A 61,989-nucleotide genomic window follows, 5' to 3' on the forward strand; every position below is an offset into this window, starting at 1 on the left:
CTATCCTCTAAAATGAATGTCACTCTCCATTTCACAAGAGACGAAGCTGAGGGCCGGGAAGCTGGCTCTGGATAAAAGTGCTTGCCATGAGAGTGTGAGGGTCTGAGTTCAGCTTCCCAGACCCTGGGTAAGGCAAAGTTGGAGCCCGAAGCTAGTGCAGGCTTCTGTAATTCCAGCCCAGTAACAAGAGGCTGCAGAGACCAGAGAAGTTCCTGGAAGCTTGCAGACCAGGCAGCCTGGTGAAAACTGAACGAGCAAGTAGAGACCCTGCCTCAAACAAGGTGGATGGTGAGGACCAATGCCTGAAAGGTGTCCTCTGACCTCTACACATGTGTGGCTGCAAGCATGCCCACACACACACGTGTATCGTACTTACACATACACACCAAGAGAAAGAAGGAAGGAGAGGGAGAACTGAGACCCTGGACGCTCATCTAACTGAACGGGCAAAATCTCAACCTTTCTTCTTGCCACCTCGGTTCCTCTCCACATCTAAGCATTTATTGCAACCTGTCAATCCCAGCTCCTCCACGTGGTTGCTCTCGACCTTGTCCCCCTCAGCCCGTCTAATTCCCTAGCCCAGCCTCGCCCTGTCTGCGTGCTCGCTATCGGATACTAGGAGCTTGCTCTGCGGTATACTGCCTGGGCTGCTTACTGCATACAGAGCTGTCCCCTGCTTTCCCCCTTCTCTTCTGGAAAGTCATCAGTGCAAGGTGAGTCCTTAGCAATCTGACACACCAGCCCTCCCATGATCCTCTCCTTCTGCTGCCCATGTTCCAGCCACGCGGACTCATCATGGACCCAGGAGTCTGCAGAGCATTTCAACCGCCCTCGCTTTTGTGCGTGCCATGTCTCTGGCCTGGCATGCCTTTCTCGCCTCTGTCCCTGGCTCACTTTTACTTCCAAGGTCACACCAAGTATCTTCTCTTTGAGTAGCCTTTCCTAATTTCCCCCGAAGCTAAATATATAGCGCTTCTTTGTTAATTTCTCCTCTATAGTATTCCATAGGTTGATACATAGGGATGGTGCCACAGCTTGTGGCAATTACATAGCTGTGATTTATTTTTAGCTGTCTTTCTCACCAGTCAGAGTTGTTTTAATCAAGAAACCAGTCTTGGGCTGGAGAGATGGCTTAGCGGTTAAGCGCTTGCCTGTGAAGCCTAAGGACCCTGGTTCAAGGCTCAGTTCCCCAGGTCCCACGTTAGCCAGATGCACAAGGGGGCGCACGCGTCTGGAGTTCGTTTGCAGAGGCTGGAAGCCCTGGCGTGCCCATTCTCTCTCTCTTCCTCTATCTGTCTTTCTCTCTGTGTCTGTTGCTCTCAAATAAATAAATTTAAAAAAAAAAAACTTTTAAAAGAAACCGGTCTTATTTTTTCTTTGAGATCTCCATGCTTAATAAACTTTGCTAAAAGGTTGTTGGAAGCCAGGCATGGTGGTGCATGCCTTTAATCCCAGCCCTCAGGAGGCAGAGGTAGGAGGATCGCCGTGAGTTCAAGGCCACCCTGAGACTCCATAGTGAATTCCAGGTCAACCTGGGCTAGAGTGAGATCCTACCTCGAGAAAACAAAAAATAAAAAAGGTTGTTGGATTACTCCATGAGGAACAAGATTATGCTCATTGATAGCAAATGTCATTACACCTGCCTCAGAAGTTAGGACTCATGTTTCTAACAGGATATCTTATTCCTCTCTACATGTCATCTTTTGTTTCATACATTTGTAAATTTCAGTTCTATACATTTTGCTTTGTAAGGACTGCAAGCTCCATTCCATTAGATAAAGAAACATAACAGATAATATTTTACAATGTATCTCTTCTATTTGTCCTGTTGTTTGCTTGTTTGTTGATGAGAGTGAGAAAGAGAAAGTGGTAGAGAGAGGGAGAATAGGCACACCCGGACCTCTAGGCAGTATAAACGAACTCCAGACACGTGTGCCACCTTGTGCATCTGGCTTTTTACGTGGGTACTGAGGAACCAAACAAAATGAAGTAGTTGAAACAGCAAGGGGCCATGTCAACATGGCACAGCCTGTGCAGTTTGAAAACCCATGCCCTGTTAGACACAAAGAGATCAGGGAATTGAAGGTTTAAGACCAAGAATGGGCAAGCTATGTCTGAAGTGAGAAAAACAATGAGTGAGGTCCTGGGAGGGGAATGAAAAGGTAGATGCAGGGAAGACCACCGCCTTGAGAGAAAAAAATTGGACACTTCAATCATGGGGTCTTGGCACTGCCCCCCCCAGGACATAAGCTTTGTCATATATGCCTCTTGCTGCCAACACCCAACACAGGAGTCAAGGTTTAGTGGAGCTTAATAAATATTTGTTGAAGAGCATTTATACTGGAGCCCAGATATTGGGAAAGGAAAGAGGTCCTTGGAAAGAACTTTACAGTTTAAGACTAGGGAACTGGAGAGTTGTCACCCATAGTGCTACATGGAGGAAAGGGATTAAAATGCTAAACTTTTTTATTTTCCCCTGAACTTTTAAAAGATGAAAAATAAGGCTGAGGATAAAAGGACTGGGCTTTTAAATAAGGAAAATGAGATTGTGATCCCCACAAAGCCTTCAGGGCTTGAAGATGTTTTGTCAAACCCTGAACAGGAAGTGTCTTGCTCAGAAATGATGTGTGTGCTAGTAAGTGGGCCCTTCTGGGACTGAGGGAAAGAACCCTTCACTGCCTGTTGGCCAGAAAAGCCCCAGAGCGTCTGTTCTGGGCCACGGTGCCCTTAGGCATGGTCTCTTGGCTCCCGTGAGACATCTCCGGGTTCTCTTCCTACAGGAAGAAACGGGCTGAAATTGACTGCTACCCCAAAAGAACTTCAGAGCCCCTGTACAGAAATTCTGTAAACAAGTATAAGGACTACTTGAGAATATTTAAAATTGTGATCATATTTCTCTAGTACCTTCTGAGGTTTGGCACATTTTATCTCATTTATTAGCCCTAAAGCCTCCCACTGCCTGAAAGACTTTATACTCTCTTCTCCTTGTGCCCACTAGCTGTAAGAAATGGGAAGCCAGCACCTCTGTCTCATCCTCCTTTTCCCCACTATTCCTGTCAAATCAGAGGCTAATTGCGGAGGCCAGCAATAAGTACGTGGTCAATTCCACCCCTATGCACGCACACTCCTGGGCAGACAGCTCAGCCCCAGCTACCTGTCTTATTGCCCACAGCAGAGGTTGTACAATACACACGCCACCTTCAGAGATTATGGTCTTCCCTAGCAGGTCAGCCAGCTGAGGGGCACCCTGTGCTTGCACAATGGGCCTGATTCATCCAGGAGGTCTTCCACTCCTACCAACCACATGGACGAAGATGGTCTCCCCTGGATTCCTCGCACTATGCGCCGCTGTACTTGGATGGCTCAGCCTCAGTGGCATGTCATGTTACCTGTGTCAGGGGACATGAACAGCAAGGAGATACACCATCCCATAGCTACATACACTGGGAAAGGTAACCATATGAGGGTTTCTCCCATGGTGCTCCACTCCCCTACAAAGCAGCTCCCTCTCCAAACTGTGTGTGACATTCAGTGACTTATATATTCTGTCTTCTCATCTGCAACTGGGAATCGGAACAATATATTTTACAGGGGCATTACAAGAAATATCCACAGAAGTGTGGAGGAGAGGGATTTTGATATGAGGGCACACAGACACTCTCCCAAGGGGAGTGCAGTTTGATAAGGAGGTGGGCGTGCTTGCTTACAGGCACATTTCTAACCAGCCGCTGAATCCCAGCCAATCACAGTAGCTGAGCTTCAGCCAATCACAAGCGGCGGACTGATCAGACCAAGGTCACGTTGAAGCAAACGGTGGGCTGTAAGCAAGCAAGCGCTCTCTGTATCTCGCTTCCTTTTTCTGCTAAGAATATTCCCCGCCCACTTTGTCGCACCTAGACCACTCACCGGTGTTTGCAGGCTGCACGGTGCGTGAGACATTCTTTGCTCGGTCAAGGGCTATGAAATTTCTCTTTTGGCATTTGCAAAGTTTGCATCTGCCTAGAGGGCGGGGGGGGCAATATGAAAAGCTGGTCCCTATTTTGTCTAACTCAGATCTCCGGCAGGAAAGCGGCCGAAGCTACAAGGAGACTAAGACCCACGGAAGCCTGGGCACGAGATCATGAATAGTGACTCACAACAGACAAGTGAAGCCCTCGGGAGAACTAAGCACAGCCTCTGCTAGATTAAGACATTCAAAATTAGCTATGCATATGGGGCATGAGAAAGTCATACACAGACCCGTAGAAGGCATACATTCAGAAAAGAGATGAGGAGAGGCTGGGGAAATGGCTTAGTGGCTAAGGCATTTGCCTGTGAAGCCTAAGGACCGGGGTTCAATTCTCCAGGACCCACGTTAGCCAGCTGCACAAGGGGGCGCATGCATCTGGAGTTCGTTTGCAGTGGCTGGAGGCCCTGAGGCACCCATTCTCTCTGCCTCTTCTCCTCCCCCCCCCCCCTCTCTCTCTCTCTCAAATAAATAAATAAATAAATAAATAAATAAATAATTTTTTTTTAAAAAAAAAAAAAAAGAGATGAGGAGAACTTGAGTTTCATAGAAGTCTGTGTATTGGTCCATTTTCTGTTGTTATAGCAAAATACATGGGTACTTGTAACAAAAGAAGTTTATTTATTTATCTTTCTGTGCTGCTATGAAACAAGGACTTACATATGCTAAGAAAGTGCTTTACCACTAAGCCACATCCCCACCCTGAAAAGAGATGCATTTGTCTCTCCCATCTGCTTAGCCTCTAGTGAAGGCATCATGGCAGATAGTATCATATGTCAGGACAGCGTGTGGAAGTAAGCACGTGGTGAACAGCAAAATGAGAGGCCTGGAGGCAAGTATTGCTTTTCTTTTATGAGAGAGAAGGAGCAAGGGGGAGGGGGAGGGAACTGGTGCTCCAGGGCCTCCAGTCACTGTAACCAAACTCCAGACATGTGCACCACCTTGTGCACATGTGTGACCTTGTGTGTGTGTCACCTTGTTCATCTGGCTTACGTGGGATCTAGGGAGTCAAACATAGGTCCTTGGGCTTTGCAGGCAAGTGCAATAACCGCTAAGCCATCTCTCCAGCCCAAGTCTTGCTTTTTATAACCATCCACTTTTGTAGGAACCAATAAAAGTTTCTATAAGAACAGCATTTATCCTTTCTGAGGGTAACACCACCAATGAGCCAATTGTTTCCTACTAGGCTTCACTTCTTAAAGACCCCACTACCTCTCCAGATCACCACTCTGGAGACCAAGTTTTCAGTACATGAACCTTAGGGGGTCACACCCAAACTAATTCCAAACTATAGCAGACTGATTCCTGGACTCCTAGAAAGACCAGTTGTGTTTGGTTAAGGACTGCCACAGTATGGAACCAATCTTCAAGGACAGAGTGGTAGATAATTTTTCAAAAATTTTATTGAAAAAAAAGTCCAATTTCCTTTTTCTCTCATTCTTCAGTTCAATTAATCTGCTTCTGATTAGCTTCCTTTTTTTCCTAGATTGAACATACAAATGAGAGCATGCTATGCTTTTCTTTCTGTCTGAGTTTTCACTTAGCTCAGTGTCCACCAGGTGACAAATGGCAAGATCACCTTATTGTTTGTTCGCTTGTTTTGAGGTAGGGTCTCACTCTAGCCCATAGGAAGCATACATTGGAACTCGTTCTGTAATCCCAGGTTGGCCTTGAACTCACAGGTCTTCCTATCTCTGCCCCCTGAATTCTGGCATTCAAGGCATGAGCCACCACGCCTAGCTAAGATCAATTTTTTTTAAGGGTGAATAACATTCTGTTGTGTGTCCTGTGTGCCACGGTTTCATTACCCATATCTGTGGATGGACACTTAGGTTCCATATCTTGGCTATTTTGAATAATGCTATTAAAAAAAAACATAGGCAAAGCCGGGTGTGGTGGCACACGCCTTTACTCCCAGCACTCGGGAGGCAGAGGTAGGAGGATCGCCGTGAGTTCGAGGCCACCCTGAGACTACATAGTGAATTCCAGGTCAGCCTGGGCCAGAGTGAGACCCTACCTCGAAAAAGAAAAAACAAAAAAAAAACTTAAAAACAGGTTGGGTGTGGTGGTTCATGCCTTTAATCCCAGCATTTGGGAGACAGAGGTAGGAGGATCGCCGTGAGTTTGAGGCCACCCTGCGACTACATAGTGAATTCCAGGTAAGCCTGGGCTATAGCAAGACCCTACCTCAAAAAGCCACTAAAAATTAAAATTATACAAGGGTTATATTGGTGTGCGATATGTGTGTATAGTGTGTGTGTGTATGTGTACAGATGTACACACCCCATTCACACACATGCAGCAAATTCCTCTATCACTCTTTCACCCTGGTTCCTTGAAATAGTTTCTCGGTGAACCTGGATCTACCATTTTTCTATCAGACTGGCTGGTCAGTAGGTCCCAGGAGCCCACCTCAGCACTAGGGTTACTGGTGTACCTGGCCACACCCAGCTTTTTACATGGGTCTGAGGATCGAACTCGGGTCTTCACGCTTACACATCAAACACTCTTACTTGCGGAGCCAACGTCCTAGCCCATACAAACAAAGAATTTGTATGATCATTGTACTAGTGACATGAAAGACCAATAACCAAAAGGATGTTGAGTGTGAGAGAAGAGATGTCATCACCACAGGAAGAGGAAGTTACAGCAAGAGACACTTTCAATTTATGACAGAATTGCAAAAAGGTGGGCTAACTCAAGGTCTTTCGCAGCGGTCTCCGCCTCTCGGAGGATGCTCTGGCTCTTCTCACTGGTCTTCTGCCTCGGCTCAGGTAAGCGTTTGTGCACTCGTGTGGGTACTCGGTGAACCCCTGCTTTGTGTGGCTTGCCCCATCTAAATTACTGAGCTAGAGCTAACTGAAGGATGGGAGGGTTCGCTATAATGTGTGGTTTCACGCTCTCCAATTTGCATCCTGTGCCACAGGCCTGAGGTGCTGCAGAGAAAACAACTGCCACAGGCCCTCTCTGTCAGGGAAGGCTTCTCTGGGACATGGGGAATGAGCTTTTCTAAGTCAAGACTGTTTGGAGTTTATGGCAAGTATATTTTCCTATAGAGAACTGAGCTTAAGGAAAATGAATGCTCTACGAATTAGCTACTGTTACTGTGTAACTTCAGGTAGATTATCATGGACTCACTCATCTAAATACTAAAAGCCAACAACCCAGTTCAGCCAAATATTCTGGGCCCAAAAAGGAAAAAAAAAAAAAAAAACCACCAGAAATTGTGCTCTTCTTACCTTTTGCTAAGCAAAAAATTGAAATGGTGTCTAACCTCCTCCCCACTTCCTTTGATACACATCAGCAGTTCATTAGCCCAGCGATGCTTTGCAGAGTAATAAAAAAGGAATTAACTGATTTAAACTGCCTCCTGTTCCCTGCTGTCTGTTACGTGGAGAACATGGGGTTCATAATATGTCTAAGAAACCACAAGTTGTCCATTGGGACTAAAGCATAGTGTTCAGAGAGAAGGGATCAAAAAGCTAGCCCAGAGCTAGCCCAGAGAGAAAGACTTTATTAAAAAAAAAAATCTAGCATTTAATGAGTGCTTAAGATACTGGGCCAGCTGGGGAGATAGCTCAGCTTTTAAAGGTTCTTGCTTGCAAAGCCTGAGGGTCAGGGAGTCAATTCCCCAACCACTCACATAAAGCAGGACAGGCATTTGTTTGCAGCAACAAGAAACCTTGGCATGTCCATACAGACACATGCAAATTAATTAATTTTTTAAAAAATGAGGCACTGGGCAAGGTGTCTTGTGACAATTTGACTCGAATCTCCATGTTACCATGAAGATCTGAGGCTAATCTAATTTAATAACTTGTCCAAATTTTATTAGCCAGTGTGTGACAAGATCTGGAATCAGTCTGAAAATAAGTTCCCTAAACCTGCCAGCAGCAGAGGGGAGAGCAAGAGATACCACAGGATAGAGTCAGCTAAGTGAATTGGCAGCGGAAGCAGAAGGAAAGGAGGGCTCGTGAAGTCATTCAGTAATGATTCCTCAAGTACCTACTGGATGCCTGGCACTGTCAGAGTCTCTGAGAACGTCTCAGGAGCAAAGTCAGCACAATTTCTGCTCTCCTGGAAACAAACCACAAATAAGTAAAGCATGCACTGACTAGAGATAGATAAGGTGGAGGAGACAAACCAAAGGGAGAAATGCAAAATACGGTGCAATGGGCTGTCACTTGTCAAACAAGACTGTCAAAGAACATGACACAGTTGGGAAGAAGGAGCAGCCACAGGAGGAAGCAAGTTCAGTTTGGGGGGCTACCACTCTTAAGACGTCAGTGTGGGGCTGGGGAGATAACTCAGCAGGTAAGGTGTTTTCCTGTAAAGCCAACAGGACCCAGGCTTGATTGCCCAGGACCTACGTAAGCCAGATGCACAGGGTGGAGCATGTGTCTGGAGTTGTTTGCAGTGGCTGAAGGCCCTGGTGCACTCATTCTCTCTCTCCCTCTCTCTCCCTCTTCCTCTCCCCCTCAAATAAAAATAAAATAAATTTTAAAATATTAGACAAAAAAGATGTTAGTGTGATATCCAAAAGGAGATTGCCTGAAAGCAGTTGAAAATTGAGGATCAGAGTTACCTGGTCCTAAGGATGGAGACTTAATAAGCGGTATGAAGGTGAAAAGAGGTATGAGGACTGAACCTTGGGAAATACATAAAAGATGCAAAATGGAACCTTTTCATCCATTCAAGAGCCTCTTCTTGACCTGAGACCAACTAGTGACTTGAGTTTTTGCCTCACTTTTACCTCTTTTCAAAACTGAACTTACCTTAAGATCATTTCTGGGTGTTCTCATGTTAAAATTCCTCTCGTCCACATTTCTATGGGTATTTCTTATAACAATAGCATGAACTATTCCATTCTACCTGCCAGGCACGGGTGGGGAAGAAGACACAGTAACAGTTATGGGGGAGGGGCGCAGAAAGAGGAATACCCCTGCATGTGCCCGCAAGAGACAGGTGCAGGTGTTCCAAAGCTCCCCAAGAGGGCAGAGCAGGGGTGGCCAGGGTGGAAACACTTCACTATGCTACTCAGCCAACACAGTTTCATATTCACAAGCATAAGTATCTAACTACACAATGTGGGTCAAGAGGCTGCGATGGTAGAGGAAGAACCAGAAAGACAAACTACCTTGACAAATAATCTTATCCCTTGACTCAAGGCTTGAAAAAACCTAGCAGAATATATTTTTTTCCAGCATAGAGGGCTGAGGCGGGAAGATCTTGAGTTCCCAGAGAGCCTAGGCTTCACAGTGAGGTTCTGTCCTAACAAACAAAAACAGAACAGAACAAAATGCCAGCTATTTGTGAAGTCAAACATCATAATGTCCTAGAGAAGATGAATCTCATCTATTTTTCAATTTTATTCTTTATAGATGGAATGTGTCAAATTTTAATGTGCATATAAATTGGGGGCTTTATCATGATAGGGGGCAATGATTTTGCATTTATAGCAAATTGCCAGGTGATGCCAGTGTTGCCTGGCCGTGGACCACACATTGAATACCGAGGTTCTAAATTCTAGTCATATTGAGGTTGGTGACCGGGAACGGTAAAAACTAATTGCTTGAGCAAGCTCATAGGAAGCACACGTGGGTGTTCTGAGTCCCAGGAGAGAACAGTGGTTAGAAATAGAGGCAAACCTAGTTCTGAAATCATTTTCTTTTCTTCCCTCTCCTTCCTTCCTGTGCCCTTCTCTTCCCCTCTTCTTGCTTCCCTTACTTGCCCTTCCTCTCTTATTTTGCAGTGCTGAGCATCCAACCTGCAGCCTTCTACATACCTGATAAGCACTCCACCACTGAGCTACATCTCCAGCCTTGACGCTAAGATTTGGAGTCTAATGGCTCCCCTCCCCCTTGAGCATCATTATCTACTTCTTAGCAACCATCTGCACATTCATATAATTGCTTTTTCTCATCCAAGATAGACATCTTGCTGTGCTCAAAGACATACGTATCTTTCTATCTCTCATAATCTGTATCCTGCCCCCATTGTGATCTCTAGCATTCCTTGCCTCTCAGTTTTTGTTCTTTACTCCAACTCTAGCTAAAGTTGTTTCTTTACTCATGCTCAAGTCTCATTGTTAAAGTGAAATTCACATATTAAAGAGCTCTGTTCAGTGGCGGTTAGCACATTCACCGTGTTCTGCAAGCACCGCCTTTATTGCTCTATAACATTTCATCACTCAGAACAGAAACTCCAGGCTGGGAATATGGCTCAGTTATAGAGTACTTGCTTAGTAAGCATAAGTCCTTGACCTTGAACCTGAGAGAGAGAGACCTACTAGGCTGTCACCTCCCATTTTCCCATTTCCCTCTTTCTCCATCATTTGTGACTTCGTTATCCTAGCTGAGAATTCATTGTCAAATCCAAAATCATGAATATGGACCCCGTGCTTGTTTTCAGTGTGGTAATCAAATCCAGGGCTTTGGGCACACTAGGAAAGCAGTCTGCCACTGAGCCATAATCCGTGCTTCTGTCCACAAGTTTTATTGTAACTCTTATATTTAGATACTTCTCAATTCAATTTCATATAGACTCTCATATATCTTATGCCATTGCTACACTGTTTTATTATGATAGTTGTACAAGCATTTTCAAACTGGGAAGTGTGAATACTCCAATGTTGTTTCTCTTTAAAATGTTGTTTTGGAAATTCAGACATTTTGCATTTCTATATAAATTTGAATATTGTCTATTTTCACTTATGAGTCTTTCAGGTTCTGATACAGATTACATTGAATCTGTATGTAGATTTGGGTGGCATTGCCATCTTAACATTGTCTTCCAACCCATGAATATAGGACATCTTCCTCTTAGCCTTTCTGGAATGATTTGTAGCTTTTGTATATAAATCTTGACCCTCCCTTGTTAATTACCCATAAATATTTATTCTTTTGAATACTATATGAATTGAATTGTTTTTATTTACCTCCTTTCTAATTGTCCATTGCCAGTTTAGAGGAAATACAAACTGGTTTTTGTGTGTTGATCCTGTGTCCTAAAACTTTGCTGAATCACTTACAAGCTCTAATTGCTTTTTATGGATCTTCAGGTATTTTTCTATCCATATCATCATATCATCTATGAGTATGAGTGGCTTTACTTTTCCAATTGAGACACTTCTTGCTCATTTTTCTTGCCTAATTGTTCAGGTTAGAACTTCTAGTGCAAACATTGAATAGAAGTGGTGAAAGTGAGTATTTTCTTTCCCTGGCCTTAGCTGGAAGGCATTCAATCTTTCCCTTGGAGTAAAATATTAGCTGTGAGTTTTCATAGCTGTGAGTTTCACCAGCTTGAAGATGTTTCCATCTATCCAGAGATTCTCAAGTGTTTGTGTGAAAGGATCTTGGGGTTTTTTTGTTTGTTTTGTTTTATTCAGATGCTTTTTCTTCATCAGTTGAGATCATGTGTCTTTTTGCCTTTATTCAGTTAATATTTATGCATTGAATTAACTGATTTTCGTATGTTGAACCACACCAGCATCTCTGAGATAAATTCTACTTGGTCAGTTTGTTAGTATTTTCCTAAAGATTTTACACAGATATTTTGCTGACTATTCACAAGGGATATTGATCTGTAGTTCTCTTTCTTTCAAGTGCAAATGAACTCCAGATGCATGCACCACTTTATGTCCAGCTAAATGGGTGCTGGGGAGTTAAACTCAGGCCAGCAGGCTTTACAAGTAAACTCCTTTAACCACTGAGAAATCTTATGACTTTTCATTCTTTTTGGAAATGACCTTAGTCCTACCTCTATCCTATCCTTCCCAAAACATTGCTTTTTTTTTTTTTAAATTATTTCCTTAATTATTTGAGAGCGACAGACAAAGAGAGAAAGACAGATAGAGGGAGAGAGAGAGAATGGGCGCGCCAGGGCTTCCAGCTTCTGCAAACGAACTCCAGACGTGTGCGCCCCCTTGTGCATCTGGCTAACGTGGGACCTGGGGAACCGAGCCTCGAACCGGGGTCCTTAGGCTTCACAGGCAAGCGCTTAACCGCTAAGCCATCTCTCCAGCCCAACATTGCTTTTTATTTAAATATTTTAAAACATTTATTTATTTGAGGGGACACATAGAGAGAGATTGATAATGGGCATGCCAGGGCCTTCAGCCACTGCAAATAAACTTCAGATGCATGCGTCACCTTGTGGCTTACATGGGCCCTAGGGACTCGAACCTGGGTCCTTTGGTGTTGCAGGTAAGTGCCTTAACCACTAAGCCATCTCTCCAGCCTGAAAACACTGTTTCAAAAAAAAAATCTGGACTGGAGAGATGGCTTTGGGCTGGAGAGATGGCTTAGTGGTTAAGCGCTTGCCTGTGAAGCCTAAGGACCCCGGTTCAAGGCTCAATTCCCCAGGACCCACGTTAGCCAGATGCACAAGGGGGCGCATGTGTCTGGAGTTCATTTGCAGTGGCTGGAGGCCCTGGTGCATCCCCATTTTCTCTCTGTCTCTGTCTCTGTCACTCTCAAATAAATAAATAAAAATAAACAAAAAAAATTAAAAATCTTTCTACTTCTCAAAATTGTTCCATGTAATACTTTCCAAAATAAATTCCCACTGTTCAAGTTAACACTCTAAAACTTTACTTTCCTTCATTTTATTCCCAATCTACATAGCTTGTTCTGAGGAAATAAAAGTCTGACCAAGACATGATTCATGTTCTCAGAAATATATCTTCCAATAGATTAAACAGAAACAAGTACATTCAAAATGTCCCCTAGTTTGACATCTTAATTAGAAGGATGGGCAGGCCCTCAATACCAACTCCATGTTCTAAGCGGTTTCCAGCGGCTTATAGAATCCTCAAAGGGATGTTTACTATGATGTGCACCTTCCCCTCCTCCCATGGCCCCAAAGTAGCTTGCCACCTACAGCCACCATGAGGAAATCTTTCTAACTCCTAAGCTTCTCTTCTTGTTCCAGTCTTCCACCTTTCTGCCACTTTAATGACCCAGAACATCAGCATCCATGCCAAGGGTGTGGCCCAGACTGAAAAAAAAAAGGAGAAAGCACAGGGTGTGGTGGCCCACGCCTTTAATCCCAGCACTCCAGAGGCAGAGGAAGGAGGATCACTATGAGTTTGAGGCTGCCCTGAGACTACCTAGAGAATTCCAGGTCCCCTTGGACTAAAGTGAGACCCTACCTTGAAAAATCAAAAATAAATAAATAAATAAGAGGTGGGCGTGGTGGCACACAACCTTAATCCCAGCTCTCAGGAGGCAGAGGTAGGATTGCCTTGAGTTCGAGGCCACCATGCCCAGCTCTAACCCTTTTTTTAAGACTTATTTTTATTTATTAGAGAGAGAGTGAGAGTGAGAATGGGTGCATCAGGACCTCTAGCCATTGCAAATGAACTCCAGATGCATGTGCCACCATGTGCATCTGTCTTACCTGGGACCTGGAAGATTGAACCTGGATCCTTAGGCTTCACAGGCAAACCCCTTAGTTGCTAAACCATCTCTCCAGACCACTCAACCCATTCCTCATCACATCTCTGGGCTTCTTTCAAATCACTTCAAGAGATTGACAGAATTTGGGGAAAGGGTTCAGGCATAGGACAGAGGATGCCAAAGACAGCCTTATAACCTCTTCCTACTGTTTACAGGAAATGCAGCCTCACAAAACAACTTAACCCCAAAGATGGTGAATGGGATCCTGGGGGAGTCGGTAACTCTCCCAGTGGAGCTTCCATCAGGAGAGGAAGACACTCTTATCGTCTGGCATTACAATGGAAGAGCTATTGTCATCATACAGCTGCATAAGTTACAAAAGCCGGAATTCATGGAGCCGGACCCAAAATGGAAAAAGCGACTGGACTTCACCCAGTCCTACTCCTTGAAACTCAACAACCTGATGATGGCAGACACAGGACATTATATGGCCCAGATAACCAACAATGGCACCGTCTTGCTCTTCAGTTACAGTCTGAGAATCTTCAGTGAGTCTAAATGTGGTGTTCATGTCTGGGTTTTAAAAAATCATATATTTCAAACCTATATGACTATAAGAGCACACTATAGCCTGATGGGAGAGTGGGTGGCATCTAGGTACACTGAGGTCCCTTGACGCCATGACATTGCACATCCAAACAGCAGCAGAGCTAAGAACAGAAACCAAGTCTTGTGTCTCTTCACCTAGAATCACCTCGCTTCCCTCGTGCAATGCAATGGCTTCATTCAACAACAAGTGAAGTGGGGTTAATAAAAGTGAAATAATTACGATACTATTAACATGTGCATTTCAGGTATCTATCATGCAATCCTTATAAAGGCTTCATGAGATAGATACAGGCCGATACCTGAGGCACAGCCTCCGTCACAGTCAAAGGGCTGATAAGTGGCAGAACTTCCCACTGACCTGCCACAATGTCTCACTTTACACAAAGACCAGCTTGACCCAAGAATGGTCTGTGCACAGAACAGTAATCTATCTCAAAAGTGTTCTTTACAGGTGAGTCAATTAAGAGAAAACTCTTCTGTTAAGGCGACTTAATTTGAAATGCTGTTTTCTCCAGGTGGTTCATGATGATAATTAGTCAAAAATCTGCTTTCTGCCAGGCATGGTGGGCACAAGCCTTTAATCCCAGTACTTGGGAGGCAGAAGTAGGAGTATTTCCATGAGTTCAAGGACACCCTCAGACTATATAGTAAATTCTAGGTCAACCTGGGCTAGAGCGAGACCCAACCTCGAAAAAACCAAAAAAAAGAAAAGAAAATCTGCTTTCCTAGCTGAGGTGGTAATGCACACCTGTTGAGGGGGCTGAGGCTGGAAGATAAGGAGTTCAAGGCCAGCTTGGGCTACCTAGCCAGAGCATGTGGAAAGCCACCAGTGTGAGAAGAGGAAAGAAAGACATGTGGACAGCATAAGGAGTGTCAGGAGTGCCAGGGAACAGGACCCCATCTGGAGTGGGGGAAGTAAAACCAAGGCCTCGTGCATGCTAAGCAAGAGTACTAACACTGAGCTGTTCAGCCCAAGGGATCAATTTTAAAGGAAGTGGTCAAAACAGGCCTCACTGAAAATATAACTGATGGGCTGCAGAGATGGCTTAGCAGGTAAGGTGCTTACCTTCAAAGTCAAAGGGCCCAGGTTCAATTCCCCAGTACTCATGTAAGCCACATGCACTAAGTGGCACATATGTCTGGAGTTCATTTGCAGTAGGGCTGGAGGCCCTGGCATGCCCATTCTCCTTCTCTGTCTTTCTCTCTCTCTTTGCAAATAAATTTTAAAAAGAAAATATAACATTTGAGCTGAGATCTATTGGAGGGAAGGGACTGAGCCATGCAAATATCTGGAGGAAGAGCCATCTAGAACATGTAGCAAGATTCCCCCAGGCTCAAGGAGCATCAAGAACGCTGAATGTCAGCTGGGTGTGGTGGCGCATGCCTTTAATCCCAGCACTCGGGAGGCAGAGGTAGGAGGATCGCCGTGAGTTCGAGGCCATCCTGAGACTCCATAGTGAATTCCAGGTCAGCCTGGCTAGAGTGAGACCCTACCTTGAAAAAATGGGGAAAAAAAAAAGAATGCTGAATGTCAAGGAGAAGAATGAAAGAGACTAAAAGAAAACAGGGCTATATGGGAAGAGAGCGCTTGAAAATAGAGTCTTAGTGAGGCACTATGACTCTGGCTTCTACTTTCCCTGAGGATGAGAGCCGTCAAGGGTTTTGTAAGTATAGAAAACAGCTCAGGTCACTGAGATGAATCTCCAAATCAGGCACAGTTAATGGAAGAAGGGATTTATTGAGGCTTATGGATAAAGGGGAAGTTCCATAATGACAGAACAAGTTGGCCCAACTCATTTCAGGACCAACTCATTTCACATTCAGAGAGAGAGAGAGAGAGAGAGAAGCCACAAGCCACCGCCAGCAAGCAAGCACACTTAGGAACTCCAAGCAGAGTTCAAGCACTCTGCATATCTTTTGACTAGAATTACAGATTCACCCCCACAACTTAGGGCTGGACCCTAAAAGCTACCCACCATGACTCCTCCTCCATCCAGGTGGCTGCAGATATAAATTACAAACTATAATAAAATCCTGAATATATTGGGGGCCATTCATTTGAACTACCAGAGCAAGGATATGATATAATTTGTCTTATTGCTTAAAGATCCCTTTGACTTCTCTGTTGACAAAACCAATGGACCAACTGAGAAGTCATTATATTAATCCAGACAAAAGTTGACGCTGACTTGGACCATTGTGGAGGTAGTGGAATGAGGTTGGCATCTGAATATATTTTGAAGGTAAAGTCAGCAGCACTTCCTGATGTGGGAGTATGTGATGAAGAAATGAGTCAGGGATGAGTCAAGCTTTTGCCCCAAGTAACTAAGGTAGAGAAGGCTTCAGGTTGAACAGTGTGAGACAAAATAGCTGGAGTTCTTTTTAAAAGTATGTTAAATGTGCTATATATCCAAATAAAAACATCAAGCACACAGGTATAAACATATATTCATTAAGTGGGAAAAAGTAACAAGATGTATTTTTAGGGTCAGCCATGAACTTGGGATGAGATATGGCATTCATGTCAAATATTTACCACCCCTATGTTAGTCAGTGTTTCCTTTAATCTTTATGATTCCCTGAAAAGTGTGCACTATCGAGGGCTGGAGAGATGGCTCCATGGTTAAGGTGCTTGCCTGCAAAGCCTAACAACCAGGGTTCAATTCCCAGTACCCATGTCAAGCCAGATGCACAAAGTGGCACATACATCTAGAGTTCATTTGCAGCAGCTGGAGGCCCTGGTGCCCCCATTCTCTCTCTGCCTCTCTTCTCTCTATCTCTATCTTCTTACAAATAAGTAAATAACCATTTTAAACATTAAATAAATAAGGTATTTTTAAAGTGTGTGCTATTGCATGATTTTTAAGATAAGGAAACCAAGTCTTGGAAATATAAAGAAACATGAATAATTTCATGTTTGTATCATCAGTAGTGTTAGCCTATCCCAGGTTTTCCTGACTCCAAGTTCAACATTCCTCCTGCACACAAAAACTCCATTGTGGTAAAAAAAAAATATATATATATATATATATATGTATATATATATATATATATATACATATACATATACACACATACACACACACATACATATATATATAACTACATAACTCCTACTCATTTAATTAAGCTTAGATCATTACTCAGTCTCTTCTAATCAAAGCTAGAGTCATTCTGTTCTTTTTCAGGTCACCTTTATTTCAAATTCTCAGGATGACTAGGGCCTTGTCTTGTCTTACTGTCATGTCCTCATTGAATCACAGCTACTGACATTTTTCTAGGCAATGTTTTCTGTTCTTTGGCCTCAGCAATGTCTACATTCCATGTCATCTCAAATGACTAAATATATTGCATTTCAGCACTCCCTGGAATTGCCTGTTTGTTTTTGCCTTGGGGCTCTGAGCTTAGTCTCCAACTTGTTTTTACAAGGGACAGTGTCCAAGGGCTAGAAGGGACCCTAGGGATAACCTGAAGCTCAGAAAGATAAAGTGACCAGACCCAAAGTACATACTAGTTGATGACAACTAGAATCTTCCTTCCATTTCTGTCACTGGTTACTCTCTGCCTCATATTGATGCCCCTTTTCATCTGGTCACCCCAACCTTGCTGCCACCAACTGGGTAACACAAGCAGGCTCTTTTACAGAATGAACAAATCATAGAATATGGCAAAGATAGAATGCAAAAATTACAGAAGTAAAGAATATTTTTCTCGGGCTGGGGAGATGGCTCAGTGGTTAAGATGCTTGCCTACAAAGCCAAAAGACCCAGGTTTGATTCCCCAGGACCCATGTAAGCCAGATGCACAAGGTGGCACATGCATCTGGAGTTTATCTGTAGTGGCTGGAGGCCCTGACATGCCCATTCTCTCTTCCTCTCTCTCTCTCTCTCTCTCCCTCTCTCTCTCTCTCTCTCTCTGCCTCTTTCTCTGTCTCTCAAATAAATAAATAAAAATAAAAATTTTTAAATTAAAATTTAAAAAAAGAATATTTTTTCTCTGTGTATGTTTGTGCACATGTGTGGGCATGTGCGTTCACATACGTGCACATGTGTGTGGGGACCAGAGGACAACTTCAGGTGTCATTCATCAGGAACACCATCCACCTTTTTTTGAGACAGGGTCTTGTTGACCTAGAGATTATCAAACAGGCTAGAGTAGCTGACCAGCTAACCCCAGGGACTCACCTACCTCTGTTTACCCAGCTCTGGAATGACAATCCAAAGCCACTTGTTTTTAATGTGGGTTCTTGGGCTTTTACTCAGGTCTGATGGCCAATGTCTGAGGGATAGTTTTCACAGGTTGTTGAGAAAAGCCATGAGTTTTTTTTTAATTTATTTGAGAGCGACAGACACAGAGAGAAAGACAGATAGAGGGAGAGAGAGAGAATGGGCGCGCCAGGGCTTCCATCCTCTGCAAACGAACTCCAGACGTGTGCGCCCCCTTGTGCATCTGGCTAACGTGGGACCTGGAGAACCGAGCCTCGAACCGGGATCCTTAGGCTTCACAGGCAAGCACTTAACCGCTAAGCCATCTCTCCAGCCCAAGCCATGAGTTTTTAACCGAGGTCTTTTCTCTGTACACAGGACGACTAAGAAATTTACAAGTAACTAATCAGATTCAGCTGTCCGGGAACGGGACCTGTGAGGTCCACCTCACCTGCTCTGTGGATCATTCAAATTACACTGGCTCCATTGGGTGGCAAGTCCCAGGAAGCATCTTTCTAAGCCAACCAAACCTCACCATCTCCTGGGACCCCAAGAATTCCAGTGAACAAAACTACATCTGCATAGCTGTGAACCCAGTCAGCAATGTGTCCTTCTCTGTCTCGGCCAAGAGTCTCTGCGAAGGTAACAGCCTGCCTCGGGTGTCTCTGGGAACCACAGGCAGCTATGGCGAGTGGTCACTGGTCTCCGGGCCCCTCCTGACTGCTGATTCAGTGGCAGTGAGAGAAGCCAGACTCTTGCCCGGAGGGCGCAGGCAGGCTCTGGAGTGTTCTACCTCCCGCTACTCAGAGCTCTCTCTCCTCCTTCCTCTTTCTAAGCCCTTCCCCAAGAGCAAAGGGCTGGGGACGTGGAGATGGCTTCCCCCTGCTCTCTTCCAGGTCCTACCTTTCCTGCTGCGTTCCTCAGAGAGCCCCCAGAGCCCTGGATCCAGACGACCCCATGCAGCCCTAGTAGATAGCTCAGAAGAGACAAACACTCCAGGCCTTACTCCATGTGTCTCAAGAAGTTTTCTACTTCTTTTTTCCCTTTCCAGGTGTTTTGACTGAGGAACATCTATCCTGGAATAGCATATTGATTATAATTGCGCCTTTGGCGATAGTTACAGTCATCGTTGTGTTCTTTGTTGTTTGGAGGAAAAGAAGAGGCACGTTCTCCTTATCCCTTATTTACCTACTTCAACATCGCAGGTGTTTTAGAGTCTGGGGCCTCAATGGCCAAAGATCTCTTGTGAAGAACAGGTCAGGGGAAGAAGGACAGAAACCCTGGTTCAACTCAACTAGTCTCCTGAAATGACCCTGGGTGGGGGGTGGGGTGACTTACATTCTCGTGACTGTCCTGGCGGGGGGGGGGGGGGGTCCTACTGAGAAAAAGCTATACTCAGCCTCTGGGTCCACTTGCCGCTTCATTTGGATCCTGTCCCTTTTATCTTCCAGAGAGATGTGGAAGGGGGAAGGAAGGTCTGTCTCACTGAAGTTACATGTCAATTTCCTGATTTTATTTTTCAGATTCTCTTTCTTTTCCTACCCAGCATGTTGGTGAGCATCCAGGCTTTTCACTGCAAACTTCGAGTAGACAGGAAGCAATAAGTGAAAGGCGAAGGGAGCTGTGCAGAGAGCTGGATAACAAGAGAGGAGACAGTCAGATGCCGCTATTCAGATCGGTTGTCTAGCATAAGGAGATGATTGGTCCCTGTGTGCCCTGTAGAGTGTCTTCCAGACATGTGAGGGACCTCACTATTTCCAACATCAACGTCACTCTCTTCTCGGATGGAGAATCTAAGTGAGAGGATTTGTGGCCTGCTCATTGTCACCCCAAAAGTGTAGGGCAGAGACAGGACTTGAGCATCAAATACCCAAAACCCTGTTGTGAGACCGCGTCTCTGCTGCTCAGCCAAGAAAAAGTGGGAGGTTGGCTTTGAGTCTCATCCCATTGGGAGAGCAAAGCTATCGTTGTTGAAGAGAGGGCACGACGTTTGGAGTCAGAAGCAAGTTCCTTTCCTGTGTGACTCAGGACAGTCAACTGAGCTTTCTGAGCCTGCAATTCCTCATCTCTAAAATAGTCAAGTCCATCTTCAGGGCCCCTGAAAGCAGTGTCTCCAATAATACAATGGGTCGTGTTGTTCAGTTCTCTAGATGTTAAGCTTGAGACAGTAAGTGAAGCTCAGATCACAAGACCACCAACCTCCCACCTAAGAATTGAGGTCAGACAGAGACTACATGTCTGAGAAAAAAAATTCTGAAGACTGTCAAAAATAAGTGGTCCCAAGCAGGGTGTGGTGGCGCCTTTAATCCCAGCACTCTGGAGGCAGAGGTAGGAGGATCACTGTGAGTTCGAGGCCACCCTGAGACTACCTGGTGAATTCCAGGTCAGCCTGGGCCAGAGTGAGACCCTACCTCGAAAAACCAAAAAAAGTAAAAAATAAGAATGGTCCCTAAGTTAGGGCAAGCTTGGAACAATTGTTTCTTTGGTGATAAAATGTGTTCTGGGGCTGGGTATGGGGGCACATGCCTTTAACCCTAGCACTCGGGAGGCAGAGGCAGGAGGATTGCTGAGTTCAGGGCCAGCTTGAGACAACATAGTGGATTCCAGGTCAGCCTGGGCTAGAGAGAGACCCCATACTGAAGAAAAAAAAAAAAAAAGGTGCTCTGGGGAAAACAAGATCGTAGGAGTGGGGGAGCCCCAGAGTCCTTCTGCTACTGACCACACCTTTCTGTGTTAACAGCAGAGTCCTCTCCAGGGAGCACTGTGTACGCACAGGTCACTCATCCAAACCAGGTGAGTCCTTTGTACTCCATTGTTATTTCTGGTTTTACTGTAACTGCATAAACATCACCATAATCATGACTGATCCACATGAAGTTCATTATTGAAGAAGGAAAAGACAGGGCTACAAAGTTACGTGCAAGACCATCCCAGTGTCCAGTGTCCGTCACGCTCCTGGCTTTATGGGCTTTCGCTGTTCTCGAACTGCTTCATGTATAGCAGGTATCACCCCTGGTGTAGCTACAGGCTGCCTGAAGACGTGGATTAAATCTTCCCCTCTCTTCCTGCCTAGCCTAGCATGTGAACAGATCAGGGTCTACAAGATTGAGTTGCCGAAGGAGATAATTCCATAGAGAGCTTCTCACCCCGGGTACAGGAGTATCAGGGGGGTTCAAGCTAGTCTGTCAAGAGGGGAAGAGGGGCAAGAATTTGCAACCCCTTCACAATAGGGCAAAGTAAAGCAATGCATAGCCCCCCCTTCCTACCCCCCCCCCGCGTGACATAACAGCATGACCTAGGTCAAACAGCAACAGATCCTCCGTCACTCCCCTGCTTCCTCCACTCCTAAATAAAGCAACCCTTGTGGCATGTTTCTAAATAACACTAGACATTCTGGAAGGCCAGTTCTCATACCCTTTCACAGTGGGGCATGGAGGGTATTACCATGGTTTGTTGCCTATAATTGTGGAAGCTGTCAATTAAAAAAAATAAAAAGTAAATAAGCTGGGCTAGAGGGATGGCTAAGTGGTTAAGGCGCTGGCCTACAAAGCCAAAGAACCCTAGTTCGATTCCCCAGGACCGACATAAGCCAGATGCACAAAGGGGCACATGCGTCTGGAGTTCATTTGCAGTGGCTGGAGGCCCTGGTGAGCCCATTCCCTCTCTTTCTCTCCCTCCCCACTCTCTCTCTCTCTCTCATAAATAAAACTTTATTTTTAATAATTGTTTTTAAATTTTATTATTTATTTGAAAGCAGAGAGAGAGAAAAGAGAGAGGCAGACAGAGAGAGAATGGGCGCCCCAGGGCTTCCAGCCACTGCAAATGAACTCCAGACGCATGCGCCCCCTTGTGCATCTGGCTTACGTGGGTCCTGGGGTATCAAACCTGGGTCCTTTGGCTTTGCAGGTATATGCCTTAACCGCTGAGCCATCCCTCTAGCCCATAAATAAAACTCTTTAAAAAAAATTTTAAAGCCAAGAAACATTGGCATTCCCAAAAGGATGGAAGCAATGGCTCATCTGAGACTCTTGGGACTTCGGGTGCTACCACTGTGCTGTACCCCACACAGGTTCCTATTCGGTGGGTCCCTCATACTTGAGGAGACTCCAGTAACCTGGTGACCAGGCTATTAGAATAATAGGGACAAATGGAGTAGGTAAAGGGGGACAGCTCCACTTAAAGCTAGTAAAATACAATAGCCATCTGGCATATAAAATCTTTAAAAGAGGCAAGTATTGTAGGAGGAGTAGAGTAGATGAGAAGGGATAGAGTCATATCCTAGGGGAGAAGAGGAGTCAGCTGTAGGCAACAATGCTTCCCTCCCTTCATGCAAGGCTGTCTGTCTGGCTCTCTCAGGTTCCTCAGTGCTTTGGTTTGCAGGAAAGTTGCTCTTCTGTTTTGGGCCCAGCAAGTGCCACTTAAAACTTCATGGTCTACAGGGCTGGAGAGATGGCCTGCAAAACCAAAGGACCCAGGTTCAATTCCCCAGGACCCAAGTAAAACCAAGATGCACAAGGTGGCACATGCATTTGGAGTTCGTTTGCAGTGGCTGGAGGCCCTGGAATGCCCATTCTCTCTATCTGCCTCTCTCTCTCTCTCTCTCTCTCTCTCTCTCTCTCTCTCTCTATATATATATATATATATATATATATATATATATATATATATATCTCATAAATAAAATACTCTAAATTTAATTTTTTTTTTACTTATTTATTTGAGAGCGACAGACACAGAGAGAAAGACAGATAGAGGGAGAGAGAGAGAATGGGCGCGCCAGGGCTTCCAGCCTCTGCAAACGAACTCCAGACGCGTGCACCCCCTTGTGCATCTGGCTAACGTGGGACCTGGGGAACCGAGCCTCGAACCGGGGTCCTTAGGCTTCACAGGCAAGCGCTTAACCGCTAAGCCATCTCTCCAGCCCCCTAAATTTAATTTTTAACACTCAATTTATTTCAGAGAAAGGAAGAGGCAGATAGAGAGAACAGATGCACCAGAGCCTCCACCCACTGCAAACAAACTCCAGAACATGCACTACCTTGTGCATCTGGCTTATGTGGGTCCTGGGGAATCAAACCTGGGTCCTTAGGCTTATACAGGCAAGCGCCTCAACCATTAAGCCATCTCTCTGGCCCTAAATAAAATATTTTTTAAAAAAATAACCTTGTGGTCCTATCTGGTGGAACTTGGGTGTCAGCTACTCTTGCTAAACCCTCTCCGGTCTTCCTAACAAAGAACTTTTGCATAACTCTCTCTCCCATAATTCTGCCATTCCTAAGCACATGTCTTTATGTGAACCTTTATCTCTGTGCGAGCCAAATGCATGTGACTTTTTTTTTTTTTTACAGAAAATGAAAACTCCAACACCATCAAAAAACAATGATTCGGTGACAATTTACTCCATAATTAATCATTCCAGAGAGGTAAATCCATGATTACTCTGTATTCTTATCTTCTTACCCTTCGCCATAGACCTATGATTTTGCAAATAAAGTAGAATGGTTGTTTTATAGATGCCCAAATAGCAACAGGATTTTTTTTTTTTTAAGCCTCAGGACATCACTAAATGAATATAAGAGGTTATCTTGTGTTAGTATCAACCTATTTGTTTTTCAATGTAATCCGGCCTCATGCCGTCAACATCCTTTCTATCTAACCACTAAGGCTCTCATTTCCTCTCCAAAGCCATTAGAAGGTATGCTGAGGCTCTGGTCTCTAATCACTTACTTCCTTTTCTTCTTTTCCCTATAGAAAGAACCCAGGGAAACTGCTCTTAACAACACCAAGCAAGTTGCTAAAAGACCTTGAAGAAACTCAGGACCCACACATCTGCCGATCTCATGGGACAGCAAAGAAAAGAAGCCAGGTGCTCTACTGGAAACAGCACCCGGATATTTAGGATTCTCACTTCCAGGCCTTCAGACTTGGTCCTGCTTACCTAGGTCCAACACCACAGGCGTAGCAGCAACTCCAGCACATAATCCAAATTGTGTTCTACCACTGTAGGATACAATCTGCTTCATGAATACACCTGTATGTTATTTTCTCCTTGAAAATGAAATCATCAGAGTTATGGATGACAGATTACAATTCAGCAGCTCATCACATCTCTCCTTTTAGAAAGCAGCAGGGCATGACTCGCTGGAGAGAGAAGAGTGGTTTGATTAAGTGTGGAGTGCCTGGATGGGCCCACACTTGTATCCTGATACATCTATGACACACACTACTTGGGACATTTCCTACCCTCTTGGAGCTTTAGTTTCATGGACTGAAAGAAAAAAAGAGAGAGAGATGACAGCAATACATTGGCTCTGTTGTTCAAACCAAGAATCTAAGTCACCCCTGGTTACAGTTTTTCTGTCACCAAGTCCTTTGAACTCTACTTCCAAAATACATCTTGGACCTAATGGCTTCTCTCCAACTTATCAAACACCATCCCGTGTCCAACCCTCCACACCTGGCAGCTGGAGCATTGCAGGGATCTCTGAACATCTCTCCCAATTTTTCCCTTGCTCCTTGCTAGCCCGTCCTCCATAAGATATCCAGCATAATGTTCTTAATATAGATAACATCCCTCACTTGCCTGCTTTCAACCCTGCAGGATTCCCAGTGTACCCGGGCAATCTGACAGCCAGTCTCCACGGCCCTGGGTCGTCATGGTCTAGCATGTCCCGACTCAGCCAGCGCCACCCTCCACGTCTCTGCGGAGCCTCTCTGCTCTTTCAGCTCCTCTATCAGAGGAAAACGTTCTCCGTGCTACGTATTAACATCTGCCTCAAGACCTTTCCACTGCCTCTTGGGTTCCTACTATTCTTTAGTTCTTGGCTTAAGTCTGTCAGCTTCTATGAGAGACTTTTCCCAAGTAGTCTCTCTGAAGGGGATTCCCTTATTATTCTCCTATACTTTTCCTGTCACTTATCACATGTCGTTGAATATTTATTTTTAAATATCTATTTTTCCCACCAGCTCTTTGGAAACAGATAAAATAACCATTTTATTACTGTAGCCCCAACATCTAGCATACTGTAAGTGTTCAACAAATATTTTTAGTAAATAAATGCATAAATAATGGGGTCATGTGAGAATTAAATAAGACAATACAGTGGGCTCTTTGTAATTGTGGGTTCTACCTCTGTGTTTTCAATGAACTGCTAATTGAAAATATTTGGAAATACTTACATCTTTACTAATTCTATGCATTCTTTTTTCTTGTCACTATTCCTCAATTCAGTATAACAACCATTTATATCACATTAAGTGTTCTAAGTAAGCTATATATTATTTATAATACACAGGAGGTATGTGTAAGTTATATTCAAATACTATACAATTCTGTATGAGAGAATGCATAGATGAAGCATTAGTATACTGTCTAACACATAACAGAGCTCAAGACATGTCAGGCATAGCCAGGCATGGTGGTGCACGCCTTTAATCCAGCAACCCAGAGGCAGAGGTAGCATCGTTGTGAGTTTGAGACCACCCTGAGACTACATAGTGAACTCCAGGTCAGTCTGGGCTACAGTGAGACCCTACCTCGGAAAGCCAAAAAGGAAAAAGAAGAAAGAAAGGTCAGGCATGATTGTTAGTGCTGCCTGGCGTGGTGGAACATTCCTACAATTCTAACACATGGGAGGCAGAGGGAGGAGGATCAGGAGTCACCCTTAGCTACAGAGTTTGAGACCAGCCTGGGTTACATGAGACCTTGTCTCCAGAAAAAGAAAATGTTATTATTACTAATGTTACTGTTATTATTATACTAATTTCTCTGGAAATCACAGGATCTTTTCACACACTTTCCCATACTTCCCATTCACACACAACACAGTATCTGTTTTATTTCCTACTGTGTTTATTAAAACTCTTTCCTTGGGCTAGAGATATGGCTTAGCAGTTAAGGTACTTACCTTCAAAGCCTAAGGACCCAGGTTTGATTTTCCAGTATCCATGTAAGCTTACACATGATGGTGCATGCATCTGGAGTTCGTATGCAGTGTCTAGAGGTCCTGGGGCACCTATTCTCTCTCTTTCACTCTCTTTCTCAAATAACAGACCAGTGGTTCAGGTGAAGCACACTGGACACAGAGCAAAGCTTTACTTCTTTATTTATACTTTACAATACATTTTTTTTTTTTTTGCAAGCAAGACATAGCAATTTATTCATGTGGCTTCTATTCTCTAAGAAATCTTGCACAATACTCTTCTTGGTTTCCCCTGCTTCTGCTTAAATCATGAACCTCTTGCCCCATAGACATTCTGATAACATCTTAAACAAGAAAGTCAAGGACTGCAAGCTGGGTAATATCTTACCCAGGCTCATGGAAACTAGCCAAGAGCCCTGGCAGGTAGCTCTTGCGGCTATAAGGTGATAGACATTTTTGACCTCAGAAAGGGCAGTGTTAGCCACTCTCTACATAATATTACCTTGTGGCCAGAATAACAGTGCGTTTCTCTATTTCTAATCCAGTACTGATTAAATTGTTTCTCTATGATCTTTTTTGTTGCTCCATTTTACAGTTTGCTCCTGACCTTGCAAGTGTCTCCATAAGAGGAAGATTTTGATATTTAACTCTTTTTCCATCTTTCCAGACCATCCTTACTCCATTAATGTATGTCCCTGTGTATGGTAAAGGTTGATCTGTACAACCAATGTTTTGCATTGATATCTTTCCTTAGGAGCCCACCAAGCTTTCCATGTAGCTAAGAATGACCTTGAACTCCTCCTGCCTCTATTTCCCAAGTGCTGATCTTTTAAATTAATTGTAAATACTGTCTACTAATGACATTATAACTAATGTCATAGGATGTGATAGAGAAAACTTCATAAGAAAGAAAAAGAAAGTCAGGCATGGTGGTGCACGCCTTTAATCCCAGCACTCAGTAGGCAGAGGTGGCAGGAGCGCCATGAGTTTGAAGCCACCCTGAGACTACATAGTAAATTCCAGGTCAGCCTGGGTTAGAATGAAACCCTACCTCAAAAAACCAAAAGAAGGAAAAAGGAAAGGAAAGAGAGACAAAGAAAGAAAGAAAGGAGGGACAGAGAGAGGGAGGGAGGGAGGGACAGAGGGAGGGAAGGAGGGAGGGAAGGAAAGAAAGAAAGAAAGAAAGAAAGAAAGAAAGAAAGAAAGAAAGAAAGAAAGAAAGAAAGAAAGAAAGAAAGTAAGTTAGTTTCTAAGAATCAAGCTATGGGAGCTTGAAAGAAGGGAGATGGTTGCTGCATGTCTGCATGAGATGCCTAAATCAAGAGGTTCCCTGGGTTTCATTAAATAGCATCATCCTAGGATTTCTGGCTTCCTCTCTCTAGCTTGGCTTCTTTATTTTTTTTTTATTTTAGAGAGAGATTGAGAATTGGCACGCCAAGGCCTCAGCTACTGCAATTGAACCCTAGACACTTGTGCCACCTAGTGGGCATGTGTGACCTTGCACTTACCTCACCTTTGTGCATCTGGCTTCTGTGGGATCTGGAGAGTTGAACTTGGGTCCTTAGGCTTCACAGGCAAGTGCCTTAACTGCTAAGCCATCTCTCCAGCCCCTAGCTGGGCTTCTTTCGTGATACCTATCTTATAATTATAGTTGTGTTCCTGGATTCTGCTAACCAGATATCTCCTAGATAGCCCATAGTTACCCTAAATCCCGTTTTTCTCCCTGTGTTTATTTCCATACACTAAATATGATTAAGAAGCTTGATGAACCAAGGGAGGGAGAACAAACATTTCAACACCCTTCCCAAAATCTGAGACAGGGTGAATCCAAATCCCATGGCACTTTAAGACAAAAAGGAAAGGCACTTGAACATCTAACCTCTTAGAATGGAGGAAGACAGGCACAAGAAAGGATCCTACCCATAGGACAATGAAAACATACAATCAATAGTATATATACTATATACAATTATAATTTACATATCATAATTGTTTATTATAGTTACTAATACATATTAGCCTACATGCTAATGTGTTTAACTGTGACATTTTCATGCACATGTATATTTTTATTATTATTATTTTATTTTTGAGTGAGAAAGAGGGAGAGAATAAGTGCACCAGGGCCTTTCAGCCACTGTGAGTGAACTCCAGACACATGCGCCCCTTGTGGTGCACATAAGACATTGCAGATGTGCATCACTACGTGTGGCTAAGTGGGACCTGGAGATTTAAGCATGAGTTTTAATGCTTTGCAGGCAGGTGCCTTAACCACTAAGCCATCCCTCCAGCCCATATATTGTAATTTGATCATACCTACCCCCCTCCCAAGTACCCTCTCCTCTTCCCTTCTCCCCTTTGTTCCCTTAGCCTTCCCTAACTGTCCCTCTACTTCTTTCAGTAGTATTACCTTTTAAATTTAGAAAGTAAAACTTAGCTGGGTATGGTGGTGCATGACTATAATCCTAGCACTTAGGAGGCAGAGGCAGGAGAATCAGGAGTTCAAGGCTAGCCTCAGCTAAATAGCAAATACAAAGCCAGCCTGGGCTATATGAAACCCCGTCTCAAAAGAAAAAAAGGAAGAGGAGGAGAGAGAAGAGAAGAAAGAAGAGCAAAAATTACCTATTAAAAACTGAAACAGGGCTGGGGAGATGGCTTAGCGGTTAAGCGCTTGCCTGTGAAGCCTAAGGACCCTGGTTTGAGGCTTGATTCCCTAGGACCCACATAAGCCAGATGCATAAGGTAGTGCATCTGGAGTTCATTTGCAGTGGCTGGAGGCCCTGATGTGTTCTCTCTCTCTCTTCTCTCTCTCTCTCTCTCTCTCTCTCTCTCTCTCTCTCTCTCTCTGTGTCATTTTCAAATAAATAAATAAAAATAAACAAAATTAAAAAACTTCTTTTAGGGCTGGACAGATGGCTTAGCAGTTAAGCGCTTGCCTGTGAAGCCTAAGGACCCCAGTTCGAGGCTCGGTTCCCCAGGTCCCACGTTAGCCAGATGCACAAGGGGGCACACACGTCTGGAGTTCGTTTGCAGAGGCTGGAAGCCCCAGCATGCCCATTCTCTCTCTCTCCCTCTATCTGCCTTTCTCTCTGTGTCTGTCTCTCTCAAATAAATAAATAAAAAATTTTAAAAAAAAACTTCTTTTAAAAAACTGGAATAGATAATGCTAGAAATAATTTTATTTAACAAATAGTTATTTAGAAAATAAAATACTTGCCACTGTGTGCCAAGTACTGAACTAAACACTGGGTATATTATCTTGACCACAATACTATACATGGCCTCAGTCATCAGGAATTCTAGGAATAACAGACAATAAATCAATATGCAAATCAGGCATGGAGCTCATGTCTGTCATCAAAGCACTTAGGAGTCTGAGGCAGGAGGATTGTCATGAGTTCAGGCCAGCCTGAGCTACAGAGAGATTTTGTCTCAAAAAATAAAAATAAAACAGGGCTGGAGAGATTGCTTAGTGGTTAAGGCATTTGCCTACAAAGCCAAAGGACCCAGATTCGCTTCCTCAGGACCCACGTAAGCCAGATGCACAAGGTGGTGCATGTATCTGGGGTTCGTTTGCAGTGGCTAACGGCCCTTCTCTCTCTATCTGCCTTTCCCCACCCCCCCCTTTCTCTGCCTCCTTCTCTCTCTCAAATAAATAAAACTAAATAAATAAATAAAATTTAAAAAATAAAACAAAGCAAAACATAACAAACAGATAAACACAAATCAATAGATGGCACCACTTATGATAAGTGCCTTGTTCTTTGGGACTCCAGGGGTGCCAACCGCGTCTGCACACACACCAAGCTTAGATGACCTCAAGGTCTTCATGCTTGCTATTGTCTTTTCGGAGTCACATTCTCCCAGGTCCTAGCATGACTGCCTCCCTTTCATCATTCACATACTAAAAATCTTATCCTCATAAAGACATTTCCTATGATAGTTCTACCTAAAGTTACTCCATAGCAACCATACATTCATTTTGTCCTCTTGATCTTTGTTTATTCACAGTTCAAATTGCTACTAGAAAATACACTATTTCTCTTTTTCCCCACAGGGTATGAGATGATTGATAGATAGATAGATAGATAGATAGATAGATAGATAGATAGATAGATAGATAGACAGACAGATAGATAGATAGATATATATTTATTTTTGCTGGGGTTTTTTTTTTTGTTGTTGTTGTTGTTGTTGTTGTTTGGATTTTTGAGGTAGGGTTTCACTCTAGCTCAGGTTGACCTGGAATTCATTCTGTATTCTCAGGGGGGTAGCCTCGAATTCATGGCAATCCTCCTACCTCTGCCTCCTGAGTGCTGGGATTAAGGCGTGTGCCACCATGCCCGGCTTTTTATTTTTGCTGTTTAAGAAATGGAATCTGGGGACTGAGCATAGAGCTGGGCAAGTCCTCTACCCATGGACTATTTCCCCAGCTAAGTGTTTATACTTCTACAGAAGTTTCTTATCTTTGGCTTTTCGAGGTAGGGTCTCACTCTAGCCCAGGCTGACCTAGGATTCAGTATGTAGTCTCAGAGTGGCCTTGAACTCATGGCGGTCCTTCTACCTCGGCCTCCTGAGTGCTGGTATTAAAGGTGTGTACCACCACGCCTGGCTTGTTTCTTTTTTTTTAATCTTATTTATTTATTTGACAGAGAAAGAGGGAAAGAGAGAGAGAAAGAGAGAGAGAGAGAGAGAGAGAATAGACTCACCAGGACCTCCAGCCACTGCAAACAAACTCCAGATGCATGCACCCTTTTGTGCATCTGGCTAACATGGGTCCTGGGGAATAGAATCTGGGTCCTTTGGCTTTTCAGGCAAACGCCTTAACCACTAAGCCATCCCTTAAGCCCCTGGCTTCTTTTATGTTAATTTTTATGACTCAGGGCTTGCTGTGTAGCCCGGCAACCTCAAATTCAAGATGCTACTGCTTCAGGCCGCAAAGTGCTGGGATCATAGGTGTGTGCCACCATGCTCAGCTTTAATATGCCCTTCACTGGGCTGCAGATATGAACATCTAATAGAAAATAACATCTAATACACTATTTCCTATACCTCTGTGAAGCAAAAAGTCTTTCTCTGGAATCCCAGCACTCAGGAGGCAGAGGTAGGAGGATCGCTGTGAGTTCAAGGCCACTCTGAGACCAAATAGTGAATTCCAGGTCAGCCTGGGCTAGAGTGAGACCCTATCTCAAAAACAACAACAAAAAAAAAAGTTTCTCTGGGGCAAGAGAGATGGCTCAACAGTTAAAGACACTTGTTTGCAAATCCCACTGGTCTGGATTTGATTCCCCAGTACCCACGTAAAGTCAGAACCACAAAGTGGCATATGCATCTGGAGTCCATTTGCAGTAGCAAAGGGCTCTGATGTGCCCATTCTCACTCTCTCTCAAATAAATAAGTAAAAATATTTTTTAAAGATATGTTTTCTCTGTGTTTGACTTTTTTGTTGAGTAGATACAGGTTTCAAGGAGGGAAAGAGCTAGATGTAATGAGAGTAACCAGTGTTGGCAATTCAGAAATAGCATTCATACTTTAGAAATAGAATCTACAGGAACTGGTGATGAGTGCATATGGGAGATGAGGAAGAGGGACTGAATATAAGTCAAAATTGACTTTGTGGTTGCCTGAAACTCAAAATGAAGACAAAGAAATTGGAGAGGAAGATAATCAACTCAGTCTTAAATCAATTTAAGCTGCCAGAAAGCCATCGGAGCACTAGATGTTGAGCAGTTAGAAATACCAACCTGGACCAAAGTGTGCCTACGGCGAGAAGAGAGGACATGGGGGAAACACGACCTTATACCACTGAGCAGGAAAATCCAAGGGAGGACAAAAGATGTGATGGACAGAAAGTAGAAGAATCAATAGATCCCAAGGCTATAAAACATTTCAAAATAATATAGTTACTTGAAAGTGAAATTGCTAGCCAATCTTTGTAGCATACTCCTGAAATCCTAGACCTCAGGAGGCTTACGCAGGTGGATTGTGAGTTCAATGACAGTTTGGCAAGACCTTATTTTAAAAAAATTTTTAAATAAAAATTTAAAGAGAGCCAGGTATGGTGGCACACACCTTTAATACCAACACTTGGGAGGCAGAGATAGGACAATCACTGTGAGTTTGAAGCTAGCCCGAGGCTACAGAATATGTTCCAGGCCATCTTCAGCTACAGTGAGATCCTATCTGCAAAAAGCACAAAAACAAAAATCAAAAATTTTATTTATTTTGATTTATTTATTTGCAAGCAAAGAGAGATAGAGAGTGGAGAGATAGAAAGAATAGATATGCCAGGGACTCCAGCCACTGCAAATAAACTCCAGATACATGTGCAACCTTGTGCATCTGGCTTTACATGGGTGCTAGGGAATCAAACTTGGGTTCTTAGGCCTTGAAGGCAAGCGCCTTAACTGCTAAGCCACCTCTCCAGTCCCAAAAATCAAATTTTTATAAGACGATGTTGTGATTTGAATGGGAAATGCCCCCCTTAGACTCATGTTCGAACACTTGGTTCCCCATCTGGTCGGTGCTATTCTAGAAGGCTGTAAAACTTTCAGGAAGTGGAGCCTCATTGGAGAAAGCTGGTCACTGGGGGTGGGCCTTGAGGTAACATAGCCCCATTCTCCATCCTGTCCTATATAGCCCCTCTGTCTGGCTGCTAAGGCAATGTGACCCGCTGCCTCCAGCTCCTGTCACTGTGTCTTCTTGCCATGATGAACTGAATCCCCTCAAGCTGTGAGGCAAATCCTTCCTCCCTTAAGCATCTGTGAGGTTCTTGGTCACAGCAACAAGAAAAGCAACTAGTACAGTAACATAATGAAAAACATGAGAGGGGATTTATTGGCTCATATAACTGGAAAATCTCAGATAGAAGTGGCTTCTAGCCCAGTTGGATTCACAATTCCAACAGTATCATACGAACCATGTCTCTCTTCATCTCAGATCAGCCTGCCTTCTGCTTGACTTCATTTTCTCCAAATCCCTTCAATCATGTCGAGGCAACCTCTAACAATTCTATTCTCACATCGTCCCTAAAGCTCATTCATGACCAAGGCAGACTTAGAAACTTTCTCTCATAGTGTAAATATCCGTGCCCAATAAGGATTGCTTAGCCAGTCTGGGTCCGGAGTCCACAACAAGGGTCTTGGGTCTGAATGCTCATTTAGGGAAGAGAAGTGAGCTTTGGAGACCATTCAAGTGCATAGATGCAACAGAAAACCTCTCGGAAAGTTAGCACCATTCATGTTGCAGGCTCTGCTGGATCGGAGGGAAAATCCATCCACCTGAGCTGGGAGGCGACTATGAAAGGCCACCATGTACCTGAGCTCTGACTGGAAGAAACAAAGCCTCCGCTGAGAATCAGAGGATTCCAAAACTAGGCCCCTCCACCACTCCATCTCTTGCTGTATTTAGAATTTAAATAGATACTACCCACATGGCCTCAAAGCCCTCCATTTAAGAAATTGACCCCAGGGCTGGAGAGATGGCTAAGTGGTTAAAGGCACTTGCTCACAAAGCCTGATGGCCAAGGCTTGATTCCCCAGTACCCACATAAACCCAGATGCACAAAGTAGCACACACATCTGGAGTTCATTTGCAGTGGCTAGAGGTTCTTGTGGGCATCCATACTTTCCCTCTCTCTCTCTCTCTCTCTCCTTGCAAATAAATAAACAATAAATTTTTTTTAAAGAATAAAAGAGGGGCCAGAGAGATGGCTTAGCAGTTAAGGTGCTTGACTACAAAGCCAAAGGACCTTGGTTTGATTTCCCAGGACCCACGTAAGCCAGATACACAGGGCTGCGCATGCGTATGGAGTATGTTTGCAGTGGCTGGAAGCCCTGGTGCTCCCATTCCCTCTCTGTCTCTCTCTCACTCTGCCTCTTTCTCTCTCTCAAATAAATAAAAATAAAATATTTTTTAAAAAAAGAATAAAAGAAGTTGACATCAACACTTATACCCCTTAGCACTCTTTCACATCTGCTCCATAGGTTTCACTAATTGAGATCACCAGTGATTCTTCTACAAGGAAAAAAAAAAAAAACCCTGTGAAACATATGTACACATTTAAAAATGAAAACACACAAGGAAACAAGCCATTATAAGTAAAAACATACTAGGAAAAGGAAAATAATAGCCCATAAGCACTTAAAATCATAAGCTGATAACATGCACTAAAACCTAAAACATTTACATTTAGTTATTAAAATTATGCTGGGTGTGGCGGTGTAAACCTCCAATCCCAACACTTGGAATCCACAGGCAGGAGAGTCATCCACTGAAGGCCAACTTGGCTATATCGCAAAACTCTGTCTCAAAAGAAGAAGAAGACGACTAAAATTAAATAAAGCAAGAATAGATCCCTGATTCTGAAAACATGACTGGGGTCGCCAAGAGCCCTAGGGATGTAATGACTGCTGTTGTCTGGCTAAATGTATACACTATGCTCATCAAACTGCCCAGTAAGCACTTCTCTTAATGTTAATGGTACTCTCACTTTTGGTAGAGAACCTTCTCTTTTCAGATGGCAGTGACCTTGGGATGACTCAGAAGGTACCACAGTGTTGAGAAGAAGTGATAGAGGAGTACTCAGCACTGAAATATCTCTATCACATCTTCCAAGGCTCAGGGTCTATTGTGGAAGAGGTGGCAGAAAGAATGTAAGAGCCAAAGGGAGGGTAGGACTCCTTACAATGTGCTCCCCCCAGACACAAAATGGCCTGGATATCCACCTCACAGTGCCTGACACTACCTACACAAGTCCATCACAATAGGAGGAAAAGATCATGACATCAAAATAAAAGACTGGCCGGGCGTGGTGGAGCATGCCTTTAATCCCAGCACTCAGAGGCAGCAGTAGGAGGATCACCATGAGTTCAACCACCCTGAGACTACACAGTGAATTCCAGGTCAGCCTGGCTTACAGTGAGACCCTACCTCGAAAAACCAAAAATAAATAAATCAATAAAATAAAAGACTGATTGGGACAGGGAGGGGATATGATGGAGAATGGAGTTTAAATGGGGAAAGTGATGGAGGGAGGTAGGGCATTACCATGGGATATTGCCTACAATCATGAAAGTTGTTAATAAAAAATAGATTTAAAAAAAAAAACAAGAAAAAAATAAAGCAAGAGCAAGGTTTATAAAATTTATATCCACACACTAAGCATGTAATTACTGAACATTGCAACTCAGCAGAAACTTATCCATATTAAAAGAAATCATGTTACATGCAACAACATACATGGGCCTTAAGGGCATTATACTGACTAGAAGAGTCCAGGCACAAAAAGACAAAGAGGAGTGGGAAAGATGGCTTACCCATTAAGGTGCTTGCCTGGCAAGCCTAAGGACTCAGGTTTGGCTCTCCAGATCCCACGTAAGCCAGATGCACAAGGTAGCACAAGCATCTGGAGTGTGGTTGCAGTGGCTGGAGGCCCTGGCATGCCAATTCTCTCTTGCTCACTCTCACTCTCTCACATTTAAAAACAGGTCAGTCTGTTACACTTGGCTCAAAAAAAAAAAAAAAAAAAAAGCCTAGATGGAAAAAGGTTTTGTGGGAGAGGGAACCCAGGAGAAGAAGAAGGAAGGGACAGAGAAGCCAAAAAACATCAGCCAGTCTTTTTGCATATGGGAATGAGAGCAGTTTTTAAGGTGAGCCAAAGGTCTTGTGCTCAATGGCTGTGATAGAAAAAGAGAGGCTCAGCAGTATGAATAGGAAATTGATTTGGGAGAATTTATGACTTTGGTTGTAAGTTGAGAATGAAATGAACAGACAGAATATTCAGTGGAAAATAAAGTTAGAGATATAACTAAGACTGATTGTTAATATGATGCATATTTATAATATAAATATATGTGATAAATTAGGAAAATGGTTACAGATCTTTAGGGACATTAAAATTTAAAAATTAAATACTTGTCCAGCATCCTTAAGGAACAAAATGCATTGTTTTAGATAACTGAAGTTTACCTCATTAAGTAAGCTCTATCTGTTGTAAACTTTTTCATTAAGACCTGTTTAGAGTGTTTAATTAGCACTTTCCTTCTTAAATAGACTATTATTTGATCATTTCCTGGTGAGTCACATTTGTCATTGTAGCTATGAATTACTATACTTCATTAGGTTTCCCTATAACCGCCTGCTCTATCAGGAAAATAATTACTCCCTTTATAAGAGCCTGAGTCATAACCCCAGTAGCTTCTATATGATTCTATATGAATTAAGCATTGGTGGGCTTTATATGGAAACCTATCACTTTGCTAGCTAATAGTATACATGTTAATTTAAAAAAAAAAAGACAGAGTTTGGGCAGAAATACCTAATGGAGGTGGATAATATCGTCTCCAGAAGACATAGACTGTTGTTAGAAAAATTTCACTGCCAGGGGTGGGATGCCTTCCAGTGAGTTACTGGCCAGGGAGGCTCTGGATTTCCCTCTAGAACTACAAGCTATTGCCAAGGCTCTTGGTTGCCCACTAGAACTAGATGGTAAGGCCCTGTGGCTATTATCTCCACATGCTTGGGCTGCAGGTCACTGAGAAACCAAGCTGGAGCTCAGCTGGAGGCCTCCTCCCTGTTGGCTAGCTGTCAGGATGCTGGAAAGGGCTAAGCAACACACAGCCTTTTGGGAAAGTCACCAACAATTTCAAATTGCAGTGGACCCTGCAAGCTCTATGGCTGGACAGCCAGGCCAAGTGGTGCAATGGTGACATGTCTTTTATGAGGGAAACCAACTGCTCTTTTTGAGGCCAATTCCATGGGAGGGAATTCCTGTCTGGTACTGAAGACCTAAGGAAAAGCTCATGGCTTAGGAGAGCATAAGCCAAAGCAGGGAGCTACTGCTGTTGTCTGGCTAAGTGGATATATCATGCACACCAAACTGCCCTCCAAATACTTGTGTCTCTGCCCATGTAATAATGCTAATCCCATCTTTGGTTAGAGAAGCTTCTTTTGTTTTTTGGTTTTTTGAGGTAGGGTCTCTAGTCAGGCTGACCTGGAAATCACTATGTAGTCTCAGGGTGGCCTCGAACTCATGGTGATGATCCTCCTACCTCTGTCTCTGGAGTGTTGGGATTAAAGGCGTGCACTTCTCTTTTTAAATGACAGTGACCACTGGAGAGACTCAAAACTCACCAAAGTACTCAGAAATGACCATTAAGCACTAAGATACATCTGTATGATGTCTCTACAAAAGAGAGACATCGGGACTTCCGGTTAAGATGGTGGCATAGGTACCACGCCAAAGCAGCCTGGGGGGGGGAAAGACCAAAAAAAACTCAGCAAAATACACACTTTTATTAAAAAGTGAGGTGTATAGGAAATTGAAATGGCAGTGGAGAAGTAGAAGAGACCCAGAGTATCCAGAGCCCGCACAGGCTGGCAAAAGCGGCCCGGCAGGCCTGCCAACTGCGGCAGCGCAACAGAAAGCGGCCAGGCTCAGCTCCAGCCGCAGGACAAGCCAGGTGCGGGATTTTCCCCTCACACCGCGCTCTCCGCAACTCAGGAAACGTGAGGGGAGAGCGGCAGCGAGCAGCGGAGGAGCAGACCGCGAGGTAGAAGAACACATGGAGCAGCGAGACAACCTGAGCAGCTGCGGCTCCCTCCCCACTACTGCCTGTGCACAGCTCCAGAGAACAGAGCAGCGGTCCCGGGACTGGCCACGCCAACTTGAGCCGACAGCAGGACTCAAGCAGGAGCAGAGTCTGGCAGCAACATCAGCGGCTCCAACACCGGCAACAGTGGCCCCAGCAGTGGAGGATCCAGTAGTGGCAGCTTCAGAGGCAGCAGCAGCAGCTTCAGAGGCAGCAGTGGCAGAACCAGTAGTGGCAGCCAAACAGCAGCAGCAGCAGCAGCTTCAGCAACAGTGGCAACAGACACAGCAGTGGCAGCTTTAGTAGCAGCAGCAACAGATCCAGCAGTGGCAGCTTCAGCAGCAGGGGTGCCGATCTGCAGGGCCACAGTTGCCAGCCTCGGTTTGCCCCACACGAAAAGCCAGTGCCCAGCTCCAGAAATCAGGACAGCAGCCCAACAACACAGCCAGCAACTTGACTGAGACCAAAATCATCCAAAAAGGTAACTGAGATTGATTGCACCAGGGAAGGGTCTCACTTGGTCATAAGCTGACTTGGATCCCTCAACAGACCAGAAAACAGACACATACAATCAAAATCAGCAACGAATATTTATGCAAGAGTAGTTATTATAACAACCAGATCCTCTATCAACAAAAAGTATGAGTGGGAATTTCAAGATATTTGGGACACTATGAAAAGATCAAATATAAGAATTCAGGGCATAGTAGAAGGAGAAGAATTCCACTCCAAAGGGATAGTAGGCATCTTCAACAAAATCATAGAAGAAAACTTCCCCCAAATTGGGAAAAAGGTGCAATGCAGATACAGGAAGCCTTTAGAACACCAGCCAAACAAAACCTGGAAAGAACCTCTCCTCACCATATTATAATTAAACTACCAAACACACAAACCAAAGAAAATATATTGAAATCAGTTAGAGAGAAAAATTAAGTTACCTACAAAGGCAAGCCCATCAGGATTACAGCAGATTATTCAACACAAACTGTAAAAGCCAGAAGGGCTTGGAGTGATGTATTCCAAGTTCTGAAAGATAACAACTGTCAACCAAGGTTACTTTATCCTGCAAAGCTATCCATTCAAATAGATGGAGAAATAAGGACATTCTATGACAAAAGCAGGCTAAAGGAGTATTTGAAGACAAAACCAGCTCTACAGAAAATACTTGATAGTATCCTTCATGCTGAAAAAAAGGAAAAGCACACATATAAGGAACCTGGAAAAAATAAGCAATACCCAAATACTAGTTAACACAAGAGAGCACAGGTAGAACAGGAACCACAAAAAAAAAAAAATGGCAAACATAAATACACACCTTTCAATAATATCTCTTAATATCAACAGCCACAATGCCCCAACAAAAAGACATAGGTTTGCAGACTGGGTTAAAAAGCAGGATCCTACAATTTGTTGTCTCCAAGAAACTCACATTTCTACAAAGGATGGACATTATCTTAGGGTGAAAGGCTGAAAAAAGCTGTTTCAAGCAAATGGGCCTAGAAAAGAGCAGGGGTTGCTATCCTACTATCTGACAAGGTAGACTTCAGTCCAACGTTAGTCAAAAAAGATAAGGAAGGTCACTTTATATTGATTAAGGGCACACTCCAACAGGAGGACATTACAAGCCTAAACATATATGCACCTAACATGGGGGCTCCCAAATTCATCAAACAAACACTATTAGAACTAAGGTCATAGATAACACCAAACTCAGTGGTAGTGGGTGACTTTAACACCCCACTCTCATCAATTGACAAGTCATCCCAGGAAAAAAAAACCGAGAGGCATCTGGACTAAATGAGGTCATAGAAGGAATGGACCTAACAGATATATACAGGACATTTCATCCAAATGCTGCAGAATATACATTCTTTTCAGCAGCACATGGAACATTCTCTAAAATTGACCATATATTAGGACACAAAGCAAATCTTAACAAATTCAGGAAAATTGAAATAATTCCTTGCATTCTATCTGACCACAATGGAATTTAACTACAAATCAGTAGCAAGAAAGGCTATAGAGCATACACAAAATCATGGAAACTAAACAATACACTACTAAATGATGAATGGGTCAATGAAGAAATCAAGAAGGAAATCAAAAAATTTATAGAGTCAAACGATAATGAAAACACAATATACCAAAATCTCTGGGACACAATGAAGGCAGTTCTAAGAGATAAATTTATAGCTTTAAGTGCCTATATTAAGAAACTATAAGGGTCACAAGTAAACGACCTAATGCTTCACCTTAAAGCCTTGGAAAAAGAAGAGCAAAGCAAACCAAAAATCAGTAGATGGGAAGAAATAATATAGATTAGGGCAGAAATTAATGAAATAGAAACAAAAAAAAACCAATCCAAAGAATTAATGAAACAAAGAGTTGCTTCTTTGAAAGGATAAACAAGATTGATAAACCCTTAGCAAGTCTGACCAAAAGAAAGAGAGAAGAGACACAAATTAATAAAATCAGAGATGAACAAGGTAACATCACAACAGATTCCAGAGAAATTTAAAAAATCATAGGGACTTACTATAAAAGCATATACTCCACAAAGTATGAAAATCTGAAAGAAATGGATGAGTTCCTTGGTTTATATGACCTACCTAAATTAAATCAAGATGAGATTAATCACTTAAATAGATCTATAACAAGCAGGGAGATCCGAACAGTTATCAATAATCTCCCAACTAAAAACAGCCCAGGCCCAGATGGATTCACTGCTGAATTTTACCAAACCTTCAAGGAAGAGCTAACACCATTGTTTCTTAAGCTTTTCCAGGAAATAGAAAAAGAAGGAATTCTACCAAACTCCTTCTATGAAACCAGCATCACCCAGATACCAAAACCAGGCAAAGATAGAACAAAAAAAGAAAATTACAGACCAATCTCCCTCATGAACATAGATGCAAAAATTCTCAATAAAATATTGGCAAACAGAATACAAGAATATATCAAAAAGATCATTCACCCTGACCAAGTAGGCTTTATACCAGAGATGCAGGGATGGTTCAATACACTCAAATCTATAAATGTAATACATTATATAAATGGGTTGAAGGACAAAAATCACATGATCATCTCATTAGACGCAGAGAAAGTGTTTGACAAAATCCAACATCCCTTTATGATAAAAGTCCTACAGATACTGGGAATAGAAGGAACATATCTCAATATAATAAAAGCTATTTATGACAAGCCTACAGCCAACATATTACTAAATAGGGAAAAACTGGAAGCTTTTTCACTAAAATCAGAAACAAGACAAGGGTGTCCACTGTCCCTTCTATTTAATATAGTTTTGGAAGTCTTAGCCATAGCAATAAGGCAAGAGACACACATAAAAGGGATACAAATTGGAAAGGAAGAAATCAAGATATCATTATTTGCAGATGACATGATTCTATACATAAAGGACCCTAAAGACTCTACTAGCAAACTGTTAGAGCTGATAAAAACCTATAGCCATGTAGCAGGATACAAAATAAATACACAGAAATCAGTAGCCTTCCTATATGCTAACAACAAACACACAGAGGATGAAATCAGAGAATCATTCCCATTCACAATTGCATCAAAAAATATAAAGTACCTTGGAATAAACCTAACCAAGGAAGAAAAGAATCTCTACAATGAGAACTTAAACACTCAAGCGAAAAATTGCAGAAGACACTAGAAAGTGGAGAAACATCCCTTGTTCCTGGATTGGAAGAATCAATATTCTGAAAATGGCAATCTTACCAAAAGCAATCTACACATTTAATGCAATCCCTATCAAAATTCCAAAGGCATTCTTCATGGAAATAGAAAAAACAATCCAAAAATTCATTTGGAATCACAAAAAACCTAGAATATCTAAAATTATACTGAGCAACAAAAGTAAGGATGGTGGTATCACCATCCCTGATTTTAACCTGTACTACAGAGCCATAGTAACAAAAACTGCATGGTACTGGCACAAAAACAGACATGTAGATCAGTGGAACAGAATAGAGGACCCAGATGTAAGTCCAGGTAGCTATAGCCACCTGATATTCGATAAAAGTGCCAAAAATACTCATTGGAGAAAAGACAGCCTCTTTAGCAAATGGTGTTGGGAAAACTGGATATATATCTGTAGAAGGCTGAAAATAGATTCTTCTCTCTCTCCATGCACAAGAATTAAGTCCAAATGGATTAAAGACCTTAACATCAGACCTGAAACTCTGAAACTGCTAGAGGAAAAAGTAGGGGAAACCCTTCAACATATTGGTCTTGGCAAAGACTTTCTGAATACAACCCCAATTGCCCAGGCAATAAAACCACAGATTAATCACTGGGACTTCATGAAATTACAAAGATTTTGCACTGCAAAGGACACAGTGAAAAAAGCAAAGAGGCAACCTACAGAATGGGAAAAAATCTTCACCAGCTATATATCTGATAGAGGATTCATATCTAGGATATACAAAGAACTCAAAAAGTTAAATAATAAGGAATCAAACAAGCCAATCAAAAAAATGGGCTATGGAGCTAAATAGAGCATTCTCAAAGGAAGAAATACGAATGGCATATAAGCATCTAAAAAGACATTCTATGTCACTAGTCATCATGGAAATGCAAATTAAAACTACATTGAGATTCCATCTCACTCCTGTCAGATTGGCAACCATCATGAAAAGAAATGATCATAAATGTTGGCGGGGATGTGGAAAAAGAGGAACCCTTCTACACTGCTGGTGGGAATGCAATCTGATCCAGCCATTGTGGAAATCAGTGTGGAGGTTCCTAAGACAACTAAAGATTGATCTTCCATATGACTCAGCTATAGCACTCCTAGGCATATGTCCTAAGGACTCATCTCATTTCCTTAGAAGTACGTGCTCAACCATGTTTATTGCTGCTCAATTTATAATAGCTGGGAAATGGAACCAGCCTAGATGTCCCTCAACTGATGAGTGGATAATGAAGATGTGGCACATTTATACAATGGAGTTCTACTCAGCGGTAAAGAAAAATAAAGTTATGAAATTTGCAGAAAAATGGATGGATCTGGAAAGGATTATATTAAGTGAGGTAACCCAGGCCCAGAAAGCCAAGTGCCACATGTTCTCCCTCATATGTGGATTCTAGCTACAGATGATTGGGCTTCTGCGTGAGAAGGAAAATACTTGATAGCAGAGGCCAGTAAGTTAAAAAGGAGATATAAAGGGAAGAGAAAGGAAGGGAGGAGGGTACTTAATAGGTTGGTATTGTATATATGTAAGTACAGTGATTGAGATGGGGAAGTAATATGATGAAGAATGGAATTTCAAAGGGAAAAGTGCGGGGGGAGAGGTATTACCATGGGATATTTTTTATAATTATGGAAAATGTTAATAAAATTTGTGAAAATAAAAAAAGTGAAAAAAAAAGGTAAGACATCATACAGATGTATCTTACATCTCTATCATGTAAGAAAGAATGTAAGAGACAAAGGAAGGGGAGGAATGCTTACAATACCATCTTCCAGACACAAACTGGCCATGCTATTCATGACCTCACAGTGGCTAACACTACCTACACAGTACTTCATAATAAGATGGAGGAGAATAATGGCATCAAAATAGAAGAGGGGCTGGAGAGATGGCGTAGCGGTTAAGCGCTTGCCTGTGAAGCCTAAGGACCCCGGTTCGAGGCTTGGTTCCCCAGGTCCCACGTTAGCCAGATGCACAAGGGGGCGCACACGTCTGGAGTTCGTTTGCAGAGGCTGGAAGCCCTGGCGCGCCCATTCTCTCTCTCTCCCTCTACCTGTCTTTCTCTCTGTGTCTGTCGCTCTCAAATAAATAAATAAATAAAAATTTTAAAAAAATAGAAGAGAAAACTAGTTGGAAAGAGGGGATTCCATGGAGGGAGGGTTTGGGAGCATGAAAAGGAGAGAGGGCATTATGATCATGGTATATTGTTTATATTTATGAAATTGCCAGTAAAAATTTTTTAACAAAGGAGCTCATAGCTCTGGAAGGATAGCTTAGCAGTTAAGGCATTTGCCTACAAAGCCAAAAGACCCAGGTTCAATTCCCCAGGACCCACATAAGCCAGATGCACAAAAGGGTGCATGCATCTGGAGTTCGTTTGCAGTGGCTGGAGACCCTGGAAGGCCCATTCTCTATCTGCCTCTGCACCCCCCCCCCACCATCTTCTCTCTCAAAAAAATAAATAAAATATTTTTTTTAAAGCCGGGCATGGTGGCACATGCCTTTAATCCCAGCACTCAGGAGGCAGAGGTAGGAGAGTCACTATGAGTTCAAGGCCACCCTGAGACTCCATAATGCATTCCAGGTCAGCCTAAACTAGAGTGAGACTCTACCTCAGAAACCAAAAAAGAAAAAAAAAATCACTCATGAACCACTCCTGAGGAGTTTTAGGATAGAAGCAGGGTAGTAGTCTTTTTAGCAGCTTGGCACTTCTAAAAGTTTCTGGAAGTCTGGGCAATTTCTGTAAAAATTTTACTGGCATAGTTTTGAGGACTCGCTTTGTGCACATATACCAACCATGCCACCCCTCTGGTCCAGAAAGAAATGGGAATGTAGAAATGACCTTTCCCCAAATTATTATTTATCCAATATCCAAAGCCAAATATCAAACCTTATCTCTTTGTGTCCTATTTATTTTAAATATTCTAATATAAAGTTTTTTCTTGTATGATGTGTGTATGAGAGTATATGTGTGCCGTGACACCCCTGAGGAGGACACCCTCGCTTGTCAGTCCTCACCTCCCCACATTTATTGAGACAGGGTCTCTTTGAAGTTCACTGTTGTATACAACAGGGTTTTACCATAAAGTTCCTTCGCCGTTCCTGCAGGGGAGCATTCTCACCAGGCATCATTTTCCCTAGCTTCTGAATGCATCCTTCCTGCGCGCTCACACTCTTGATCTTAGGGTCATTTACATGGACTTATTTTCTAATGGAAATACCATATACAGGTGCACATCTTTCCCCAGCGCAGTGACTTAGTACAAAGGCTGCCACAAAACTCGGCAAGCGCTACAAATTAAAATTTTATTTTGGGGGGCTGGAGAGATGGTTCATCAGTTAAGGTGCTCGCTTGCCTGCAAAAGCCTAAGGATCTAGGTTCAATGCCCCAGGACCAATGTCAGCCAGATGCACAAGGCGACACATGCATCTGGAGTTCATTTGCAGTGGCTAGAGGCCCTGGCGTGCCCTTTCTCTCCGTTTGCATCTTTCTTTCTCTCTTTCTATAAAATAAATAAATAAAATGTTTTTGATTCTTTTTAATCTTACTTTTTGCTTATTGTTATTTTCATTGTGAAGGTGGATATTAAATGCTTAATAGCACAAAACCCTCCTGGGAAACCTGAAACACACATATTACTCTATAATACAGACCAATGTAAACACTTCTTCTTTAAACAGTAGTTCCTTTCTCAGAACAGGCCTTGGAGCCTTGCTTTGAACAAAAGAAGTCCACCAAGATGGTTTTCTAAATCCAAGAACCTTCTACATCTCAGATAAATTTTACCCACTATGATTGTTTTCTAAATAATCTATTGACAGATGTTTGGCTCACATACTGTTTTCATCAAGAATAAATATTGAATCCGGCCGTGGTGGCACACGCCTTTAATCCCAGCACTTGGGAAGCTAAGATAGGAGGATCGCCGTGAGTTCAAGGCCTCAGACTACATAGTGAATTCCAGGTCACCCTGGACTAGAGGGAGACGCTACCTTGAAAAAAAGAAGGAGGGGGAGAAGAAGAAGAAGGAGAAGGAGAAATATTGAACACAGCACTCACTATTGAGATGGCTCATGAGAACAGAGTGACAGATGAGGGCAGGGAAGTGTGTTGTGTCTGGAAAAAGTGAATCTCCCTGGTAGGAGGAATTTAGGAGGGCTTGTTTTGTTGTTGAAGCAAAGCTAATGGAAATTCTTTCCTCTGTGAGGGGGATCATAAAAGTGAAGGGAGCACCTCTTCTCTCATTTATGACTCATTTCCTTTACAATTCTTCCTGTTTGTCCTTGGTTTTTCCACACGTGATTACTGAGTCTGCCTTTCGCCCTTTACCTCCCTCCCTGTCGTGATTGTCACAGCCCAAGTGCTCTGGTCGGCCAGGTCACTGAGGCCTCACAAGCCTTTGATGTTGAAAGCTGTTAGGAAGCCAGAAATGACTTCTCAATTTGCAAACTTTCCAGTTATTATGAGCTTGTCTGGTTAAACACGTAGATGCAAGCTCCAAATTCACCCTCGTCTGAATTTCTCTCCCTTCTTCCCTCCCTCCCTTCCTCATGATCCTCTCTCTTCTCTTTTTCTTTTTTTTTTTAAAATATATATGTGTATGTATGCATGTGTGTGTGTGTGTGTGTGTGTGTGTGTGTGTGTGTGTGTAGAGAGAGAGAGGAGAAAGAAAAAAATAAAGCAAGAAAGAAATAGGGAATGAGCATGCCAGGGCCTCTAGCCACAGCAAGCAAACTCCAAATGCATGTGCCACTTTGTACATCTGGTTTTCCGTGGGTACTGGGGAATTGAACCCAGGCCATCAGGCTCTGCAAACAAATACCTTTAATTGCTGAGCCATCTCCCAGCCCTCTTTTTCTTGAGTGTTACTTTGAGGACTTTAAAAAAAGAAAACAGGAGCTGGAGAGATGACTTAGTGGTTAAGCGCTTGCCTGTGAAGCTTAAGGGTCCCAGTTTGAGGCTCGATTCTCCAGGACCCAAGTTAGCCAGATGCACAAGGGGGAGCACGCATCTAGAGTTCATTTACAATGGCTGGAAGCCCTGGCATGTCCATTCATTCTCTCTCTCTCTCTCTCTCTCTCTCTCTCTCTCTCTCTCTCCCTCTTTCTCTCTCTGTCACTCTCAAATAAATAAATGAACACAAAAAAAGAAAACAGACTGGGAGTGTTATATCAAAGAGAGGAAATAAATCTTTGACCATAACAATTTTGAAACTTATGACTGGAGCCAGGAGAAATACACATAAGTGAAAGGAGAAAAAAAAGAGAGAGAGCGAGAGAGGTCTTTTGAAATAAAACATGTCAGCCTTGTTCACCCTCATCCAAATAGCGTCTGAAGGCCTACCTCTGAGGATGCTGACAACTAGCCTTTGTGTGTTCAAGGAGCTGGAAAGAGGACGAACTGGGCTATGGGACTGGCTCTCTTCACTGATGTCTAGCCTTGGGTGAGTCGCTCGCCCACTCCCCACCATCCTCGTTGCCTACTCTACTGTCAGGACCCATAATGACCAGCACTCCTGACTGCCCAGTGACTGCTGTATCAGTTGCTGAATATTTCTATTAACCCTGAATAAGTTAAATCATCTATGTGAATGGCCTATCTGCCTGACACACAGTTGTAAGTGTTCCATAAATTTTCATTCAGTTCTTCGCTCCCCACCCATTCCCAAATCTCATCATTGATGCAGTTCTGTTGGTAAAGTTGTGTTTTTTTGTTTTTTTTTTTTTTTAAGTATTATGCTTTTGTTCCACAGCTTACACGGAGGAAAATAGGCACAGAGGAAAATGGACGAAGACTATGACACAGACTCAGAGGTCCCAGCACCTGAGCATGACTCCTCCGGCCAGCTCACAGCATGAATCAAAACTTCCCAGGCTTCCCTGGTAACCACCTCAGTTTTAAAGTTGGGGGGTGGGGGGAGCTCAAACTTTAAAATCAGAAAAACCTGGGTTCAGATTCTGTTCCTGCCAGTTACTCTCCATGGGATCTTGAACAAGCCCCTTAACCTTTCTCCTAAGTCCCGGTTTCCTACATGTATAACGGGAGCAACACACCCACATGATTAAGTGCATGTGTAAGAGAAATTTAAACAAGAAAACAAAGGCTTGAGAGAGATCCTCCAGATCACTCAAGAATCATTTCTAGGGGCTGGAGAGATGGCTTAGCGGTTAAGCGTTTGCCTGTGAAGCCTAAGGACCCAGGTTCAAGGCTCGACTCCCCAGGACCCACGTTAGCCAGATGCACAAGGGGGCACACGCATCTGGAGTTCGTTTGCAGTGGCTGGAGGCCCTGGTGCGCCCATTCTCTCTCTATCTCTCTCTCTAACTGCCTCTCTCTCTGTCACTCTCAAATAAATAAATAAAAATAAACAAAAATAAATAAATAAATGAAAGAATCATTTCTGAGCCTCAGGAAGGATGATGCATGGGAGAGCGCATCCTTGTCAGCACTAGTGACCAATGGCGACCTGAGTCTGAGAAAGAGCTGAATGGCTGCCAGGTCTGGAGCCTCGAGCTTTGAGCTCCCCATGGACACCAGGACTGGCCCAAGTGCATGAGTGAATGGGCAGAAAACTGCTTCAGTCAACCCTAAACTGGTATTCTTATTTAACTATTTTGTTTATTTATTTGCAAAGAGATAGAGGAGAAGGAGAGAGAGGATGGGCATGCCAGGGGCTCCAGCCACTACGAACAAACTCCAGATGCATGTGCCACTCTTCACATCTGGCTTTCCGTGGGCACTGGGGAACTGAACTTGGTGTGTTAGGCTGGCAGGTAAGCACCTTAACTGCTGAGCCATCTCTCCAACCCCAAACTGGCATTCTTTCTTGGGTTCGAGCAGAAGCTCCAATACCAAAATCAAAGCAATGCATGCTACCTTCCTGACGTTGCAAAGTTTGCTCACTCATTCGGAGTTTACAAAGGATACAGGCAAAGCCGGTGCTGTGACTGTTAGCCCATCACTTACATCAGGAGTTGAAGTTGAAGAAAAGGAGAGAAAAAAGGGTTTCTTTTTTGTCTTTTTATTAATTATGTGCTTTACTGTATGAACAAATCACGTGTTGGTGGTCCCAATCCTCTCATATTATCCCAGAAAGAGGGTTTCTATGGGAGGTCGTGATGGGATAGTGCTCTGCTCTTCTTCCATGGGGAGGAGGGTCTCTCCCTGCTCAAGCTGGTTGGACGGGCTTCCATGGGATAAGTGGATCATTCAGAACGACATATATTCTCCAGGGTATAGACAGTGGGGAGAAAGATAGTGGACAAATGTGCCTGAGGTCACAGAGCAAAGAAAGAAAGAATGGGGGCTGGAGAGATGGTTTAGTGGTGAAGGTGCTTGCCTGTGAAGCATGAGAACTCATGTTTGAATCTCCAGGTCCCACATAGCCAGGCACACAGTGATGCAAGCACAGAATGTCACACATGCACTACAATGGGACATATGCGCCTGGAGTTCGTTTCTAGCAGCTGCAGGCCCTAGCATGCCCATCTTCTCCCTCTCCCTCTCCCTCTCCCTCTCCCTCTCCCTCTCTCTCTCCCTCCCTCCCTCCCACACCCCTCTCTCCCTCCCTCTTTCTCTCTCTCAAGACAAAAAATAAATAGCCAGGCGAGGTGGCACATGCCTTTAATCCCAGCACTTGGGAGGCAGAGGTAGGAGGACTTCCATGAGTTTGAGGCCACTCTGAGACTACATAGTGAATTTCAGGTCAGCCTGGGCCAGAGTGAAACCCTACCTTGAAAAAAAAAAGAGAGAGAGAGAGAGAGAGAGACTGATCATCCACGGATGATGGGACAGGCATGCAGAAGTGTTTGCTCTGACACGACATAAGCTTTCTAAGATGGAACTGGCCAGAGGTGGTTTGAGAGCTCATCAGCCCACGGAGGTTCATTCCACTTGACTAATGGGAAGCTCAAACCAGATAATTAGAGTAAAAAAAAAAAAAAAAAAATCCATCAGTCAAATAAGAGGCATCACCTACATCACATTTAAATGTCCCCAGTAGGGAAATCTTTGGAGAACCTAAAATTTACCCCATGGGAGAAATAGCCTGCACATTAAATCTGCTGCTACCCAGGTCACGGAGCAGAGTAAGACCTGCTCTAACTGTCAACAGACTCATAGACTACAGGGAGCCCCGACAAATTAGATCTGACCACTTACCCCAACGACCAAAAAGAAGGAGCAATGGTAAACAGTTAGGAAGGAATTTAATTAATATATTAAGAAAACAAGAGAGGTCAGGCATTCTAGCCACGTCTTGGGATACTGAAATGAGCCTTAAGTTTAAGTAGAGAAAGAAGTGAGGCATGCAGCAAGAGGTGTGTATATAATCAAGTCCTGGCCACACTGTGGTCCGGTTGATCACTGTCTCAATTCTGACTCTATTAGGTGGCTCCAGAGGAGTTATTAGGGTCATCACTTAAGGAGTCCATTTGGTTCCCATCCTGAGACGATTGCTCTTCTGTTCCCATCATGGATAATTGTTCCTACTGGGGAGGAACAGTCCCATTATGGCATTATTCGCCTCCAAGGCTCCACTGTTCCTGGAATTCAATAGAATCCATAGATTTAGAGCAATGGCAAGATATTTTCAGATACTTTTTCAGGGACCTGGAATAGGGCATTGTAAAAGCTGCAAGATACCTTAGTTACTCTTATCTTGGTGCCTTCAGTCATGAAAGAGAATAAGGTACAGTTTGGTAAATTTAGGGTAACTCAACCTTGTATTGTTCATTTTTACACAAGCACCCCTGAAGTAATGAGCGTAACTATATACAAAGCTGAGCAGAATCTGACCCAAAGTAAGAGAAAGACACAAAAGAAAGCAGACGTGCCAGGCTTTATCCTGCCTTTAACTACCCACCAGGTTTCTGCGTGCCCACGTGAAGAAGTGTTGCTTGTCAGGGTTTGGTTATGAAGTATCCTCTAGAAAGGCTTGTAAGTTGGAAACTTGGTCCTCAGCTGATGGATCCAATCACTGAGAGATGATCGGTTCCCGATGACTGTGACTAATCAATCTCTCTCCACCTGTCCCTCCCTGCCCCTCCTTCTCCCCCTCTCCTTCTCTCTCTCTCCTGTTCCTTCTCCCTCTTCCTCTCTTCTAGTCAGCCGTCACAAGTTAAGTTCGACTCTGCGCTACTTTCCCCACCTTGATGTTCTGCCTTGTCTACAGACCCACAGTGAGGGGACTAATTGACTATGGACTGAAACATCTGAAGCCATGGACCAAAATGAATCTCTTTTCAGTTGTTTTCCTGAAGTATTGGTCATGACCATGAAAACCTGAGTAACGGTGCTTTTTTGTTTGTTTTTGTTTGCTTTTGTTTTTGGAGGTAGGATCTCACTCCAGCTCAGGCTGACCTGGAATTCACTCTGTAGCCTCAGGGTGGCCTTGAATTCACAGCGATCCTCCCACCTCTGCCTCCTGAGTGCTGGGACTAAAGGCGTGCGCCACCACACCCAGCTGAACAGTGCTTTTTAGCAAGGGCAGCTTTTCAGTCCTTGTCACGCTGCTCCCACTGTACAGCCTAACCCCCCACCCCCCACCCCCCCACCGCCGTGCTCCAGTGCCCTCTTTCAGGACAAGGCTCTTGCCCTCACCTCTGTCTCCAAAGGCCCACTTCTGATTTCATCAGTTCAGGCTACAGAAACTGTCCAGCCACTTGTGTTCCTCCTATTCCTTCCTACCTACCTTAAACCAGGCAAACACCAGGACCTTTTTCATATTTCTACCCAGTTACAGTAAAGCAACACAAATTGGTTAATCTTCCCAGCCAGAATTTCCACCCCTATGTTTTGTTGCACTAGACTCTTTTCCCAAAGGCAAAAATGGAGGTGGATGCCTTGTGTAGGATATTTATGTTTTATTTCCACTTTCGTGGCATTAATGATCGGTTCAAAGGATGAAAATGCAGTCTAAGAAGGATCATTCAGAACAGGATCCTAGAATTGTTTTCTGAACAATGAAACAAACAAACAAACAAAAAAAAAAAAACAGGGGGGTTGGCTGGAGGAATGGCTCAGCAGTTAAGGCACTTGCCTACAAAGCCGAAGGTTCTATTCCCCAGGACCCATGTTGGCCAGATGCACAGGGGGCACATGTGTCTGGAGTTGGTTTGCAGTGGCTAGAAGCCCTGGCTGGCTCGCTCTCCCTCTCCCTTTCTCTCTCTCTCTCTCTCTCTCTCTCTCTCTCTCTGACTCTAATAAATATTTTTTTTAATTAAAACAAAAAACCTCCCTCTGATGAGCTGAGTTTTGCCACAACCATGTTTCTACCCATGAAAAGTCCTACTTAGGTGAGTGTGGTGGCTCATGCCTGGCATTTGGGAGACTAGGACAGGATACACCTAAGTTCAGGGCCAGCCTGGGCTATACAGAAAGGCTCTGCCTCAAAAAGACACAAAAGAAAAAAGTGCTATCTATGGTAGGAAAGACCAAGGTCAACATTGAAAGAGAAACAGCCAATGGGGTGGAGGGAAGAAATGCAGGAAGGAGAAGGGAAAGAGAACCAAGGAAGATGTATTGAAGGTAATTCAAGTAACTGGTTCTGCGTTGTCACTCTGGTGTCTCTATTCTCCCTCGTGTGTGACTGGCGTCCTGGAAGAGACTAGATCTCCATAAATACACAGGACACCCTGCCCCTAGGCCCAACCCCAACTTCAGGTCCTTGTCCAAGTTATCAAATAATTAAAAATCGGGACTCAGAGAAGGGTAAATTATGAGGTTTACTTTAGGGAGAGTTGATCTAAGAGGGAAATCAAGGCAGGAAAGTACTCATGCCAAATAAGTTCTCTCCATTCCCAATCACAGGCCACCGGCTGGGAAGGGGGAGAGGAGACCAGAGAATCTCCCTCGCAGGCTTCTCGCGGAAAGGAAGAAGAAACGTAGAAGGGCAGAAGGGAGAATTAGGCGAGAAGGGGCTTACACTCGTTTCTCAGGCCCCTTTGTATGAACCAGACAGCTAATTGGAATGAACCTCATCATCAGGCGCAGGTGGAGTGCAGGGAGAAATCTGATTGGCTGGGGGCCCCAAGAGGAATACTGACTCCAGAGGGGTCCACCAATGGGGGCTAAGCCTGAGACACCTAGGAGGAAACACGAAGCTGCCACTGTTGCTAAGGTGGGAGCAGGAGATGGTTTCTTCAGTCATCTTGAATGAAACTGGATCAGATGCAAGTTTTGGTCTTGCCAAGGCAGGCAAGGTGGCATCCGTGTTTCTGTGGACTAGCTAACTACCTACCAGGAGAAAGCTATCTTTTTCCTAATCAAATGACAACTATCCTGGAATCTTTCCAAACTTTATAAGCCCCCATAAGCCCCCGATATTCTTTTTTTTTTTTTTTATGAGAGAGAGAGACAGACAGAGAGAGAGAGAATGGCACACCACTGAAAATGAACTCTAGACACCTGTGCCACCTTGTGCATCTGGCTTACATGGGTCCTAGGGAATAGAACCTGGGTCCGTTGGCTTTGCAGGCAAGCACTTTAACCACTAATATCTCCAGCCCACTTTTTTATTTAAGCCGCTTTGAACTTTCAAACTTAAGGAAATAGTTAATAGAGAAAAAAGCTTCAATTAACTTTTAGGTCTCTCTAACATTATAAACTCTACTTCCAGGAATTTTTATGCCACACAGCTCTCTAGTTGCATACTCAATGCATTTATTCCTTTACCTTGCTCTTGTCTGTTTCCTGTTTATTCTTAAGATCAGAACCAAATTTCTTCCCTTTCTTAGTAGAACAAGCCAACAACCTTAAAAAAAAAAAAAAAAAAAAAGAAGCCTGCATTTGTTCCTAAAATCTGTGTCCTCAGGTTAACTTTTTTATCATGAGAGTTTTATCAGGGTGTCTTCCTGGAGACAGTTTTGTAATTCAATACAAGAAAAAGGGGGTGGCAGAGACAGTTCAGTTGATAAAGTGCTTGTAAGGATGAGGACCTGGGTTCCAACTCCACAATCCATGTTTTACAAAAAAGTCAAGGCTGGAGAGATGACTTAGGGGTTAAGGGATTTGCCTGCAAAGCCAAAGGACCCAGGTTCGACTCCCCAGGGCCCCCAGAAGCCAGTTGCCCAAGGTGGCACATGCACCTGGAGTTCATTTGCAGTGATTGGAAGCTCTGGCTCTCTCCCTCTCTCTCTCAAACAAATAAATAAAAGTTTAAAAGTGTATAAAAATATAATTTAAAAATCATCCCGGTATGGTGGCTCATGCCTATCATCCCAGCACTTGGGAGGCAGAAGTAGGAGGATCACTATGAATTGAGGTCAGCCTGAGACTACATAGTGAATTCCAAGTCTGCCTGGGCTAGGACGAGACCCTACCTCAGAAAACCAAAAAAATGGGCTGGAGGTATGGCTTAGCAGTTAAGGCATTTGCCTACAAAGCCAAAGGATCCAGGCTCGATTCTCCAGGACCTATGTTAGCCAGATGCACAAGGGGTCGCATGCATCTGGAGTTCATCTGCAGTGGCTGGAAGCCCTGGTGCACCCATTCCCTCTCTCCCTCCCCCCTCATCTCTCTTTCTCTCTCCCTCTCTTTCTCAAGTAAAAACAAATAAAAATAAAATAAATGTCATTCATTAAATGAAAAAAGAAACTTCAATCTAGGGGTTCTTCCCATAATAAATTTTGGGTAATTAGGGCTGGAGAGATGACTTAGCAGTTAAGGCATTTGCCTGCAAAGCCAAAGGATCCCAGTTCAATTCTCCAGGACCCACATAAGCCAGATGCACAAGAGGGCACACACATCTGGAGTTCATTTGCAGTGGCTGGAGGCCTGGCATGCCCATTCTCTCTTGCTCTCCCCCCCTCCCTCTTTCTCTCTCATATAAATAAATGAATAAAATATATTTAAAAATTTTTTGGGATAATTGGTCAGATAAATTATTTGTTTCTTGTAAAATTACATCTTGAAGCTAAAAGACCTATGTAGATGAGCCAGCCCAAACACTTCAATAAGCAATAAAAAAGAGTTTAGAAATTAATTTGAAATGATTTATAGTCTATCTCTTGGACTTTTTAAAATGGTTTTAAAAAACCACAGAAACATGTTAAAGGAAATGTTAAAGTCTATGTATTTCTAGTCTTCTTGTCCCTCGCAGGACAATGTCCCTACCTGAGGATGATTTTTATTAACATCCTGAGTATCCCTATCCAACCATAATCTCTCTCTATATCTATCTATCTATCTATCTATCTATCTATCTATATATATATATATATATATATATCATCATTTTTAATTTTTTAAAAATATTTAATTTTCTGTAAGTAGAGAGAGAAGCAAGAGATGGGTAAAGAGAAAGAATTTTAAAAAGGGGGAAAAAAAAGAGTTTAGGGCTGGGGAGATGGATCAGTATATAAAAGTACTTGCTTACAAAGTCTGCCAGCCCAGGTTTGATTCCCAAGTGCCCATGCTTCTGAAATTCATTGCAGTGGCCTGGCCTCGACTCACTCACACACACACACTCTCTCCTTGCAAATTTTTGCTTGTTTGTTTTTTGAGACAGGGTCTTGCTCTAGCCCAGGCAGACCTGGAATTCACTATGGAGTCTCAGAGTGGTCTCGAACTAGTGGCTATCCTCCTACTTCTGCCTCCCTAGTGCTGGGATTAATGGTATGCACCACCATGACTGACTCAAATATTTTTTAAAGGGAGTTTAAAAAAAAATAGTAGTAATGTAGCAATTAGTGTACTGAGGTCCTGGACTTTGATTGAGGGCCTTGACTCCCTCACAAAAAGAAAACAAGCCTTTAGGACTTGACTGGTGCCAACATGTAGATTGGTTAAGTTTGAAAACTCAGATCAAGACACCTTTGAGCCTCAGTCACTCAAAAATAACATGATGAAAAAAAAATTCAAACACTTATCAATCTGCAACCTCATACATGGGTGGTATCCTATAATGGCTGTTTGTAAGAACTAAAAAGAAAATAGTCATGATAGTAAGAAATGTGTTAGGGCTGGAGAGATGGCTTAGTGGTTAAGGTGCTTGCCTGCAAAGCCAATGGACCTCCGTTCGATTCCCCAGGACCCACACAAGCCAGATGCACAAGGGGGCGCATGCATCTGGAGTTTCTTTGCAGTGGCTGGAGACCCTGACGCTCCCATTGTCCCTCTCTCTGTCTCTCTGTCTCTGTCTCTGTCTGTGTCTCTCTCTCTCAAATAAATATATAAAAATGTAAAAAAAAAAAAAAAAAGGAATGTGTTAGTTCAGGTCCTCCAAGAAGCAGATGCCAAAGATGAATGCAGGGAGATGCCTGCGGAGGAAGAAGGAGCCAGAGGGGGTAAGGCAAGGAGGCTCTTCAGACTCTGACTTGGGCCTGACCCCTTAGGGAAAAGAAGAAGGAGGAGGAGGAGGAGAAAGAGAGAGAGAGAGAGAGAGAGAGAGAGAGAGAGAAAGAAAGAAAGAACGAAAGAAAGAAAGAAAGAAAGAAAGAAAGAAAGAAAGAAAGAAAGAAAGAAAGAAAGAAAGAAAGGAGGGAGAAAGAAAGAAAGAAAGAAAGAAAGAAAGAAAGAAAGAAAGAAAGAAAGAAAGAAAGAAAGAAAGAAAGAAAGAAAGAAAGAAAGAAAGAACTGGATAAGTAGAGTGTCAGACAGCTGTGTCATTATGAACGTCTCACCCAGGCTGAGAAGGAGCAGCCATGCCAAAGTGACCATCAAAGGAGCCTGTCCCCTGCAGGCAAAGGCCTGTGTTAATATTCATGCCACGTTGAAGGCCCAGCAAGGAGAGCCCATTAAGAATGTGGCTTCAGTGCAAACACAATAATAGTGAATTCGGGGAACAGCTGCTAAGTCATCAATCAATCAGGCTTCCTGAAACAAAAGAATTAAGCACTGTAATCTCTGGCTGCCTCAGTAAAGAGATTTTTTAAACTGTTTAAAGCAGATGTTGCACTTGGTTCCTTTTTATATTGTCTGCATCTCATCCTGCTGTGGAAACAAGCTGAAATGATGCTGGTAAAAACTGCACTATCTGAAATGATGAGTCACTGGCTGGTTTTACAGGTGCAGAGGAGAACAGTAAGCTTGATGCTTTCAATGCAAACCATCTAGCCTGGTATGGTGGTGCACGCCTTCAATCCCAGGGCTCAGGAGGTAGAGGTAAGAGGATTGCTGTGAGTTTGAGGCAAGCCTTAGACTACATCATGAATTCCAAGTCAGTCTAGGTAGAGTGAGACCCTACCTCAAAAAACCAAAAAGTGTACAAAATTTTTTTATAAAAAGATCAACTTCAAAGAAGCAGGAAAATATGACAAAAACAAATCAATAGAAACAGAATAAAAAATGATGCAGATAATAAAATTAGTTTTTAAAAGACATTAAAATAACAATTATGAATCCCAGCATTTGGTGGGGGAGAGGTAGGAGGAGGATTGTGAATTCAAAGCCACTCTGAGACTCCATAGTGAATTCCAGGTTAGCCTGAGCTATAGAGTGAGACCTACCTCAAAAAAACAAAACAAAAAAGAAAGAAAGAACGAAATAAAGAAAAGATAACAAGTACGGCCAGTTTATTTAAAAGGTACTAAATAACTACTTCTTGCAATCTACACTCTGTCCACCCTCTGCTCATGCCACTGCTTTTCCATGCCATCATGGAGCTTGCCCTCTGTAAGCCAAAATAAGCCCTTTCCTCCCACGAGCTTCTCTTGACTGTGTGTTTTCAGCTTGCAATACAAAGCTATCTGCAACAGATGGTACTCCAAAAACCAGTGCCAGTGACATGTCCCCCAAGTATTACTGAAATTATTAACAATCAAGAATGTGGCAGAGGAAGCTCAAAGGGAAAAATTTGTGCTAGACCTCAGAGTCAGAAATAAAAATTCTAGGGGGTGGGGAGATGGCGCAATATTTAAAGGCACTTGATTACAAAGCCTGTGGCTCAGGTTCAGTTCCCCACTACCCATGTAAAGCCAGATGCACAAAGTAGTACATGCATCTGGAGTTTGTTTACAGTGTCAAAAAGCTCTGGCATGCCCATACTTACCCTCTCTAAATAAATAAATATTTTAAAAAATATTTTATTTATTTGCAAGGGGGGGGGAAGGGAGAAAGGCTGTGCCAGGGCCTCTAGCCACTGCAAACAAACTACAGATGCATGTACTTTGTGCATCTGGCTTTATGTCAGCACTGGGGAATCAAACCTGGGTTGTTAGGCATTGCAGGTAAGTGCCTTAACCACGGGCCATCTCTCCAGCCCTGAATATTTTTAAAAAGAAATAAAAATGACGGGCTGGAGGGATGGCTTAGTGGTTAAGGCATTTGCCTGCAAAGCTAAAGGACCTCGGTTCAATTACCCATGACCCACGTAAGCCAGATGCACAAGGTGGCACATGTGTCTGGAGTTCGTTTGCAGTGGAGGCCCTGGTATGCCCATTCTGTCTCTCTCTCTCTCTCTCTCTCTCTCTCTCTCTCTCTCTCTCTCTCTTTCTCTCTCTCTGCCACTCTCAAATAAATAAAAATAAACAAAACAAATTTAAAAAAATTAAGTACTTTTTAAAAAAAAGATAAAAGAAATCCCCACAACCCCAAAATAAATATCACTTTTATAATTCAAAAACTAAAATGGGGCTGGAGAGATGGCTTAGCAGTTAAGGCATTTGCCTGCAAAGCCAGAGGATCCCGGTTCAACTCTCCAGGACCCACATAAGCCAGAGGCACAAGAGGGCACATGTATCTGGAGTTTGTTTGCAATGGCTGGAGGCCCTGGCATGCCCATTCTCTCTCTCTCAAATAAATAAATTAATTAAAATAAACAAATAAATTTTTAAAAAACTAAAATGATACATTCCTATAATGTGTTTGTAAGTATTTTGTTGAAAAGTTTTGTATGTATGTTCATGAGAGATATTAGTCTGTAATTTTCTTTTTTTTTTTTTTCATTTTCTTTTTTTGTTGTCTTTATCTGATTTTAGTGCCAGGGTAATACTGGCTTCATAAAGAGTTTGGCAGTGTCCTTCCTTCCCCATTTTATGGAGTAGTGTAAAAAAATCATGTTAGCTCTTCTTGGCAGGATGACAGGTGCACCACTGAGTCAGGCCCACAGGGAACATGTTGGTGTCAGAACTGTCCTGTATCTTGAGTGTGAGGGTGGTTACCTGACTGCATCCACTGCGAAATCCATAAAACTTTGTACCATATAAAATGGATCTCACTGTGTGTTTACATTTAAAACTATCTATTTTTTTTTTTATTTGACAGAGAAAGAGGGAGAGAGAGTGGGAGGAGGGGCGTGCCAGGGCCTCCAGCCACTGCAAATGAGCTCCAGACCAGTGAGCCCCTTGTGCATGTGGCTAACGTGGGTCCTGGGGAGTCGAACTTGGCTTTGCAGACAAATGCCTTAACCGCAAAGCCATCCTTCCAGCCCTAAATATATATATTAGTCTTTTGAGATAGGGTCTCACTCTAGCCCAGGCTGACCTGGAATTCACTACATAGTTATCTCAGGGTGGCCTCGACCTCATGATGATCCACCTACCTCTGCCTCCTGAGTGCTGGGATTAAAGGCATGCGCCACCACGCCCAGCCCTAGATAAATACTTTTAAACAAATAAGACAGCTACTTCAGCGATGATGTGTGTGTGTGTAGTGTAGTGTATGAACTTAATTGTGCAAATGCCCATGCCTGTGTGCACTTTTGGAAGCCAGAGGAAAGCATGTGGTATGCTTCCTGTATCACTCATTCACCTGTTTTCTGGAGACAGTCTCTCTCTAAACATGGAGATTTGTTTTTCCCTAGAGCCAGCAATTGTCCAGGCTCTGCTGTCCTCTATAGGAACAGGATGGGGGTTACAGACCTGTGTGACCATGTCCAGCTGTTTACATGCATCAGATGGTCACAGGCCCCCCTCAGGCCCTGGTAAGGTCTCATTCTAGCCCAGGCTGACCTGGAATTCTGTAGTCTCAGGATGGCCTCAAATGCACAATGATCCTCCTACCTCTGCCTCCCAAGTGCTGGGATTAAAGGCATATGCCACCTTGCCTGGCTCCCATATCTAACACGTGTAAAGTGGACATTATTTTTTTAATATTTTCATTTATTTATTTGACAGAGAGAATGGGCACGCCAGAGCCTCCAGCCACTGCAAACGAACTCCAGACACATGCACCACCTTATGCATCTGGCTTATATGGGTACTGAAGAATCAAACCTGGGTCTTTAGGCTTTGCAGACAAGTACCTGAACTGCTAAATTATCTCTCCAGCTCCATGCATGCATCATTTTAATATGTCCTAGATCACTTTCCAGGTGATCACCACAATCTAACTTCTGATGGTTCCATCACTCCAAAATGATCCCTCATGGGCTGTTTAACTGACTTTCAAAAAGGTAATGGGCAAGAAGGTGACAAACTTGCTAAAACAGAGTCACCAGATCTCCAGCCCTGGGATGGTCTTAAAATCTAACGCAAGCGTCTTCTCAATGTCCAGTTGCTTCTGGAGCATGTCTGACAGGTTGTAACCCAGCCTGGTTACACAACATTCAACATTCAGTGGTAAATGACTCGCTTACCTAATCCTTTCCTCCTTGTCCAGATCTATTTATTACACACTTATTCTTCACTTTGAAGCATTGACATTTTGGGGCTGGAGAGATGGTTTGGAGGTTAAGGCACTTGCTGACGATGCCAAAGGACCTAGGTTCACTTCCCCAGGACCCATGTAAGCCAGATTCACAAAGGGTTGCATGTGTCTGGAGTTTGTTTGCAGGGCTAGAGGCCCTGGCACACCCATTCTCACTCTATCTGCTTCTCTCTCTCTCTCTCTCTCTTTTATGCATGCAGGCACACATACATAAATAAATAAATATTTTTTAAAAAATAGAAACATTGAAGTTTTACATAGGTAAGCCTCCATGTGCCCCAAATCTCAGCTCAATAACATGGAAAAGTCCCAACAGTAGCACTAAGACGTTATAAAAGTCAAAAGTGGGCTGGAGGGATGGCTTAGTGGTTAAGGCATTTGCGTGCAAAGCCAAAGGACCCTGATTCAATTCCCCGGGACCCTCATTAGAAAGATGCACTGGGGGCACATGTATCTGGAGTTCGTTTGCAGTGGCTGGAGGCCCTGGCGCGCCCATTCTCTCTGTCTCTCTCCCTCTTTCTCTGTCAAATAAATATAATTTTTTTAAAAAAGTCAAAAGTACTTCTGTTGTTGGGCTGGAGAGATGGCTTAGCGGTTAAGTGCTTGCCTGTGAAGCCTAAGGACCCTGGTTCAAGGCTCAATTCCCCAGGACCCATGTTAGCCAGATGCACAAGGGGGCGCACGCATCTGAAGTTCCTTTGCAGTAGCTGGAGGCCCTGGTGCGCCCATTCTCTCTCTCTCTCTCTCTCTCTCTCTCTATCTGCCTCTTTCTCTCTCTGTCTGTCACTTTCAAATAAATAAATAAATAAAATATTTTTTTTAAAAAGTACTTCTGTTGTAGGAAAAAAAGGGGGCTGAAAATTACATTAGTTTCCAAGGAAAGCACCTGCAAAGGGTTAAGGAGTTATTCTTAAACTCTCTTAACCAGAAAACTGAAATAAATCAGATGCCTGCAGGTGCTACAGCTGTAGAGAGGCCGAAGGGATGGAGCGCAGCCTTCAAGACGAGCTGGGCTCGAGGGTGGCTAGGAGCGTGCCTGGGCAAAAACCAAAGGACAACGGAGTAAAAAGTCAGACAATGCTAATGGAAAGGCCCAAGACATGCCTTAGAGCCATTCAAGGCAGAATGTTTTATGTCAACCAGGTCAAGAGAACGTATCAGTAAAGTAGACTAAAGCTACTGGTATGTGATTAAAAATGAAACTAAGGGCTGGAGAGATGACTCAATGGTTAAGGTGCTTTCCTGAAAAGTCTAGCAACCTGAATTCAATTCCCCAGCATACACAAAAAGCCAGATGTACAGTAGTGCATGCATCTGGAGTTCATTTGCAGTAGCTGGAGACCCTGGTGCACCCATTCTCTCTATATCTGTGTGTTTGCAAATAAATAACTAATTTTTTTTATTTTAACAAAAAAGGAAACAAGGGCTGGAGAGATGACTTAGCAGTTAAGATGTCTGCCTGTGAAGCCTAAGGATCCAGCTTCAACTCCCCAGGACCCATGTAAGCCAGATGCACAAGGTGACGCATGCACACAGGTGGTGTATGAGTACAAGGTGGCACACGCATGTGGAATTTATTTGCACTGGCTAAAGCCCTGGCATGCCAATGCTTGCTCTCTCTCTTGCTCTCAATCTCTCTCTTTCTCTCTCTCTCTCTCTCTCTCTCTCTCTAGAAAAAGAAAAGAAAAAGAAAAAGAAAAAGAGGGCTGGAGAGATGGCTTAGCGGTTAAGCGCTTGCCTGTGAAGCCTAAGGACCCCGGTTCGAGGTTCAATTCCCCAGGACCCATGTTAGCCAGATGCACAAGGGGGCGCATGCGTCTGGAGTTTGTTTGCAGTGGCTGGAGGCCCTGGTGCACCCGTTCTCTCTCTCTCTCTCTCTCTCTCTCTCTCTCTCTCTCTCTCTGCCTCTTTCTCTCTATGCCTGTCACTCTCAAATAAATAAATAAAAATAAT

At 43.3% G+C, this 61,989-nt stretch overlaps 1 protein-coding gene across 1 annotated transcript; it reads left to right on the top strand.

Moving 5' to 3' along the window:
* Positions 1-298: 298 nt before the first annotated feature.
* On the top strand, positions 299-24,037 carry Slamf6 (SLAM family member 6). Its single transcript, XM_045143887.1, has 10 exons — positions 299-309; positions 579-713; positions 2,781-2,831; positions 6,695-6,780; positions 13,620-13,952; positions 18,597-18,955; positions 19,765-19,771; positions 20,959-21,011; positions 23,567-23,641; positions 23,970-24,037. Exons 1-10 carry the CDS (start codon positions 299-301, stop codon positions 24,024-24,026), a joined length of 1,167 nt encoding a protein of 388 aa, XP_044999822.1. The 3' UTR covers positions 24,027-24,037.
* Positions 24,038-61,989: the final 37,952 nt, after the last annotated feature.

The sequence above is a fragment of the Jaculus jaculus genome, chromosome 1 (genome assembly GCF_020740685.1).
Source record: "Jaculus jaculus isolate mJacJac1 chromosome 1, mJacJac1.mat.Y.cur, whole genome shotgun sequence".
NCBI classification, from domain to species: domain Eukaryota; kingdom Metazoa; phylum Chordata; class Mammalia; order Rodentia; family Dipodidae; genus Jaculus; species Jaculus jaculus.

Excerpts from the sequence above, each read along its gene's own strand:
- Slamf6 (XM_045143887.1), top strand. Across the intron at positions 714-2,780 it reads TGGAAAGTCATCAGTGCAAG|GAAGAAACGGGCTGAAATTG; the intron begins GTGAGTCCTTAG and ends CTCTTCCTACAG. Across the intron at positions 23,642-23,969 it reads TAATTAATCATTCCAGAGAG|AAAGAACCCAGGGAAACTGC; the intron begins GTAAATCCATGA and ends TTTTCCCTATAG.